General features: G+C 50.0%; 2 protein-coding genes and 1 non-coding gene across 3 annotated transcripts in view; 2 read left to right on the forward strand and 1 right to left on the reverse strand.

The window, feature by feature from the left end:
* Window positions 1-735: 735 nt before the first annotated feature.
* Window positions 736-44,767, reverse strand: CATSPERG (cation channel sperm associated auxiliary subunit gamma). The gene is made up of 30 exons (XM_038767384.1): window positions 44,721-44,767; window positions 42,059-42,263; window positions 40,002-40,055; window positions 36,884-37,028; window positions 35,328-35,454; window positions 34,981-35,050; window positions 34,512-34,667; window positions 34,204-34,366; window positions 31,626-31,763; window positions 28,312-28,371; window positions 27,422-27,538; window positions 26,650-26,700; window positions 25,053-25,182; window positions 24,727-24,838; window positions 24,344-24,502; window positions 21,416-21,552; window positions 17,680-17,893; window positions 16,649-16,711; window positions 13,871-14,042; window positions 12,512-12,627; window positions 10,504-10,584; window positions 9,405-9,461; window positions 7,819-7,975; window positions 7,487-7,550; window positions 6,728-6,823; window positions 5,430-5,516; window positions 4,709-4,801; window positions 4,500-4,599; window positions 3,157-3,283; window positions 736-1,018 (listed from the first exon to the last, which is right to left on the reverse strand). Exons 1-30 carry the CDS (start codon window positions 44,741-44,743, stop codon window positions 822-824), a joined length of 3,471 nt encoding a protein of 1,156 aa, XP_038623312.1. The 5' UTR covers window positions 44,744-44,767; the 3' UTR covers window positions 736-821.
* A 5,428-nt stretch (window positions 44,768-50,195) lies between these two features.
* PSMD8 (proteasome 26S subunit, non-ATPase 8) overlaps window positions 50,196-71,227 on the forward strand; it is a 22,983-nt gene continuing 1,951 nt past the window's right edge. Inside the window, exons 1-6 of the mRNA XM_038767342.1 lie at window positions 50,196-50,348; window positions 59,825-59,897; window positions 63,857-63,959; window positions 67,931-68,096; window positions 68,189-68,289; window positions 70,951-71,062. Of these exons, the coding sequence (XP_038623270.1) occupies window positions 50,211-50,348; window positions 59,825-59,897; window positions 63,857-63,959; window positions 67,931-68,096; window positions 68,189-68,289; window positions 70,951-71,062 (693 nt within the window). The 5' untranslated portion in view covers window positions 50,196-50,210. The remainder of the gene's footprint in view (window positions 50,349-59,824; window positions 59,898-63,856; window positions 63,960-67,930; window positions 68,097-68,188; window positions 68,290-70,950; window positions 71,063-71,227) is intronic.
* On the forward strand, window positions 70,720-70,791 carry TRNAD-GUC. Its single transcript has one exon. It is a non-coding gene; the product is annotated as a tRNA-Asp (tRNA).

Here is a 71,227-nt window from a genome sequence, read left to right on the forward strand (position 1 = left end):
AGAGGCCTGTCCATTCCACTCCTAGCTTGGGCAATGGCTAGTGAGGGGAAGGCAATCTGCTACAAGTCAAAACTCACCCGGGCTGGGCAGCGGCAGCATGGGAGGGAGTCGAGGGAGGAAACTCAAGTTTACTACGCGGAAGGAGGCAATGGTGAGCCACTTCTGGATTTTTACCAAGAAAACTCCGTGGATACACTACCAGAACAATTGCAGACGGAGGTGGGGCATTCTGGAAGAGATGCGCCTATGGCGTCGCTATGGGACGGAGGCCACTCGATGGCATAAGACAGAAAATTGCAGCAGGAACTGTATGAAGCAGCGGGGTTGATATGAGTTAATGATATGATGATATGTTGATATATGATACGATGGACTCGGCGGCGAGTCCATCATATGAGATATGATGGACCCAGCTCACATCCCACATGGGGCTCACCGTCTTCATCCCCATTTTACAGGTGAGGGAACTGAGGCCCAGAGAAGCGGAGTGACTTGCCCAAGGTCACCCAGCAGTTAAGTGATGAAGCCAGGATGAGAACCCAGCTCCCGCTGTTGGCTCCCAGGCCTGGACTTTATCCACTAGGCCATATTGCTTCTCATATTATGCCGCCCTGAGGACGCGCTCAGTCACAGACGGCTTTATTGAACACTTGGGGTACATGGGGCAGGGGATCCGAGCGACGAGGGGAGAGGCAGAGCAAACAGAGAGGAAGGGAAGGAGGGCGAGAGGTGGGAAGGCGAGGGGGGCATTTGCCAGTCCCGGGTACCTCCTAGCCCGGCGTCGAAGAGGGTGGAGATGGACGGGGTCTGGCTTGGGCCGTTCACTCCTGCTTCTCCTCCTGCTTCTGGATGGGGTGGATGGAGGGGTTGGGGGCGCGCCAAGGGTTGGGCCAATGCAGGCGGGAGGACCCGGGGGGTTCATGGATTTTCTGACTCTGGGAGCTGTTGGCTCGAGAACTGGAACGGGGCTGGAGGCTGGAGCTGGAGGATGAAGGCGAGGAGGAGAAGAAGCTTTCTCCTTGAAGGAAGGGTGGGGAGCTGGGGTCAGTCTTTCAATAGTATTTATTGAGCATCTACTGTGCGCAGAGCACTGTACTAAGCAAATCAACAATGAATCTAACAATGAGTCTAGAGGTTGGGGAGACAGACATCCGTACAAATAAATAAAATGACCGATATGGACACAAGTGTTTGGGGGCTGGGAGGGGGGAAGACCAAAGGGAGCAAGTCAGGGCGAAGCAGAAGGAAGAGGGAGATGAGGAAAAGTGGGGCTTAGTGTGGGAAGGCCTCTTCATCAATCGTATTTATTGAGCGCTTACTATGTGCAGAGCACTGTACTAAGCGCTTGGGAAGTACAAATCCGCAACATATAGAGACAGTCCCTACCCAACAGTGGGCTCACAGTCTAAAAGGGGGAGACAGAGAACAAAACAAAACATACTAACAAAATAAAAGAAATAGAATAGATATGGACAAATAAATTAAATAAGTAAATAAATAGAGTAAAAAATATGTACAAACATATATACATATATACAGGTGCTGTGGGGAAGGGAGGGAGGAAAGATGGGGGGATGGAGAGGGGGGCGAGGGGGAGAGGAAGGAAGGGGCTCAGTCTGGGAAGGCCTCCTGGAGGAGGTGAGCTCTCAGCAGGGCCTTGAAAGGAGGAAGAGAGCTAGCTTGGCGGATGGGCAGAGGGAGGGCATTCCAGGCCCGGGGGATGATGTGGGCCGGGGGTCGATGGTGGGACAGGCGAGAGAGAGGTACGGTGAGGAGATCAGCGGTGGAGGAGCGGAGGGTGCGGACTGGGCTGTAGAAGGAGAGAAGGGAGGTGAGGTAGGAGGGGGCGAGGTGATGGAGAGCCTTGAAGCCGAGGGTGAGGAGTTTCTGCCTCTTGGAGGAGATGGGCCTTCAAAAAGCTTTGCTGAGGGGGAGAGTGGTTGTCTGTCAGGGAGGGCCATCCAGGCTAGGGGAAGGGTGCAGGCGAGGGGTCGGCGGTGAGATGGAGGCCCAGTGAGACGGTTAGCGCTAGAGGAGCCAGGTGTGCCGGCTGGGTTGTAGAAGGAGAGGAGCGGCTTTAAAGCCAATGGTGAGGAGTTTTTGTTTGGTGAGGAGGCGGATGGGCAACCACTGGAGTTTTTCTAAGAAGCGGAGTGACATGTCCAGAACGTTTTTGTAGAGAAACGATCGGAGCAGCAGAGTGAAGGATGGACTGGAGTGGGGAACGACAGGAGGCTGGGAGGTCGGCAAGGAGGCTGATGCAGTAATCCAGGCGGGAGAGGAGAAGTGATTGGATTAACGTGGTAGCAGTATGGGTGGAGAGGAAAGAGCGGGTTTTAGCGAAGGTGGGACCGACAAGATTCGGTGACAGATTGCGTATGTGGGTTGAATGAGAGAGAGGAGTCAAGGACAACAGCAAGGTTATGGGCCTGGGAGATGGGAAGCACGGGGGTGCCGTCTACAGTGATGGGAAAGTCAGGGGGAGGACAGGGTTTGGGTGGGAAGACAAGGAACTCTGTTTTGGACTTGTTAAATCTGAGGTGACGGGAGGACAGCCGAGAAGAGATGTCTTGAAGGTAGAAAGAGATGTGAGACTGGAGAGAGGAAGCGAGAACAGGGCTGGAGATGGAGTTGGGTGTCATCTGCGTAGAAATGGTAGTTGAAGCCTCGGGAAGCCCTCCGACACCTGCTTCTGGGATCCGAACGAACCACCCGCCCAGAGTGGGGAGGAGGGGATGACTCAGGCACCGGGAAAGCCAGGAGGGAAGGGGTCGCTGATCCCTCCTTTTAAGAGGGTACCCGGCAGCGCAGGCCATTCGGGGTGACCCATCTGCCCCCGGGAGGGCTACGGAGAGGTGACCCTGCCAATCCCCCTGCCTCCGAGCAGGACCACCCCGGCCCAACGTCAACCAGCTGAGACTCTCCCGGGTTGGAAGGAGGAGCAGAAGGCGAACGGTCACTGAGCTCTCCTACGTCCGACTCGCAGCAATTTCTTCCCACTGCCCAAACCCAACTCCCTCATGCTGTGGGAGGAACCCACTTCCTTCAGCATGCCCCCTCCCTCCCCGTCAATGGTGGCGGGCAGTCCCTGGCCAGGCTTCCCACCCACCCACAGAGGAAACAGAGCCACCGGCTCCCCCAGGATTCTGCCTTTACCTGAGTGGAAGGTGGTCATTTCTTGGATCTTTCTCCTCATCTGATTCCACAGTTCCCTCACCTTCACCTTTATCATTTGGCAGAAAATGTAGAAGCTGATGAGTGTGAGGAAAAACCCGGTCGACACCTGGAGGAGGTGGGCAAGGGGAGGGGGATTCAACTGAGAGGTCCTGGGGCCCCTTACGGAGCCGCCGGGAGGACCGCCAACTTCTTTCATTCATTAGAGAAGCAGCGTGGCTCAGTGGAAAGAGCCCAGGCTTTGGAGTCAGAGGTCATGGGTTCAAATCCTGGCTCTGCCAAATGTCAGCTGTGTGACTTTGGGCAAGTCACTTCTCTGGGCCTCAATTACCTCATCTGTAAAATGGGGATTAAGACTGTGAGCCCCTGTGGGACAACCTGATCACCTTGTAACCTTCCCAGCGCTTAGAGCAGTGCTATGTACATGGTAAGCGCTTAATGAATGCCATTATTATTATTATTATTGTTCAATCGTACTTATTAAGCTCTTTCTGTGTGCAGAGCACTGGACTAAGCGCTTGGGAAAGTACAATAGAACAACAAAGAGTGACAATTCCTGCCCACAACGAGCTCACAGTCTAGAGGGGGAGGGAGACATCCATTCATTCATTCATTCAATCGTATTTATTGAGCGCTTACTGTGTGCAGAGCACTGGACTAAGCGCTTGGGAAGTACAAGTTGGCAACATATAGAGACGGCCCCTACCCAACAGTGGGCTCACAGTCTAGAGGGGGGAGACAGAGAACAAAACAAAACATTAACAAAATAAAATAAATAGAATAAAGATGTACAAGTAAAATAAATAAATAAATAGAGTGATAAATACGTACAAACATATATACATATATACAGGTGCTGTGGGGAAGGGAAGGAGGTAAGGCGTAAGGGAAGGAGGTAAGACAGAAATCAATACAAATAAACAGGCATCAATATAAATCGATTAAGTGACAGAGCTATGCTTAAGTGCTGCGGGGTGGGGAGAGGGGGGAAGAGCAAAGGGAGCAAGTCAGGGCGATGGAGAAGGGAGTGGGAGCTGAGGAAAAGTGGGGCCTAGTCTGGGAAGGCCTCTTGGAGGAGATGGGAGACAGACATTAATACAAATAAACCGGCATCAATATAAATCAATTAAGTGACAGAGCTATGCTTAAGTGCTGTGGGGTGGGGAGAGGGGGGACGAGCAAAGGGAGCAAGTCAGGGTGATGCAGAAGGGAGTGGGAGCTGAGGAAAAGTGGGGCCTAGTCTGGGAAGGCCTCTTGGAGGAGATGGGCCTTCAGTACGGCTTTGAAGGCCGGGGGAGAGTAATTCTTCTCGCCGGGAGACTCACCATCAGGTAGTTGACAGCCGGGCCTGAGCTGAAAGGGAGCCCGTGGAGGTGCAGGATGAAAATGAGGTGGTAATCACAGTACGTGCTGGTATCCACGCCCCTAGCCAGAAAGATACCAGGGCTGCTGCCTCTCCCTCCCCCTGGCCCGTCCTGGGTGGGCCGTGGGGACGGGGAGGGGAGGAGGGGAACGGGGTGGGGGGCAAGTTCACCTGTTGGTCACCATCAGTTTGAGGTAGAACTCAGGCGGGGAGAACCCTTTAGGCATGATTTCGTGGCACGGAGAATTCCGAAGGCACAGCCATCTAGCCGGCGGAAATCAATCAATCAATCGATCGTATTTATTGAGCGCTTACTGTGTGCAGGGCACTGGACTAAGCGCTTGGGAAGTCCAAGTTGGCAACATCTAGAGACGGTCCCTACCCAACAGTGGGCTCACAGTCTAGAAGGGGGAGACAGAGAACAAAACCAAAAGGGTGGAGGGCCGGGGTCACGTCGAGGGGTCCCGGAGCTCTGGCAGGGGACATGTGTCTCCCCGGGTCGGGGGTGGGTGGGGGGAAGGTGTCAGGCCCGTGGACATCGCCGCCCGGAGAGGGGGAGGACGGGCGCGGAAGGGCCGCGGAAGGACGGGCCAGGAGTTGGGGGTGACTGGGTGGGCTCCCCTGGGAAGCGGAATTCCCGGGGATTGTCCCCGACAATCTGTGCGTTGGGATGAGTGGAGAAGAGGGGAACGGCCTGGAGGCAGGTGGACACGTGGAACAGGGGTACAGTGTGTGTGTGTGTGTGTGTGTGTGTTGGGAACAGCTCACCTGGAACACAGGTTGAGGACAGAACCCCGGTTCCCCTCCAGGAAGGGAGGGACCCCAGGTCATTCGGTTGTCTGGGTAGGATCAGAGGAACCTCCAACCTCCCCCCTCTCCCTCAGGGTCTTACACAATCCCCGGGTTTTTCCAAGACATGATGTTGAGTTTCTTCTTCTGGGAGGTTTCTTCCAGGGCTTCCCAGATCAAGCTAGGGTTGCTGCGGGAAGATTGGGCCTCAGTTACCTCCTCTGTAAAATGGGGATTAAGACTGTGAGCCCCCCACCGTGGGACAACCTGATCACCTTGTAACTTCCCCAGCGCTTAGAACAGTGTTTTGTACATAGTAAGGGCTTAATAAATGCCATCATTATTATTATTATTATTGGGCTCTAAGGGCAAAGGCCGAAGAGCCGTGGGAGCCCGGACAGGGAATAACAAGAACAATAATATGTGTAGTGATAATAAAATATTGAAATATAATTAACAATAATGAATAATGAATACCATTATTTATTATTACCATTACCAATGACAATACCATTATTGTCGATAGCAGCTATTATTATTATTGTTCATTTATGATTATTTTTGTAGAAGCAGCATGGCGTAGTGGATAGAGCATGGGCCTGGGAGTGAGAAGGTCATGGGTTCTAATCCCGGCTCCATCACTTGTCTGCTGTGTGACCTCGGGCAAGTCGCTTTACTTCTCTGGGCCTCAGTTCCCTCATCTGTAAAATGGGGATTGAGACTGTGAATTCCCCTATAGGACGGGGATTGTGTCTAACCTGATTTGCTTGTATCCACCCCAGGCTTAGCACAGTGCCTGGCACATGGTAAGCGCTCAACAAATACCACAATTATTATTATTACTGATAGTAATAGCGGTATTAGCTAAACACTTATTCTAGGCCACGCACTGTATTAAGCGTTGGGGTAGATACGAAATCATCAGGTCCCATCACGGGGGACTCCTAATCTAAGTAGGAGGGAGAGCAGGTATTGAATCCCATTTTGCAGACGCGGGAACTGAGGCCCAGAGAAGCCAAGTGACTTGCCTAGGGTTACACTCAGCGGGTAATAATAATAATAAAAATGATAGCATTTATTAAGCACTTACGATGTGCAAAGCACTGTTCTAAGCACTGGGGAGGTTACAAGGTGATCAGGTTGTCCCACGGGGGGCTCACAGTCTTCATCCCCATTTTACAGATGGGGCCCAGGGGAGTGAAGTGACTTGCCCCAAGTCACCCAGCTGACCAGTGGTGGGGCCGGGATGAGAATCCTTTGATTCTCAGGCCCCAGGATCTTTCCACTAGGCAACACCGCTCCTCTGCCGGAGGGACGCAGCCTTCCAGGCTGAGGGGCTTAGAGGGGTGGTGGGCCGAAGGGGAGATGGGGCGGGGTGGGGAGGGGATGGGCAGCAGTTGCCTTTCTTCCGGCTTGTTGTACTGCAAAATCTCCTCCTCGGTGTAATCTCGGATCTCTTCGATGGAGGGGCCTCCGCCGATGACTTTCAGGATGTAGCTGATCCCGAGAAGCCAGCCGGTTAGCAGGGGATCAGTGGGGTCAAAGGGCAGAGGTCAAGGGAGCCAACCCCCCCGGGGGGACCCGGGGCAGGGCCTGCTTCCAGTGGCAGCCGCCTTGGGACACACTCTTAAGGGGGTGGAGGGAGAGGGCAAGATGATGGTTGAAAACGGGAAGCACCAGCCTCGCTCCTCCTTGATTCCCGCCATTCAGGAGGGTCTCGCCGCCAGACCCCGGGGATGGAAGTGGGAATGGTGGCAGAGGCAAGGTTTCCCTGGTTGTGGTCCCTGCTGGGAAGCGTGGTTGAGGGGCGTCTGGGCAGGGCCCCTCTGCATCCCTACTCAAGTGAGTTGCTCTCCTAAGGTGCCCCCAAAGCTCAAGGGGCAGGGGACAGTCTCCCCACTTATTTGGGGGGAGTTGCGACCTGTCACAAGGGCAGGAGAAGGGGCCGAAGGCCCAAGAGTCACAGGCGGAGTTTCCTTTGCCCGTCTTGGGGCTTGGGGGGAAATCCAGTGTGTGAGGCTGGGAGCTGGTCCCAGGAGCTTGGGGGAAACCGAGGCTTTGGGGAGCAGTACCCCCAAGAGGCCCCAGGGAGCTGAATCCCAACATCTATTGCCTTTACTGATGGAGGGAAGGGGAGCGAGACTGCCTCTGCCACCTCACCTGCCAGTGAACCGGCCCGACTCGCCCGTGACCATGTCCTGAATCAAGAAGAAGGGGTAGAAGACTGGGGGAGAAAGGAGGGGGAGATGCCAGTTGTCAGAGAAGCCCCAGCTCCCAGATTGGGGGATGGAGATTGGGCACCCCCTTAGCATCTCTGCGCCCCTCCACGCCCCCCTTACCTTCCCCCCAGGTCTGGGGCCTCCCTTGCTGGGACTTTCCAAGGGAAGAGGTGGCGATGGAGGAATGGGGGGCGGGAATTTCCGCGGGGGTGGGGGACGGGGATTTCCAGGGGGCAGGTTGTCAGGGGGCTGGGGAGGAAATGGAGCCCTGACCATCCTTGAAGAGGAAGCAGGGCATCTCAGGAGCATGGTAGAAGCAGTCAAAGAAGTGCTTGTTCTTGGTTCTGGTGTACTCCATGGTGTAGGTGATGTCGAAGGCCAGCCTCTTGCCAGGTGGACAGCCGATGAACACCAAAATCATGTTGCTTCCCTGCCCCGGGCCCAGAGGTGTGGGACAAGGAGATGGGAATTGGGGATGAGAGCTCACTATTTATTACTCTATTTTACTTGCACATATCTATTCTATTTATTTTATTTTGTTAATATGTTTTGTTTTGTTCTCTGTCTCCCCCTTCTAGACTGTGAGCCCACTGTTGGGTAGGGACCATGTTGCCAAGTTGTACTTCCCAAGCGCTTAGTACAGTGCTCTGCCCACAGTAAGCGCTCAATAAATACGATTGATTGATTACTGAGAGCTCACCTCCTCCAAAAGGCCTTCCCAGACTGAGCCCCCTTTTTCCTCTCCTCCTCCCCATCCCTCCTCCCTACCTCCTTCCCCTCCCTACAGCACCTGTATGTATGTCTGTACAGATTTATTACTCTATTTATTTTACTTGTACATATTTACTATTCTATTTATTTTGCTAATGATGTGCATCTAGCTTTATTTTTATTTATTCTGATGACTTGACACCTGTCCACATGTTTTGTTGTTTGCCTCCCCCTTCTAGACTGGGAGCCCGTTGTTGGGTAGGGACCGTCTCTATATGTTGCCGACTTGTAATAATAATAATAATAATGATAGCATTTATTAAGCACTTACTATGTGCAAAGCACTGTTCTAAGTGCTGGGGAGGTTACAAGGTGATCAGGTTGTCCCCCGGGGGGCTCACATTCTTCATCCCCATTTTACAGATGAGGTAACTGAGGCCCAGAGAAGTGAAGTGACTTGCCCAAAGTCACACAGCCAAGCGCTTAGTACAGTGCTGTGCACACAGTGAGCACTCAATAAATACGATTGAATGAATGAATGAATGAGAGAAGGGGTGGGCAAGCTGTCAGGTCTTTCTGAGGCCTCCATCTCCCCCACCGACTGGCTTGGGGCAGGGTTTGGTCTTGTTACTTTTTTTTAAACGATATTTGTTAAGTGCTTACTAAGTGCGAGGGACTGTACTAAATGCTGGGGTAGATACAAGCAGTGTGGCTTCATGGAAAGAGCATGGGCTTTGGAGTCAGAGGTCAAGGGTTCGAATCCCGGCTCCGCCAATTGTCAGCTGTGTGACTTTGGGCAAGTCACTTAGCTTCTCTGGGCCTCAGTTACCTCATCTGTAAAATGGGGAATGAGACTGTGAGCCCCATGTGGGGCAACCTGATCATCTTGTATCTACCCCAGTGCTTAGAACAGTGCTTTGCACATAGTAAGCGCTTAACAAATACCATCATTATTATACAAGCTAATCAGTTTGGACACCACCCACGTCCCACACGGGGCTCCCACTCTTAATCTCCTTTTTAATAATACCAATAGACGGGGGCCAATGATGATGGCGGATGGGCAGGGTCCCCCCTCCCCCCATCCCCTGGAGGCCCCCTCCCTCACAACAATTTTAACTATTTTAACTATTTTAAAAGCAAGTTACCTGCATCTTGGTTCCCTTGCTGGTTTTTTTGAAACAATTTCCCACCGACCCGACAATCTGAAAGCAGATCCAAAGCATGATGGGGGCTGCCGCCCACCCTGTGCCCCCCCCACCCCACCCTGGAAACTCTCCCGCAGGGTCAGGGTAGCCCCCCGTGATGGCCACAGCCTTGGCTGCTACTGCTAATCCTAATCTTAATAATAACTGTGCTATCTGTTAAGCGTTTATTGCGTGACAGGCACCGTACTAAGCGCTGGGGTCGACACAAACAGATCCGGTTGGACACTGTCCCTGTCCCACATAGGGCTCGCCGCAGTCTCAGTCCCCACTTTACAGATGAGGTCACCGAGGCCCAGAGAAGTGAAGCGACTTGCCCAAGGTCACACAGCCGACAAATGCTGGAGCCAGGATTAGAACCCATGATCTTCGGGCCCCCGAGCCCGTGCTCTGTGGTGCCGCTGCAGCGGAGCGGAACAGGGAAGCCTCCCCTCCTTTACTTATCTTTCCGTCCCCTTCTTCCTCCCATCCGTAAATTTCTTTGGGGTCGGCCTCCCCCGAAAGCGTCTACAGTCTTCGAGGGCCGGGATCGCTGTTCCCGAGCACTCTAAGCGCCCCTTCGGTGCTCACTGATTACTGTTGATTGGCAGGATGGTAACTACAGGGACGATTCCACCTAGCCAGGCTCAATCAATAGTATTTATTGAGCGCTTACTGTGTGCAGAGCACTGTACTAAGCGCCAGCCTGCCTGTGCCACCCCATGGGCAGCAGAGATCCCGGCAAGAAGCCGGGACGAATGCAGTAGGGGGTCTGGATTTGCTAGGGGGACCGTCCCCGGTTTTCCCGCCCAGCCGCATGACCACAGACCCGTCGATGGTACTTATCAGCACTTACGATGTGCAGAGCACTGTACTAAGCGCTCAGGGGAGTCTAATACAGCAGAATTAGCAGACCAGAAGATAAGCCCACCGCTTTCCCAGGGACCCCGCCTTCTCAGCGCCTTCCTTTTTTGATCCAGTAGGCCTCCCCCGTGGAACCGCTGACCGCCCGCCCTCTTGTTACGGCCATGGTGGAAAGGGGCGGTTTACGGGGTCTTCTTACTTTGAGTAACACCGAGGTCATTATTAGGTTGACCCCGCTCAGGTCTTGTCCGAAACATATGCGCCTGTCACTTACGGTCACCTGGAGAAAGTGAGAAGAAAGGATAATAACTGTGGCATTTGTTAAGCGCTTCCTATGTGCCGGGCACTGTACTAAATGCTGGGGTGGATATTCATTCATTCATTCAATCAATCAATCAATCAATCGTATTTATTGAGCGCTTACTATGTGCAGAGCACTGTACTAAGCGCTTGGGAAGTACAAATTGGATTCAATCATTTATTGGGCACGTATTGTGTGCCGATTCATTCAATCATTCATTCAATCGTATCTATTGAGCGTTTACTATGTGCAGGGCGCCGTACTAAACGCTTGGGAAGTACAAGTCGGCAAATCACTGGACTAAGTGCTTGGAAAGTACATCTCAGCAAAGCTAACAAATCGGGTTGGACGCAATCCCTGTCCCACGTTGGGGGCACTATCAATCGCTGGTATTTCTGGAGGGCTTACTATGTGCAGGGCACTGTACTAAGCGCTTGGGAGAGGGCGACCAACAATATAACGGACACGGTATAGAATAACATTGTTGGTAGCCCCGTTCCCCTCCCACAAGGAGGGGAATCTCAATCCCCCTTTTACAGCGGAGGTAACTGAGGCGCAGAGGAGTGAAGCGACTGGTCACACAGCGGACAAGTGGCTGAGCCGGAATTAGAACCCGTGACCTTCTGACTCTCAGGCCTGTGATCTCTCCCCTCTGCCAAGGAGTCGGTGGGGAGGCCTCTTCTAGTTAAAACGGACTTTTCGATTGGCAAACCCTGGCTCGAGAGGGAAGCAGGGAAGTGAGATCATTTGAATCCCCTCCTCGGAGACCATTTCCCCCAGACCCTTCCCCGATGCCCAGGGTGGACGAGGGTCTCTGATCCTCTCCCCCTCGTCCCCCTCTCCATCCCCCCATCTTACCTCCTTCCCTTCCCCACAGCACCTGTATATATGTATATATGTTTGTACACATTTATTACTCTATTTATTTTACTTGTACGTATCTATTCTATTTATTTTATTTTGTTAGTATGTTTGGTTTTGTTCTCTGTCTCCCCCTTTTAGACTGCGAGCCCACAGTTGGGTAGGGACTGTCTCTTTATGTTGCCAACTTGGACTTCCCAAGCGCTTAGTACAGTGCTCTGCACACAGTAAGCGCTCAATAAATACGATTGATGATGATGATGATTTATTTATTTTACTTGTACATATCTATTCTATTTATTTTATTTTGTTAGTATGTTTGGTTTTGTTGTCTGTCTCCCCCTTTTAGACTGTGAGCCCACTGTTGGGTAGGGACTGTCTCTTTATGTTGCCAACTTGGACTTCCCAAGCGCTTAGTACAGTGCTCTGCACACAGTAAGCACTCAATAAATACGATTGATGATGATGATGACGATGATGATTTATTTATTTTACTTGTACATATCTATTCTATTTTATTTTGTTAGTATGTTTGGTTTTGTTCTCTGCCTCCCCCTTTTAGACTGTGAACCCACTGTTGGGTAGGGACTGTCTCTAGATGTTGCCAACTTGGACTTCCCAAGCGCTTAGTCCAGTGCTCTGCACACAGTAAGCGCTCAATAAATACGATTGATTGATTGATCCTGCCAACTTTCCCTTCTTCCCTCTCCGCTGGCACCCTTCAAGGGGATGGATCCCCACCTCAAGGGGGACAGGTGGTACTCAACTTCGGAAGATCTGTTTTACTTCCCTCCTGGCTATTTTTTATGTCATTACAGTTTTACAACGCTTCGGTTTCTACTTTAAGGCACTATCAATCACTGTGCAGGGCACTGTACTAAGCGCTTGGGAGAGGGCGACCAACAATATGACAGACACGGTATAGAATAACATTGTTGGTAGCCCCGTTCCCCTCCCACAAGGAGCTGACCGTCTGGAGGAGGAGCGGAGGACGTGGCGATGGGAGCCGCCACTCTCTAACGGGGCGTCCAGCACACCCACCTACCCGGAACAGGATGGCGTTCCTGCCGATCAGATCCTGGCGCACCATGGTCAGAGTTAGGCACTTCGGGTCGGACACTGACCCCGCCAGGCGCACGAAATGGGAGAAACGCTGGAATTCTGGAGAAGGAGGGCGGGAAGGAAATGGGAGGTGGAAACTCATCCCAACCCTAACAACCCCCTCCCTGCCGAGTCACACGGGGCAACTGAGCCACTGTAATGTTCTGGTTCCATAATAATAATAATAATGATAGTATTTGTTCATTCATTCATTCAATCATATTTATAAAGCGCTTACCAGAGCACTGTACTAAGCGCTTAGCACTGTACTAAGTATAGAATAACATTGTTGGTATCTATACCTATTTGTTAAGTGCTTACTATGTGCAAAGCACTGTTCTAAGCGCTGGGGGGGGATCCAAGGTGATCAGGTTGCCCCACGTGGGGCTCACGGTCTTAATCCCCATTTTAAAGATGAGGTAACTGAGGCACAGAGAAGTTAAGTGACTTGCCCAAAGTCACACAGCTGACAATTGGTGGAGCCGGGATTTGAAACTGTGACCTCTGACTCCAAAGCCCGGGCTCTTTCCGCTCAGCCATGCTGCTTCTCTAATAATAATAATATAATAATAACAGTGATTATATTGATGGTATTTGCTCAGCGCTTACTATGTGCCAGGCACTGTAGTAAGCACTGGGGTGGATCCAAGCAGAGAAGGTTGGACACAGTCCCTGCCCAATGTGGGGCACACAGCCTAAATCCTACCTTTACAGTTTTTAGACTGTCTTTTAGACTGTGAGCCCACTGTTGGGTAGGGGCTGTCTCTATATGTTGCCAAGCGCTTAGTACAGTGCTCTGCACACAGTAAGCGCTCAATAAATACGATTGATTGATTTACAGTTGAGGGAACTGAGGCCCAGAGAAGAGAATAATAATAATAATAATAATGGCATTTATTAAGCGCTTACTATGTGCAAAGCACTGTTCTAAGCGCTGGGGAGGTTACAAAGTGATCAGGTTGTCCCACGGGGGGCTCACAGTCTTCATCCCCATTTTACAGACGAGGGAACTGAGGCATAAAGAAGTGACTTGCTCAAAGTCACCCGGCTGACAATTGGCGGGGCCGGGATTTGAACCCATGACCTCTGACTCCAAAGCCCGGCCTCTTTCCACTGAGCCACGCTGCTCCTGGCACTCGGGGGCCTCCTCTCCACCCCATCCCCCAGGAGGTTGGGGGTGGGCGGCGGGGGATCCAGGCCCCGCAGGGCTGCGAGGCTGCATTCGTTCAGTCGTATTTATTGAGCGCTTACTGGGTGCAGAGCACTGGACTAAGCGCTTGGCACTGTACTAGGCTGCACCCACCTAGCTCGGTACTGACGGAAACGGTGAAGGCGTAGTCGTTGCCCTTGTCCAGGTAGATTCTGTCGGGCAGCTGTTTGTTGGCGGGCAGGTGGTAGATCTTTCTGTAATGGTCCATGTTGATGTGTACCCCGCCCTTGCTCTTCCAGTTGCTGGCTAGGTAGGTGTAGTAGTCCTGCAAGACAGGGCGTTTATTAAATCGTATTTACTGAGCACTTACTGTGTGCAGAGCACTGTACTAAGCGCTTGGGAAGTCCAAGTTGGCAACATATAGAGACGGTCCCTCCCCAACACCACTCTCGCCCTTCCCTAGAGGGTGGAGGCATCCTGCCTTGGGTCAGGGGGCGAGGACGCGGCGTGTGACCCGTGGCAGGTGAATAATAACAACCATAATAGTGGCAGTGGTTCAGCGCTTACTACATCCCAGGCGCTGTAATAATAATAATAATAATGGCATTTGTTAAGCGCTTACTATGTGCAAAGCGCTGTTCTAAGCGCTGGGGGGGATACAAGGTGATCAGGTTGTCCCGCGTGGGGCTCACAGTCATCATCCCCATTTTACAGACGGGGGAACTGACGCTCTGAGAAGTTAAGTGACTTGCCCAGGGTCACACAGCAGGCGTGTGGTGGAGCCGGAATTCGAACCCATGACCTCTGACTCCAAAGCCCGGGCTCTTTCCACTGAGCCATGCTGCTGTACTGAGCGCTGGGGTAGATAGGATAATGATAAGAATTATCATGGTTTTTGTTAAGTGCTTATTACATGCTCAGCACTGTTAATAATAATAATGGCATTTGTTAAGCACTTACTATGTGCAAAGCACTGTTCTAAGCGCTGGGGAGGTTACAAGGTGATTAGGTTGTCCCGCACGGGGCTTACAGTCTTAATCCCCATTTTACAGATGAGGGAACTGAGGCCCAGAGAAGTGAAGTGACTTGCCCAAAGTCACCCAGCTGACAATTGCCGGAGCTGGGATTTGAACCCATGACCTCTGACTCCAAAGCCCGGGCTCTTTCCACTGAGCCATTTTGCTTCTCTAAGCACTGGGGTAGATACGAGGTTGTCCCAGGTGGGGCTCAGGGTCTTCATCCCCATTTTACAGATGAGGTAACAGAGGCGCAGAGAAACTGAGTGGCTCGCCCGAAGTCACACAGCAGAGAAGGGGTGGAGCCGGGATTAGAACCCATGTCCTCTGACTCCGAAACCTGTGTAATTGCCACTAGGCCATGCTGCTTTTCAGTATCAATAATATTAATATTAACATTATTAATATCAAAAATAATCACAATCACTGTACTAATAATCATAATCACTGAATAATCAGTGGATCCTAATTCACTGTACTAAGCGCTAGGGTAGGTGTAAGGTAATGATAATCATTACTATTAACAATATTAATATTAGCAATGATAACAGTTGTGGTCTTTTTAAATGCTTTGTATGAGCCAAGCCTTGTACTAAGTGCTGGGGTAGATACAAGGTAATAATGATAATTATTAATATTAACATTATTATTAATATTACTGTTTCTCCACTCCGCTCGCTCATCCTTCCTGGCCATCTCCCACGCTGCTTATGAGAAGCAGCGTGGCTCAGTGGAAAAAGCCCGGGCTTTGGAGTCCGAGGTCATGGGTTCGAATTCCGGCTCCGCCCCCGTCTGCTGTGTGACCTTGGGCAAGTCACTTCACTTCTCTGAGCCTCAGTTCCCTCATCTGTAAAATGGGGGTGAAGACTGTGAGCCCCCCGTGGGACAATCTGATCACCTTGTAACCTCCCCCAGTGCTTAGAACAGTGCTCGGGACATAGTAAGCGCTTAATAAATGCCATCATTATTATTATTTTCTGCTGGCTTTCAAAAACCTACTTCCAACACCTGCACCTCCAACCCCATCCCTTCCCAACTTATAAAGACAAGGAGCCTCAGGAGACCAAACATTCGCCTTCTTCTCCCCCTAAGACTCATCACCCCTTTTAGACTGTGAGCCCACTGTTGGGTAGGGACCGTCTCTATATGTTGCCAACTTGTACTTCCCAAGCGCTTAGTACAGTGCTCTGCACACAGTCAGCGCTCAATAAATACGATTGATTGATTGATTGATCACCAAAAGCTAATGATAACAATAATTATGGTATTTGTTAAGCGCTTACTAGGTGCCAGGCACTGTACTTAGCGCCGGGGTAGATACAAGGTAATCCCGTGGACACAGTCCCTGTCATCATCATCATCATCAATCGTATTTATTGAGCGCTTACTGTGTGCAGAGCACTGTACTAAGCGCTTGGGAAGTACAAGTTGGCAACATATAGAGACAGTCCCTACCCAACAGTGGGCTCACAGTCTGTCCCACACGGGGCTCACAGTCTTACTCCCCATTTTCCAGAGGAGGGAGCTGGGGTCCAGAGAAGGGAAGTGACTTGCCTAAGGTCACACAGCGGATGAGTGGCGGAGCGGGGATTAGAACCTGGGTCCTTCTGGATCCCTGGCCTGGGCTCTATCCACTAGGCCGTGCTGCCGGACATGGCTGACCGGACCTCGAGAAGGGGCAGCCCTCAGGCCACGGTCCACCCGAGTCCATCCGAGTGTGGTCTCGCGGAGGGGGTCCCCATTCCGGCCTGGGACGTGGGCCATCCCAGAGTGAGGTTGGAATGGTGCGGGGTCTCCAAGGGGCCACCTCTCCCACCCCACCACCAGCCCTGGCCACGTGTCCTTCCGCCGGGGAAGGTCAGAGAGGGTCGTGCCCAGCAGGACGGTGGCCCCCCGGCCTATTGCCCGCTCTTACCTGGTAACTCTTTTTATTCTTCCACCAGCTCCAAGTGGGGTCGTGGACAGGATCGGCGTAAGGCTGAAAAGCAAGGTTTTCGGTTTGGGTGCCTGGGCCGGGCCTCCTTCCCTCCCTCCTCCCCTCCCAGAAAAATAATAATAATAATAATGTCGGTATTTGTTAAGCGCTTACTATGTGTTCTAAGCGCTGGGGGTGGATACAAGGTAATCATCATCATCATCATCAATCGTATTTATTGAGCGCTTACTATGTGCAGAGCACTGTACTAATCAAGTTTGTCCCACGTGGGGCTCACAGTCTTCATCCCCATTTCGCAGATGAGGAATCTGAGGCACAGAGAAATGAAGTGACTTGCCCAAAGCCACCCAGCTGACAAGTGGAGGAGCCGGGATTTGAACCCATGACCTCTGACTCCCAAGCCCGGGCTCTTGCCACTGAGCCACGCTGCTTCCCTGAGCCACGCTGCGATGGGAAGCGGCATAGCCAAATGGAGAGAACCCGGGCTTGGGAATTAAGAGGACCCGACTCCGCCAAACGCTTGCTGTGTGACGTTTTAGACTGTGAGCCCACTGCTGGGTAGGGACTGTCCCTATATGTTGCCAACTTGTACTTCCCAAGCGCTTAGTCCAGTGCTCTGCACACAGTAAGCGCTCAATAAATACGATCGATGATGATGATGACCTTGAGCAAGTCACTTCACTTCTCCACTCCTCGGTTCTCCTGTCCTCCCTCCGGTTTAAACTGTGATCCCCATGCGGGGCAGGAACTGCGTCCGAACCAATTCACTTGTATCTACCCCGGCACTATGTGTTTTACACAGAGCAAGCGCTTCACAAATAGCATTCAAGAAAAAAAAGAGGGTTTCGGGGGGCGGGCCCGGGGCATATCCTGGGGAGGGAGGTGACGGGGATGCCGGGGTCCAGGGCCCTCTGCTTTACAGCGCTTAGAACAGTGCTCAGCGCTTAGAACAGTGCTCTGCACATAGTAAGCGCTTAACAAATGCCATCATTATTATTATTATTATTTACTTTATTGTATTTCCAGTGGAGCCACAGCAGGTTGTAGACCAGGCCCTGGTAGATGGCCAGGGACACGTTGTTGTGGAATCCCAAGGGGTGCAAGACATCGGGGGGCTCGGCTCGGTAGCGTTCCTGGCGGGTGTAGCGCTGGGGAGTGGGTAGGTCCTCTATCCTCATGGAAATGAAGGGGCACACACTGGCAAAGTTGATGTATCTTTTAGACCTGTGGGGAGGGACGTTCATTCAGTCGTCTCTGTTGAGCGCTTACTGTGTGCAGAGCCCTGTACTGAGCGCTTGGGAAGCACAAGTCGGCACCATCTATACCTCACCTGTCAAATGTGCTGCCGAGACAGTAAACCTGTCTACTTGTTTTGTTTTGTTGCCTGTCTCCCCCTTCTAGACTAGGAGCAACTTGTTGGGTCGAGACCGTCTCTCTCTGGGGCCGAATTGTACTTTCCAAGCGCTTAGTACAGTGCTCTGCACACAGTAAGTGCTCAATAAATGCGAATGAATGAACATCTTACTTGTACATATTTACTTCTCTATTAATTTTGTTAATGATGTGCATATAGCTATAATTCTATTTGATGATTTTGATACCCATCTACATGTTTTGTTTTGTTGTCTGTCTTCCCCTTCTAGACTGTGAGCCCCATGTGGGACAACCTGATCACCTTGTATACCCCCCCCTCAGCACTTAGAGCAGTGCTTTGCACATAGTAAATGCTTAACAAATGCCATTATTATTATTATCATCATTAAGCAGCGTGGCTCAGTGGAAAGAGCACGGGCTTTGGAGTCAGAGGTCATGGGTTCAAATCCCGACTTCCCCAAGTGTCAGCTGTGTGACTTCAAAGCCCTACTGAGAGCTCACCTCCTCCAGGAGGCCTTCTTCCTCTCCCCCTCCTCCCCCTCCCCACCCCCCCCGCCTTACTTCCTTCCCCTCTCCACAGCACCTGTATATATGTATATATGTTTGTAGGTATTTATTACTCTATTTTATTTGTACATATTTATTCTATTTATTTTATTTAGTTAATATGTTTTGTTTTGTTCCCTGTCTCCCCCTTTTAGACTGTGAGCCCACTGTTGGGTAGGGACCGTCTCTATATGTTGCCAACTTGGACTTCCCAAGCGCTTAGTCCAGTGCTCTGCACACAGTAAGCGCTCAATAAATACGATTGAATGAATGAATGAGGGAGAGAGTCCTCTAGACTGAAATCTCGTCGTGGGAAGGAAATGTGCCTGCTTAGTGTTGGATTGTCCTCTCCTAAGAGCTTAGTATAGTGCTCCGCACATCGTAAGCGCTCAATAAATGTGACTCCATGAATGAATGTAGGACTGAGAGAGAGAGAGAGACGGAGAGATAGCATCCCTTAGCCCCCGCTGGCCCAGTTGGCGGGACTGGTCTGTGGTCGTCATGACAGTCAGTCATATTTATTGAGTGCTTACTGTGTGCAGAGCACTGTACTAAGCGCTTGGGAGAGTACAATTCAGCAGGAAATAGAGACAATCCCCACCCACAACAGGCTCACAGTCTAGAAGGTTTTGGAGGTGGGGTGGGGGAGACAGACATCCACCTGTCTACTTGTTTTGTTTTGTTGTCTGTCTCCCCCTTCTAGACTGTGAGCAACTTGTTGGGTCAAGACTGTCTCTATCTGTGGCCGAATTGTACTTTCCAAGCGCTTAGTACAGTGCTCTGCACACAGTAAGCGCTCAATAAATACGAATGAATGAATGAATACTTTACTTGTACATATTTACTTCTCTATTAATTTTGTTAATGATGTGCATATAGCTATAATTCTATTTGATGATTTTGATACCCGTCTACATGTTATGTTTTGTTGTCTGTCTCCCCCTTCTAGACTGTGAGCAACTTGTTGGGTCGAGACCGTCTCTATCTGTGGCCAAATTGTACTTTCCAAGTGCTTGGTAATAATAATAATGGCATTTATTAAGTGCTTACTATGTGCAAAGCACTGTTCTAAGCACTGGGGAGGTTACAAGGTGATCAGATTGTCCCACGTGGGGCTCACAGTCAATCCCCATTTTACAGATGAGGTAACTGCGGCACAGAAAAGTGAAGTGACTTGCCCAAAGTCACACAGCTGACAATTGGCGGAGCCGGAATTTGAACCCATGACCTCTGAATCCAAAGCCTGTGCTCTTTCCACTGCTCTGCACACAGTAAGTGCTCAATAAATACGAATGAATGAATGAGAGTAGGGGCCAAGAGGGCTTTCCCGTTCGGGCCCGCCTGGGTCATATTTGTTCTATTTATTTTATGTTGTTAATATGTTTTGTTTCGTTGTCTGTCTCCCCCTTCTAGATTGTGAGCCCGCTGTTGGGTAGGGACCGTCTCGATATGTTGCCAACTTGGACTTCCCAAGCACTTAGTCCAGGCGCTCAATAAATACGATTTAATGAATGAATGAATGAATGATCTGGAAGCAAAGGACTCCGGGAATCTGGGGGCTGGAAGTCCGTAGTCCTGGCCGGGGTTGTGGGGACCTGGGCAGCTCGGCCCAGCTGTGCTGCTTGGAGCTTCCTGGACAGATGGAAAATCTCAGGTCCGTGGGAAACCCTGGGCGATGGGAGGGAATGGGGGAGTGGGGTGAGGGATGCGGTTTCTCAGCTTGCGATCCTTTAGCCTGAGTGCGGAGTCCAGTCAATCAGTCAGTCGGATTTATTGAACGCTTTTTGTGTGTAGAGTACCGGACCAAGTGCTCCGGAGAGGACGATGCAACAGAGGTGGCTGGTTCTCTACCCATCAAGAGTTTAATCAGTCAGTCAGTCTATCATATTTTTTGAGGGCTCACTGTGTGCACGGCACTGTCCCAGATGCTTGGGAGAGCACAACACAACAGTAAACAGACACATTCCCAGCCCTCAGCGAGCCTACAATCAATCAATCAATCAATCGTATTTATTGAGCGCTTACTATGTGCAGAGCACTGTACTAAGCGCTTGGGAAGTACAAGTTGGCAACACATAGAGACAGTCCCTACCCAACAGTGGGCTCACAGTCTAAAAGGGGGAGACAGAGAACAGAACCAAACATATCAACAAAATAAAATAAATAGGATAGAAATGTACAAGTAAGATAAATAAATAAATAAATAAATAGAGTAATAAATATGTACAACCATATATACATATATACAGGTGCTGTGGGGAAGGGAAGGAGGTAAGATGGGGGGATGGAGAGGGGGACGAGGGGGAGAGGAGGGAAGGGGCTCAGTCTGGGAAGGCCTCCTGGGGGAGGTGAGCTCTCAGCACGGCACTGTCCCAGATGCTTGGGCGAGCACAACACAACAATAAACAGACACATTCCCTGCCCACAGCGAGCCTACAGTCTAGAGGGGGAGACAGACGGGAATAGAAATAAATAAATGACAGTTATGGACGTAAGGGCTGTAGAGCCGGGAGGGGGAATTAATAGAAGGAGGAGGACAGGGCGATGCAGAAGGGGGCGGGAGAAGAGGAAAGAAGGGAAGGCCTCTTGGAGGAGATGGGCCTTCGATAAGGCTTTGAAGGAGGGGCCGAGATGGAGGTCCGGTGGGAAGGTTAGCATTAGAGCAGCGAAGTGTGCGGGCTGGGCTGGAGTCGGAGTAGCGAGGCGAGGTAGGAGGGGGCAAGGGGATGGAGGGCTTTAAGGCCAATATTGAGGGGGAGCCAGACATGAAAATGAATTAGGGATATGGATCGAACTGTTTTGGGGACCAAATGAGGGGCCACTCACTTCACTACCTCCTTGTTGTAGGAGAACGCGCCAAGCTGTTGGTATTCCAGCACCCTGGAGATGGGGAACTTTCGCTTGATCAGTTTGCCTTTCTTGCTCCGATTATGTGTCCCATTTTCCTCAAACAGGTACACCAGCTGCAAGGAGATGCCAGCCGTTGGCCCGACGGGCATCCTCTTCCCGCTCCGGGCAGCCCATACCCCCTACTTGCCCTCTGGGGCGAGGGTGACCTTTGGAACCCAAGTCTGGAGCTGCTCTGTCCGTGAGAGAAGCGGCGGCGTGGACTGGTGGAAAGAGGCCGGGTCTGGGAGTGAGAGGACCTGGGTTCTAATCCAGCTCTGCCGGTTCCTCGCTGGGTGACCTTGGGCAAATCACTTCACTTCTCTGTGCCTCTGTTATCCCATCTGTAAAAGGGGGATTCAATCCACTCCCTCCTACTTAGGCTGTGAGCCCCTAGTGGGACAGGGTCTGTGTTCAACTTGATGAACTTGTTTTACCCCAGCACTTAGAACAATGGTTAGCAAATAGTAAGTAATAATAATAAAATAATAATAATAATGATAATCACATTTGTTAAGCGCTACTATGTGCCAAAGACTATTCTAAGTGCTGGAGGAGATACAAAGTAATCAGGTTGAACACAGTCCCTGTCCCACTTGATGATAATGATGATGATGATGATGGCATTTATCAAGCGCTTACTATGTGCAAAGCACTGTTCTAAGCGCTGGAGAGGTTACAAGGTGATCAGGTTGTCCCACGGGGGGGCTCACAGTCTTCATCCCCATTTTACAGATAAGGGAACTGAGGCACAGAGAAGTCCAAAGTCACACAGCTGACAATTAGCGGGGTCGGGATTTGAACCCACGACCTCTGACTCCAAAGCCCGGGCTCCTTCCACTGAGCCACACTGCTTCTCACTTGGGGCAAAACAGTCTTAATCACCATTTTGCAGATAAGGCAACTGAGGCCCAGGGAAGTGAAGTGACTCACCCAACATCACACAGCAAATAAGTGGCTGAGCCAGGATTAGAACCCATGATCTTCTGGCTCTCAGGCCCGTGCTCTATCCATTGGGCCATGCTGCTTCTCCACTTGCAAGTGCTTAACAAGTATTCTTGTTTTTATTATTACTATGAGCAGACCCGGAGAGGTCAGAGGAGGGGTGGAAGCAGGAATCCAGGGACCTAAAGGGCCTGACGTTAACTTTGGCCGCGCTTCCTCTGCCCCAACCGCGGCACCCGCCCTGGAAAACCACTGGCAATGGCTTAAATTCTACCACCCGGCAGAAGCCAGCCTGAACAGGGCCAATGTGTTGGCTTTGCTGAAGGCCAGCTGAGCTTGAGAGTTGTAGAGTTAAGCGCTTACTATGTGCCGGGCACTGTACTAAGCCCTGGACTAGATCCAAAGTAATCAGGTTTGACCCAGTCCCTGTCCCATATACATCTTGCAGTCTTAATCCCCGGTTTACAGATGAGGTAACTGAGGCACAGAGAAGTGAAATGACTAACACAAGGTCACACAGCAGACAAGTGGTGGAGGCAGGATTAGAATCCAGGTCCTCTGACTCCTGGGCCTGGGCTTTTTCCACTAGGCCACGCTGCTTCTCTTATCTTTGTCGTAGAAGGCAAGCGCAGGGATTAGGACTCTGGGCACCCTGGATTGAGGAATTTCCGCTCCACCGCCGGTCTACTGTGTGACGCTGAGCAAGTCGTACTTGCTCAACAAGTTGTTGCCAACTTGTACTTCCCAAGCGCTTAGTACAGTGCTCTGCACACAGTAAGCGCTCAATAAATACGATTGAATTGAATGAAGTCCCTTTATTTATTTTATTTTGTTAGTATGTTTGGTTTCGTTCTCTGTCTCCCCCTTCTAGACTGTGAGCCCACTGTTGGGTAGGGACTGTCTCTATGTGTTGCCGACTTGGACTTCCCAAGCGCTTAGTACAGTGCTATGCACACAGTAAGCGCTCAATAAATACGATTGATTGATTGATTGATTGATTGATTTAACCTCCCTGGGCCTCAGTTTCATCGCGGGAAGTAACAGAGATCCGAGGCCGTGAGCCCCGTATGAGATGGGGATCGTCTCCTGCCTCATAGCCTTCTAACGACCGCTGCATTGAGCGTGTAGTAAGTGCTTGATAGCAGTGTTGCCTAGTGGAAAGAGCCCGGGCTTGGGAGCCAGAGGATGTGGTTTCTAATCCCCGCTCTGCCATGTGTCTGCCGTGTGACCTTGGGCAAATCACTTCGTTTCTAAGTGCCTCAGTTCCCTCATCTGTAAAATGGGGATTAAGACCGTGAATCCCATGTGGGAAAGGGGCCTTGTCCAACCTGATTACTCGGCACCTACCCCAGTGCTTAGAAGAATGCTTGGCACATAGTAATACTACAATTATTATTATTATTATTATTATTCTAATTCTGAACAGATTTGGGTGAGGGGTGTCCATCTGTAGAAGGAGGGGCCTGTTGGGGAAAGCCCCGGGATTGCTTCAACCTATTAATGAGATGGACTGAATGCCATCTCCAGGCTGGGGGCTCTGTAGTGAACTCTTCCCTTACCTCCTTTATTCATCTGTTCGATCGTATTTATTGAGCGCTTACTGTGTGCAGAGCACAGTAGGTAAGGCGCCTTTTTCACCGGCTTAAAACTGGGGGGGATAGAGCTCAGAGCCGAGCTGGGGAGGGAGGCCTCCCACGGGAGAGGCCTGAGATCTCTCCCCAGAAAGTCCAGGGGAGTGGAGTGGAATTAGGTTGCCTCTGGGACCCCCAGGTTGAAGGGGCTGCCGTCTTCCCCTTCCTGAGGCCGGGAGCTGCCTCGTGAATCCCCAGAGGGACTTGACGCCTCTCCCCGAGAGCGCCCGGTCCCGGGACCACCCCCCGGCCCCGCACCCCATGGCGGGCAGGGCCCCGGGGAGGTCCTTACCTGCTGCAGCCCTTCGTGATCGAAGAAGAGGCTGATCATGATCTCGCTTGGGCCGTATTCTTCCGCATTCTGCATGTGCTGCAGGTCTAGGAACACTTGCCAACCCTGGGACGGGCTAAGCCGGAAGATGGAGTAGCTGCCCTCTAAGAAGTACCAGATCTGCGGACGAGGGAGCTGGCTGCCAGGATGCCAAGGGCCGGGGGGCAGGCTGGCGATCTCAGCCCTTGGCACTTGGGCTGCAGTTCCCACCCCTCCCCATCCCCAGCAAGGAAACGGGGTCGGGGGCAAGATGGGGGAGCGGGGGCCGGCCGAGAGCCAGGAGGTTCTCTCCGGCAACCCCGCTCCCCGGGGCCGGACCGGGGTGAGACTCGCCCCTGCTCCACCTCCTCGTCCTCCGTGACGAAGGCAATTTCCCCTTGGAAGGAGTTAACGAAGTACTTGATGGATGAGTTGCTGTGGAAGTCGGACAGGAACATGTAGTTGATTCGGTCGTGGCTGCCGGGGAAACGGAAGCCGGGAGGTCGGGGGTGGGCGCTCAGCGGGGCCTACCGCAGACCGCGGGCCCCAACGTGGAAAGGGGAGATCGGAGGTGGAAAATGGCATCTCCAGGGAAGGGGGAGGTGGTGCCCCAACCCCACCCACTCAAAGTGGCACCCGCCACCCCCTCCTCCTTCCAGTCTTCCTCTTTCTCCTCGTCCTCCTCCGGTACCTTTGCAGGATGACATTGCCCCAGATGAAGAACTGGTGGGTGAAGGGGTTGTAGGATATACCCTTGGGGATGAGGGGTTTGTTTGAGTAGGTCTCCAAACCCAGCAGCATCACAAAATTGTGGCCAAATCCTGTGGAGAAGGAAGAGGAGGTGAAAGAGGAGGAGGAGGAGGAAGGTTGACTGAGCAGCAAGGGAAGACCGAGAATGGGGCCTGCCCTGGAAGTTTCTGAGGGGTTGGAACCGAGAAAAAGAACCAATCAATCAATGGTATTTATTGAGCACTTTCTGTGCCCAGCATACTGTAATATTCATTCATTCAATCGTATTTATTGAGCGCCTACTGTGTGCAGAGCACTGGACTAAGCGCTTGATAATAATAGTAGCTGTAATAATAACTGTGGTATGTGTCAAGCGCTTACTATGTGAGAGCTGGAGTAGATACAAGGCAATTGGGTTGGACACAGTCCCTGTCCCACGTGGGGCTCACAGTCTCAATCCCCACTTTACAGATTCATTCATTCATTCATTCAATCGTATTTATTGAGCGCTTACTGTGTGCAGAGCACTGTCCTAAGCGCTTGGGAAGTCCAAGTTGGCAACATATAGAGACGGTCCCTACCCAACAACGGGCTCACAGTCTAGAAGGGGGAGACAGACAACAAAACAAAACATATGAATAAAATAAATAGAATAGTAAAGATGTACGAGTAAAATAGAGTAATAAATCTGTACAAACATATATACAGGTGCTGTGGGGAGGGGAAGGAGGTAGGGCGGGAGGGATGGGGAGGGGGAGAGGACGGAGGGGGTTCAGTGTGGGAAGGCCTCCTGGAGGAGGTGAGCTCTCAGTAGGGCTTTGAAGGGAGGAAGAGAGCTAGCTTGGCGGATGTGCGGAAGGAGGGCATTCCAGGCCAGGGGGAGGACGTGGGCCGGGGGTCGACGGCGGCACAGGCGAGAACGAGGCACAGTGAGGAGGTTAGCGGCAGAGGAGCGGAGGGTGCCGGCTGGGCTGCAGAAGGAGAGAAGGGAGGTGAGATAGGAGGGGGCGAGGTGATGGACAGCTTTGAAGCCGAGAGTGAGGAGTTTTTGCCAGATGAGGTAACTGAGAGAAGTGAAGTGACTCACCCAAGGTCACACAGGAGACAAGTAGAGGAGCTAAGCACTTGGGAGAGTACAGCAGAGTCGGTATACACAATCCCTGTCCTGAAGGAATTTACAGGCTAAAGGAGGCACTTGAAGTCACAGAAGTGCTACCCCCCGCCTTCTTCTAGGCCGGCAGGGCGCCTTCTGACCAAGCAGGCTCTCACCGCCCATCCTTGGGGATGACCTCTTTTTATTTGGCATTTGTTAAGCATCTACTAGATGCCAGGTACGCGCTGAGGTAGATGCAAGCTGATCAGGTTGGACCCAGTCCCTGTCCCACGTGGTGCTCACAGTCTTAATCCCCATTTTCCAGATGAGGGAACTGAGGCCCAGAGAAGCGAAGCGATTTTCCCAAGATCGGACAAGCGGCGGAGCCGGGATTAGAACCCAGATCCACTGGGCCACGAGGCTCCCTCACCCCTCCAACTGGCTCCAAGGCTGATGAGGTTCTTACCTTCAGGGATGAAGGATGGGATATCATAGATCACTTGCAGTGTGTCGGTGCCTAGGAGAGGAGAGAGATCGGAGGGCTCACCGCCAGTTTGGATCAGTCCTTTCTCCTCAGAGAAATGGGCAGGGAATGTGTCTGGTCTATTCCCGTATTGTACTCTCCCAAGCGCTTAGCCCAGTGCTCTGCACATGGTAAGTGCTCAATAAATAAGATTGGATGAGTTTGCTCTGCTATACCGGGTGTGTCTGGGGAACCCTTGTGCCTCAGCCTTTCCCCTTCTAAGCCAGAATGTGACCCCCTGGATCGGATGGCCATAATCCGCCTCAGTCCATGCCAACCCGAGGTGCATCAGGATGGGTCGTGCCTGTGCCCAGGAAAGGTGGCGATGCCAGGAGGGTTCGCCCTGCTTGCTGGCAAACTTAATGATAATAATAATAATAATAATAATAATAATAATAATAATAATGGTATTTCTTAAGCCCAAGCACTGTGGTAGATCTAGTCAGGTGGGACACGGTCCCTGCCCTACGTGGGGCTCCCCATTTTTTAGATGAGGTAACTGAGTCACAGAGAAGTGAAGTGACTTGCTCAAGGTCACACAGAAGACACGGGGCGGAGTCAGGATTAGAACCCATGACTTCCGACTCCGAGGCCCTTGATCTTTCCAGTAGGCTATGCTGCTTCTCTAACTTGTTCACCCATCCCGGCCCAGCTTCCTTCCTGGCCCCTGGGGGCATCAGGGCCCCTGGGATGGCGGGATGGCACCTCTTCCTACCTTGCAAGTAACTTACGACGGAGAATTTGGTCTTATTCTCAAAGACCGTCTTCACCAGCATGTACACTTCCAAATGTTCTATGTCATACAGGGCCCACTGGATGTAGCATGAAAACACTGCAACAGAGACCCCAGACAGCCTTCCTTGTAGACAGAGAACATCCGGACCCTTCCCCCTCTCAATCAATCAATCGATCGTATTTATTGAGCGCTTACTTTGTGCAGAGCACTGTACTAAGCGCTTGGGAAGTACAAGTTGGCAACATATAGAGACAGTCCCTACCCAACAGTGGCTCCCACTCCGACCCTCCTCCGGTTCTCCTCAACTCCTTCAGTTCCCGGACAGGGAGACACTGGATTGCCGGACAGGCTCCCGCCCTCTCCCCCAGACTGCCTCCTCCCACAGCACAGTCTAATCACAGTTCTAATCCCCATTTTACAGATGAGGTCACTGAGGCACAGAGAAGTTAAGTGACTTGCCCAAAGTCACCCAGCTGACAAGCAGGTGTCCAAGCACAGCGGACCCAGGATCGGTCGGTCTCTTCCCCTTCCCAGTGATGAAATAATAATAATAATTATGGCACTTGTTAAGCGCTTAATATGTGCCAAGCACTGTCCAAAGTGCTGGGGCAGCTACAAGCTAGTCGGGGTGTCCCACATAGGGCTCAGACTCTTAATCCTCATTTTACAGAGGAGGTCAGCGAGGCCCAGAGAAATGAAGCGACTTGCCCAAGGTCACACAGCAGACCTATGGCGAAGATGGGAGTCTCAAGCCCGGGCCACCGCGTCACGATGCTTAAAACGGCAGTTGCCCACCCGGGAATCCCCGATCCCGATCCCACCCTCCTCCTGGGATGTTTGGGAGCCAGAGGAGCCCATAGGTCACTTACTTTTCAGGCGGTCACACACGTTCTTATGAGGGGGGGTCTTCACAAAATCCACTTTGCCATCTAGGGGAAATCAATCGATCATTCCATCAGAGGGAGCGACGGAGTTCCTACTGTGTGCATAGAGCTGAGCTGGGCGTTGGGGAGAGGACGACAGAGGTCAGACACACAGTCGACCCTCGCCCTCGAGAAGCGTACTGTCGAATGGGGAGCAGTGGGCCTAGTGGAAAGGGCCGTGCCCTGGGAATCAGAGGTCCTGGGTTCTAATCTCGGCTCTGCTAGTTGTCCGCTGGGTGACCTTGCTCAAGTTACTTCACTTCTCTGGGCCTCAGTTCCCTCATCTGGAAAAGGGGGATTCAGGCTGCAAGCCCCAAGTGGGACAGGGACTGTGTTCAAACTCATTTAGGTGGTATCCACTCCAGCGCTGAATACAGTGCCTGGCACTTAGTAGGTACTTAACAAATACCGTACCAAAAATGGGGGAGAAGGACACAAATTATGGATTGAGGGAAAAGGAGACTTAATAAGCGGGGAGGACGTGAATCAACCTGAGTTTGGAGAGTAGAGTGGGTGAATTAGCATGAGAAGCAGCATCACCTAATGGAAAGAGCCCAGTCCTGGGAGCCGGAGGACTTGTCTTCTAATACCAGCTGTCACTTGTCTGCTGTGTGACTTTTGTCAAGTCTCTTAACTTCTCTGGGCCTCAGGTCCCTCATCTGCAAAATGAGGATTCAACACCTGTTCTCCTTCCTATTTAGACTGTGAACCCCCCGTGGGACCTAATGATTTTCTACCTACCCCAGCATTAGTACAAAGTAAGTGCTTAACAAATACGTTGGACACAGTCCATGTCCCACATGGGGCTCACGATCTTAATCCCCATTTTACAGATCAGGAAATGGAGGCCCAGGGATGTGAAGTGACTTGCCTAAACTCAGACAGCAGACAAAGTGGCGGAGCCGGGATTAGAACACAGATCCTTCTGACTTTCAGGTTGGTGCTCTCTCCATCATCATCATCATCATCAATCGTATTTACTGAGCGCTTACTATGTGCAGAGCACTGGACTAAGCGCTTGGGAAGAACAAATTGGCAACACATAGAGACAGTCCCTACCCAACAGTGGGCTCACAGTCTAAAAGGGGGAGACAGAGAACAAAACCAAACATACTAACAAAATAAGATAAATAGAATAGATATGTACAAGTAAAATAGAATAATATCTCCACTAAACCATGCTGCTTCTCCATAGTTATTATTATAATGACGATGATGATCATCATCTCCAAGAGTGTTAAAGCCGGATGTAAATGCCCAAGGGATGTTTGGAGATATTTGGAAGTATGCGGTGTGGAGAGAGGAAATTCCCTTGGGGAGGAAGTGGGATTTCAGAAGGGCTTTGAGGATGAGGAAGGCTGGGGTCCGGAGGATTCAAAAGAGGGAGGGTGTTGCCGGGAGCAGGAAAGAGGTGAGCCAGGCTGCTTCCCGCAGCAGCAAGAAACAGGTCACTAGTGAATATTTTTGAGGACTGGGGAGAAGTGAGCCGAGAAGCAGCGTGGCTCGGTGGAAAGAGCTCAGGCTTTGGAGTCAGAGGTCATGGGTTCACATCTTGGTCCCCATTTTGCAGACGTGGTAACTGAGGCACAGAGAAGTGAAACGGCTTGGCTACGGTCACACAGCGGACGGGTGGCGGAGGCAGGATTGGAACCCAGGTCTTCTGACTCCCCAGCCCATCATCTTTCCAGCAAGCCCTGTTTTAATGGCTGGAGTAGATACAGAGAAGCAGCACGGCCCAGTGGAAAGAGCCCGGGCTTGGGAGTCAGAGGTCATGGGTTCCAATTCCAGCTCCGCCGCTTGTCGGCTGGGTGACTTTGGGCAAGTCACTTAACTTCTCTGTGCCTCAGTGACCTCATCTGTAAAATGGGGATTAGAACTGTGAACCCCGCGTGGGACAACATGATCACCTTGTATCCACCCCAGCGCTTAGAAAAATGCTTGGCACATAGTAAGCGCTTAACAAATACCATTATTTTTATAATTATTTCCACTAAACCATGCCACCCGTGACTCATCTGCCTCCTCTGTGAAATGGGGATGGAGACTGTGAGCCCCGAGTGGGACAACCTGATCGCCTGTCTCCACCCCAGTGCTTAGAACAGTGCTTGGCACATAGTAAGCGCTTAACAAATGCCATTATTATTATTATTATTATTGTTATCCCGGCTCCGCCAATTGTCAGCTGTGTGACTTTGGGCAAGTCACTTAACTTCTCTGGGCCTCAGTCACCTCATCTGTAAAATGGGGATGAAGACTGTGAGCCCGCTGTGGGACAACCTGATCACCTTGTAACCTCCCCAGCACTTAGAACAGTGCTTTGCACATAGTAAGCGCTTAATAAATGCCATCATTATTAGGAGATGATCTGAGCAGCAGATTACAAGTACGGGCTGAAGGGGGAGAGGCCGGAGGCAGGGAGGTCAGCGAGGAGGCTGATCAGTCATCTTGCCAGGATACGCCAAGGGCCTGGGCCAGTGTGTTGACCGATGGGGTGGCCAGAAGCGGGCAGATCAGGGAAGGATTTTTTAATTTTGTTTTGTTGTGTTTTTTTCCCAATGGTACTTGTTAAGCGCTTACCTTGCGTCAGGCACTGTACTAAGCACTAGGATAGAAAGTGATAATAATAATAATTCTGGTATTTGTGAAGCGCTTACTATGTTCCAGGTACCGTACTAAGCACTGGGGTGGATACAAGCAAATAGGGTTGGACAAAGTCCCTGTCCCATGTGGGGCTCACAGTCTCAATCCCCTTTTATAGATGAGGAACTGAGGCCCAAAGAAGTGAAGTAACCTGCCCAAGGTCACACGGCAGACGAGTGGCGGAGCCGGGATTAGAACCAATAACAATAATGATGGTTTTTGTTAAGCGCTTACTATGAGCAAAGCCCTGTTCTAAGCGCTGGGGTGTATACAAGTTGATCAGGTTGTCCCATGTGGGGCTCCCGGTCTTCATCCCCATTTTACAGATGAGGGAACTGAGGCCCAGAGAAGTTGAGTGACTCGCCCAGAGTCACACAAGCTGACAAGTGGTGGAGGCGGGATTAGAACCCACAACGTCTGACTCCCAAGCCCGTGTGGGTTTCTGACTCCCAGCTCACCCCGCCACAAGTTAATCGGGGGAACCCAGGGCAGGAGGACGGCCGAGCCGGGGGAGCTGGGTGCCCAAACCCCTGTGGGTGGGCAGGGCTCTCTGAGGGCAGAAAGGGGAAGGGCTGGCTGGTCGTGGGGGCAGAAAGGAGCAGGGGAGAGAGTGGCCACACCTTTGACGCTTCCCAAAAAGAGAAACCCTTCTTCGTTGCCCGCTCCCAGGGCGATCAGGTGCTCGGTACCGTTACTGGGGAAAAAGACGGGGCAGAGCTTCTTAATGCACAGATTGTGCAGTGTCCGGGTCCACCTTCCTGTCGGAGAGGAGCGAGAGGGTGGGCTGGCTGGGGCAGGCCCCCGGCCCGCCCGGAGTTGGGGAAGGGACGGCTCGACGCCCCAGGATCGGGGGGACGCCTTGGGAAGGGGCAGGGAGAAGGGAGGAAGGTTGTGGGGGGGTGGGTGAGGAATGGATTAGGGGAAACGGCCTGGGGTCGAATACTGGGGAACTCCGGCCCTGGAGGAGGAAAACAAGAAGGGCCTTGCGTCCGCTTATAGACAGACAAAACCGATGTACAGGGAACCCTCTATTCGGATTGCTCGATTTGTAAGTATTTCGAGGTCTGCCTTCCCCTTTGGGAGGGGATACAATTTTTGGAAGGGATCACATGAGGGTCTGATTCTGCTCTACTTCCTCAAGCACCCAGGGGAGCTCAGGACCAAATTGTTTACTACTACTGTTGCTATTACTGCTCCTCCTACTACGTTGTTACTACTGCTACTACTATTGTTACTACTGTGTTGGGCTAGTCACTCCACTTCTCTGTGCCTCAGTGACCTCATCTGTAAAACGGGGATTAAGACTGTGAGCCCCCCGTGGGACAACCTGATCACCTTGTAACCTCCCCAGTGCTTAGAATAGTGCTTTGCACATAGTAAGCACTTAATAAATGCTATCATTATTATTATTATTACTGCTACTACTACTGTTACTGCTAAGTAGTGTGGCTTAGTGGAAAGAGCATGGGCTAGAGAGTCAGAGGACATGGATTCTAATTCCGGCTCCACCACTTGTCTGCTGTGTGACCTTGGGCAAGCCACATAGCTTTTCTGTGCCTCAGTTACCTCATCTGTAAAATGGGAATTGAGACTGTGAGCCCCATGTAGGACAACCTGATTACCCTGTATCTACCCCAGCGCTTAGAACAGTGCTTGGTACATAGGAAGCGCTTAACAAACACCATCATTATCATTATTATTATTATAGCTGCTACTACTACTATGGCCATTGTTACTGCTAGACTGTAAGCCCAGTATGGGCAGGGATCGTCTCTCTATATTCCTGAATAATACGATTGATTGAATGAATGAATACATCTTTTATTACTACTGCTACTACTATTATTACTACTACTAGTACTATTTTTTATAGTATTTGTTAAGCGCTTACTATGTGCCAAGCACTTTTCTAAGCACTGGGGGAGATACGAGGTAATCAGGTTGTCCCACGGGGGGCTCACAGTCTTAATCCCCATTTTCCAGATGAGGTAACTGAGAGAAGTTAAGTGACTTGACCGAAGTCACACAGCTGACAAGCGGCAGAGCCGGAATTAGAACCCATGACATCTGACTCCCAAGCCTGGGATCTTTAATAATAATAATAACAATGATGGTATTTGTTAAGCACTTACTATGTTTCCACTGAGCCACGCTGCTTCTGAGTAGCTGCTACTATTGCTAGTACAACTGTTATTTCTGCTTCTACTGCTGCTATTATTACTACTGCTACTACTACTGCTATCACTGTGTAACCTCCCCAGCGCTTAGAACAGTGCTTGGCACATAGTAAGCGCTTAATAAATGCCATCATTATTATTATTATTATTATTACTGCTGCTACTGCCATTATTACTACTGCTACTACGCTATTGTTACTACTTCTACTGCTATTCTTACTACTAATGTCGCTGCTGCTACTATCATTACTGTTGCTACTTCTTTTATTCCTGCTGCTCCTATTATTACTACTACTGCTACAACCATTACTAATGCTACCACTACTACAATGACTACTAGGAGAAGCAGCGTGGCTCAGTGGAAAGAGCGCGGGCTTTGGAGTCAGAGGTCACGGGTTCAAATCCCGGCTCCGCCCCTTGTCAGCTGTGTGCCTTTGGGCAAGTCACTTCACTTCTCTGTGCCTCAGTGACCTCATCTGCCAAATGGGGATAATAATAATAATAATGATGGCATTTATTAAGCGCTTGCTATGTGCAAAGCACTGTTCTAAGCGCTGGAGCACTGTTCTGAGCGCTGGATGAAGACTGTGAGCCCCCCGAGGGACAACTGGATCACTTTGTAACCTCCCCGGTCTAAGCGCTGGAGCACTGTTCTAAGCGCTTGATGAAGACTGTGAGCCCCCCGTGGGACAACCGGATCACTTTATAACCTCACCAGCGCTTAGAACAGTGCTTGGCACATAGTAAGCGCTTAATAAATGCCATTATTATTATTATTACTACTGCTACTACTACTAGGACTATCACCATTACATCTACTACTACTACTAGAGTGTGTGAGACTGGATTGAGGAGGAGACCGAGGGGTAAATGGACAGAGCCCAGGAGAGGTCACTGAGAACTTCCTCCCTCTCTAGGGAGTGACAGGGTTTCAGTGGCCAGACTGGGGGAGCCTGGGGGAGCAGAGAGGACCGGTCAGGGGGTGGCCCAAAGGGGACATTCCAGGACAAGAGCTCCTCACGGGATCTGATTTTGGGGCGGTAGTAACTGCCGGTGAAGTAATAGATGAGCTGGTTCTGGCGGATGAAGAGGGTGTGCTCCATGGCGATGGCGTCCAGGATGGTGGAGGAGGACTTCCTCTGGGGGCAGCTACTGGACCCCAGCCAGCAGCTGTCGATCGCCAACTGCCACCGCCCAAGGAGGAACACGGGGGCAGGGGGGTGAAGACAGCGGCTGCTCCCAGGGGTGCCCCCGCCCCGAGCTGCCCCCTCCCCCGACCTCTGCGGACCCGGGATCGAGGGCAGGGCGGGCGGAGGTGGCCACTCTCACCTCCACCATGGTGAAGTCCTCGAAGGCGGTGTCGGACAGCAGTACTATCTTCTGGTTGTGGATGCCACCCAGGATCAGAACCGGGGCGTGGTTGTGGGTCGACCATACCGGCTGTGACGGAGTGCCCTCCATCATGAACACGGACCAATCCTTTACCTGGCGGGGGCGAGGAGGGCGCCGGCGTGGGAGAGGGGATACCCGGGCCGGGGAGGAGGCGGGGCGGAGATGGGGAGGGAGATGCCGTATAAAGATCTCATCTCCCCACCGGGCTTTCGGTGGAAAAAGCCGTAAGGGCAGAGAAGAGAGGAGGTCTGACCTTCAGGCCCGCAGCCGGCCTGCTCCTCCTTACGGAGCTTCTTCCCTTTGCCTCCTGATTAGAGGGAAATGCCCCCTGCTCAAAGAAGACAGGGTTTGGACGCCCCTGGGCAGCTCTGGGCACTCACCCTTCAGGCTGCGGCCCTTCTCTCACCTCTTCCCCCAAGCAAGATTTCACGCCATCCTTCTTCTGCTCTACGAATCCGTTGATGTTTATGGTGAACCTGGAAAATCGGGGCAAGCACGCCACTCCGGCCCTCTCCCTTGCCCTCGGAGACTTCCTCCCGAGCGGCCCGAGGGGGACGAGGGAGTTGGGGTGGGAGAAATCCCTGGGTACCGATCTCTGACCCATCGTGGCTCCTCCTAATCTGGGGCAGGTGGGGCAACTGGGGGGCGGTGCCAGCCTTGAGATTCAGCCACCACCATTCCAGGGTTGGGAGGAGGGATGGGTTAGAGGCGGCCCCGGGAGCGCGCGGGTAAGTGGAGAGCTGGCCGACTCACGTTTTCTCTTCCACGGCCGGTCCGAGGCGATTGCTGTGGATCATCACTTTCATCACCACGCTGCCATTCTTTATGGGCATGGGTGTGAACCAGTTCAGGGAGCACAGTTCCTCAGACACGCAGTTATCTGGGGGTCGGCAGAGCAAATGGGTGGATGGGGGGCTGGCTCAGGGCTGAGGCGGCCGGGATTTTTCCAGCACAACCTCTCCACAACCCAGCCCCCACGGGCTCCGAGACTCCGGTCCTCCTCCGCCTCGACTCAGCCTCCAGAGCGGGCCGGGCTGGGTCCACGGGGAGGTAGGGGGGAGTGTGGAGAGGGGGTCTGCTCCCCACCTGGAAGGAGCCCCCACTCCACGGCTGAGTTGGATTGGATCTCCTCAAACCCCTGACCTTCCTTCGAAGGTCAAACGTCTGGAGATACATATCTATCCTATTTATTTATTTTACTTTGTTAGTATGTTTTGTTTTGTTCTCTGTCTCCCCCTTTTAGACTGTGAGCCCGCTGTTGGGTAGGGACTGTCTCTATGTGTTGCCAATTTGTACTTCCCAAGCGCTTAGTACAGTGCTCTGCACATAGTAAGCGCTCAATAAATACGATTGATGATGATGATGATGATGGAGCCGGGCGGGGAATGGGGAGCGTTTGGGAGAGGGAGAGCCGCCACTGCCACTGGAGAGCCCCTGGCCACTCATCTGCAGAGGTCAGGCAAGGCCTTTGGTTTGTGAGCCCACTTTCTAGACTGTGAGCCCACCGTTGGGTAGGGACCGTCTCTATATGTTGCCAACTTGTACTTCCCAAGCGCTTCGTACAGTGCTCCGCACACAGTAAGTGCTCAATAAATACGATTGATTGATTGATTCCAGCGGGAGTCTGGCTAAATCATCATCATCATCATCATCAATCGTATTTATTGAGCGCTTACTATGTGCAGAGCACTGTACTAAGCGCTTGGGAAGTACAAATCCGCAACATATAGAGACAGTCCCTACCCAACAGTGGGCTCACAGTCTAAAAGGGGGAGACAGAGAACAAAACCAAACATACTAACAAAATAAAAGAAATAGAATAGATATGGACAAATAAATTAAATAAGTAAATAAATAGAGTAAAAAATATGTACAAACATATATACATATATACAGGTGCTGTGGGGAAGGGAGGGAGGAAAGATGGGGGGATGGAGAGGGGGGCGAGGGGGAGAGGAAGGAAGGGGCTCAGTCTGGGAAGGCCTCCTGGAGGAGGTGAGCTCTCAGCAGGGCCTTGAAGGGAGGAAGAGAGCTAGCTTGGCGGATGGGCAGAGGGAGGGCATTCCAGGCCCGGGGGATGATGTGGGCCGGGGGTCGATGGTGGGACAGGCGAGAGAGAGGTACGGTGAGGAGATTAGCGGTGGAGGAGCGGAGGGTGCGGGCTGGGCTGGAGAAGGAGAGAAGGGAGGTGAGGTAGGAGGGGGTGAGGTGATGGACAGCCTTGAAGCCCAGGGTGAGGAGTTTCTGCCTGATGCGCAGATTGATTGGTAGCCACTGGAGATTTTTGAGGAGGGGAGTAATAATCTTACGGATTGGGTAGGGGGCCGCCTCCATCTCGATCTCCAGCCGCTCCGGTTTCCATCTCTTGGTGTTCAAGGGGGCCTGGAAGGTCACCAGGGCGATGGGCATCAGGCCGGTTAGGTGACCCTTCCGGATGACCGCGGCCACGTTCTGCTGTGGAGTGGAGAGGGGGTGTCGGGTGCGGGTTGGCCCTGCCGGGCCCCCTGCCCCGGCCTCCCTGGCCGTGGAGCTAAGGGGAGGGCGAGGCCTCGGGCACGTCCTGTGCTTTACCACTGGGCTCTGAGAGGAGCTGGTGATCGGTGGTATTTTTAGGAACGGCACCATACTAAAGCATTTGGGAGAGTTCGCTCCAAAAGCGTGGGTAGACCTGCCCACAAGGAGCTTACAGTCCAGAGCATTCCCCATTCATTCATTCATTCACTCAATCATATTTAGTGGGGATGGGGATGAAGACTGTGAGCCCCACGTGGGACAACCTGATCACCTTGTATCCCCCAAGCACTTAGAACAGTGCTTTGCACAGAGTAAGTGCTTAACAAACACCATCATTATTATTATTATTATTTACTAAGCGCTTGGGAGACTACAATATAACAATAAACAGACACATTCCCTGCCCACAACGAGCTTACAGTCTAGAGGGGAAGACAGACATTAATCGAAATCAATAAATGATGGCTACAGACATAAGTCCTGTGTGGGGGTAGTGAATAAAGGGAGAAAGTCAGGGTGACGCAGAAGGGAGTGGGAAAAGAGGAAACGAAGGCTTAGTCAGGGAGGGCCTCCTGGAGGAGATGAGCCTTCAATAAGGCTGTGAAGGTGGGGACGATAACTATCTGTAGGATATCATCATCATCAATCGTATTTATTGAGCGCCTACTATGTGCAGAGCACTGTACTAAGTGCTTGGGAAGTCCAAATTGGCAACACATAGAGACAGTCCCTACCCAACAGTGGGCTCACAGTCTAAAAGGGGGAGACAGAGAACAAGACCAAACATACTAACAAAATAAAATAAATAGGATAGATATGTACAAGTAAAATAAATAAATAAATAAATAGAGTAATAAATATGTACAAACATATATACATATATACAGGTGCTGTGGGGAAGGGAAGGAGGTAAGATGGGGGGGATGGAGAGGGGGACGAGGGGGAGAGGAAGGAAGGGGCTCAGTCTGGGAAGGCCTCCTGGAGGAGGTGAGCTCTCAGCAGGGCCTTGAAGGGAGGAAGAGAGCTACCGTGGCGGATGGGCAGAGGGAGGGCATTCCAGGCCCGGGGGATGACGTGGGCCAGGGGTCATCATCATCATCATCAATCGTATTTATGAAGAGGGAGGGCGACCCAGGCCAGAGGCGGGATGTGGGCGAAACGCTGGTGGCGAGATAGACGAAATTCAGGTACAGTAAATAGGTTGGCAATCGAGGAACAAAATGTGCGGGCTGGATTGGAGTAGGACACTAGCATGGTGAGGTAGGAGAGGGCAAGGGGATTGAGTGCTTTAAAGCCAATGGTGAGGAGTTTCCGTCTGATGCGGAGGCGGATGGGCAACCACTGGAGGAAACATGCTCTGAACGTCTGCGCTCAATAAATACGATTGATTGATTGATTGATAAATGACCTGGGTGGCAGAGTGAAGTACGGACTGGAGAGAGGAGAGGCACGAAGTAGGAAGATCAGCAAGGAATCTGATCCCCATCTGATCTGATCTGATTCCAGACTGTGAGCCCGTTGTTGGGTAGGGACCGTCTCTATCCTTGTACTTCCCGAGCGCTTAGTACAGTGCTCTGCACACAGTAAGCACTCAATAAATACGATTGAATGGATGAATACCTGTCATTTATTTATATTAATGTCTGTCTCCCCCACTCTATCAATCAATCAATCATATTTATTGAGCGTTTTACTGTATGCAGAGCACTGTACTAAGCGCTTGGGAAGTACAAGTTGGAAACATATAGAGACAGTCCCTACCCAACAGTGGGCTCACAGTCTAAAAGGGGGAGACAGAGAACAAAACCAAACATACTAACAAAATAAAATAAATAAAATAGATAAGGACAAGTAAAATAAATAAATAAACAAACAAACAAACAAATAAATAAATAAATAAATAAATAAATAGAGTAATAAATATGTACAAACATATATACAGGTGCAATGTTGGCATTTGTTAAGCGCTTACTATGCGCAAAGCACTGTTCTAAGCGCTTGGGGGGATACAAAGTGATCAGGTTGGCCCATGTGGGGCTCACAGTCTTAATCCCCATTTTACAGATGAGGTAACTGAGGCTCCGAGAAGTTAAGTGACTTGCCCAAGGTCACACAGCAGACATGTGGCGGAGCCGGGATTCGAACCCATGACCTCTGACTCCAAAGCCCGTGCTCTTTCCACTGAGCCACGCTGCTTCTCTAGACGGTACGCTTGCTATGGGCAGGGAATGTTTGACTTTACTGTTGTAGTGTACTCTCCCAAGCGCTTAGTACAGTGCTCAGCGCACAGTATGCACTCAATAAATACGACTGAATGAATGTAAGAGCTTACACTGTACCAGGACTAGCCTTTATACGACTCGTTAGGGGCTGATTCGCGCCGGTCACTTTTGGGGGGGCTCGATACCCTCCCTCCCTGGAATGGCCTCCCTCTGCCCCTCCGCCAAGCTAGCTCTCTTCCTCCCTTCAAGGCCCTGCTGAGAGCTCACCTCCTCCAGGAGGCCTTCCCAGACTGAGCCCCTTCTTTCCTCTCCCCCTCGTCCCCCTCTCCATCCCCCCGTCTTACCTCCTTCCCTTCCCCACAGCACCTGTATATATGTATATATGGTTGTACATATTTATTACTCTATTTATTTATTCATTTATTTATTTTACTTGTACATTTCTATCCTACTTATTTTATTTTGTTGGTATGTTTGGTTCTGTTCTCCGTCTCCCCCTTTTAGACTGTGAGCCCACTGTTGGGTAGGGACTGTCTCTATGTGATGCCAATTTGTACTTCCCAAGCACTTAGTACAGTGCTCTGCACATAGTAAGCGCTCAATAAATACGACTGATTGATTGATTGATTGATTGATACCCCTCTTCGCCGAGAACCTGCCAGGGCTAGGGGGGGCTTAAACGCTCTCTTACCTTTTGGTAGCAGGTAAAACCGATCTTCAGGTAATAAGGGAAGCCCATGTAATGCTGTAAGCGGAAAAGACAACGAAGAACAGGCGGAGTGTCGGAGGTTTAAAGGCAATCAGCAGGACGACCCAATGCACCATGCTTGGGACCACCCACTCACCCACCCCCACTACTCCTGGGACGGCCCGATAACCTTATATCCCCCCCAGCGCTTAGAACAGTGCTTGGCACATAGTAAGCGCTTAACAACAAATACCATCATTATTACTCCCTCTAGACTGTGAGCTCATCGTGGGCAGGGATGGCCACTCTTTATTGTTGTACTGTACTTTCCCAAGTGCTTAGTGCAGCGTGGCTCAGTGGAAAGAGCCTGGGCTTTGGAGTCAGAGGTCACGGGTTCAAATCCCGGCTCCGCCCATTGTCAGCCGTGTGACCTTGGGCAAGTCACTTCACTTCTCTGGGCCTCAGTTCCCTCATCTGTAAAATGGGGATTAAGACTGTGAGCCCCACGTGGGGCAACCTGATCACCCTGTAACCTCCCCAGTGCTTAGAACAGTGCTTTGCACATAGCAAGCGCTTAATAAATGCCATCATCATTATTATTATTAATTGGCAGAGCCGGGATTTGAACCCATGACCTCGGGCTCTTTCCACTGAGCCTCACTGCTTCTCATCTCTAGAAGCACCGTGGCTCAGTGGAAAGAGCCCGGGCTTTGGAGTCCGAGGTCATGGGTTCGAATCCCAGCTCCACCACATGTCTGCTGTGTGATCTTGGGCAAGTCACTTAACTTCTCTGGGCCTCAGTTACCTCATCTGTAAAATGGGGATTAAGACTGTGAGCCCCACATGGGGCAACCTGATCACCCTGTATCCTCCCCTGCGCTTAGAACAGTGCTTTGCACATAGTAAGCGCTTAATAAATGCCATCATCATTATTATTATTATTAATTGGCAGAGCCGGGATTTGAACCCATGACCTCGGACTCCAAAGCCCGGGCTCTTTCCACCGAGCCACACTGCTTCTAATCTGCCAATTGTACTTCCCAAGTGCTTAGTACAGTGCTCTGCACATAGTAAGTGCTCAATAAATACGATTGATGATGATTTCTATAATAGAGACTAAGACGGTGAAGCCCTAAGTACGACAGGGACTGAGTCCAACCTGATTAGCTTAGAGAAGCAGCGTGGCTCAGTGGAAAGAGCGCGGGCTTTGGAGTCAGAGGTCATGGGTTCAAATCCCGACTCCGCCACTTGTCAGCTGTGTGACTTTGGGCAAGTCACTTCACTTCTCTGGGCCTCAGTTCCCTCAGCTGGAAAACGGGGATTAAGTCTGTGAGCCCCACGTGGGACAACTTGATTACCTTGTATCTACCCCAGCGCTTAGAACAGTGCTTTGCGCATAGTAAGCGCTTAATAAATGCCATTATTATTATTATTATCAACCCTAGCGCTTTGTACAGTGCCTGGTCCATTGAAAGTGCTTAATGATACCATAAATCAATCAATCAATCAATCAATCGTATTTATTGAGCGCTTACTATGTGCAGAGCACTGTACTAAGCGCTTGGGAAGTACAAATTGGCAACACATAGAGACAGTCCCTACCCAACAGTGGGCTCACAGTCTAAAAGGGGGAGACAGAGAACAAAACCAAACATACCAACAAAATAAAATAAATAGGATAGAAATGTACAAGTAAAATAAATAAATAAATAAATAGAGTAATAGATATGTATAACCATATATACATATATACAGGTGCTGTGGGGAAGGGAAGGAGGTAAGATGGGGGGATGGAGAGGGGGACGAGGGGGAGAGGAAGGAAGGGGCTCAGTCTGGGAAGGCCTCCTGGAGGAGGTGAGCTCTCAGCAGGGCCTTGAAGGGAGGAAGAGAGCTAGCTTGGCGGAGGGGCAGAGGGAGGGCATTCAAGAAAAAAAAACCCTTATTTCCTAGGGCCTGGGGATTCTCAAGACCCATTGACTGGTGTTTCCTGACCCAAATCTTGTCCGGGAAAACTGAGTCCCAGCAGTCTTCCCTCGTGGTCCTCGCCCCTTGGTTCTCACCATGCTGTCCTTGGGGTCGATCGCCGATTCGCCGAGATTCTTGAAGATCTCAGTCACATGCCGCACAGGCTTCAGGTTAAACATGACATCTTTCTCCCCGCCCAGGTTGTCAAATTTATTCAGCGCCACTTTCCACCGGCATTCATCCCGAAAACCCCTCCCGAGCTGGGGCAGGAATAGGAGCAGGAGCAGGGCCATCGAGTTCCTGGAGAGAAAGGGGTGACCGGAATTAGCCTCCCTAAAGCGGCTGGGTCTTGCCCTCCAGCCAATCAATCAATGCTATTCATTGAGCACTTATTATTATTATGTTGCCAACTTGCGCTTCCCAAGCGCTTAGTACAGTGCTCTGCACACAGTAAGCGCTCAATAAATACGACTGAATGAATGAATGAATGCATTATTATTATTTTGGTATTTGTTAATCAATCAATCAATCAATCAATCGTATTTATTGAGCGCTTACTATGTGCAGAGCACTGTACTAAGCGCTTGGGAAGTACAAATTGGCTTACAATACAATAGTACAATAAGTACAATAAGTACAATAAGCGCTTACTACGTGCCAAGCACCGTTCTAAGCACCGGGGTAGAGAAGCAGCGTGGCTCAGTAGAAAGAGCCCGGGCTTGGGAGTCAAAGGTCATGGGTTCGAATTCCGGCTCCGCCACACGTCTGCTGTGTGCCTTTGGGCAAGTCCCTTAACTTCTCTGAGCCTCGGTTACCTCATTTGTAAAATGGGGATTAAGACTGTGAGCCCCGCGTGAGACAATCTGATCGCCTCGCTTAAAACAGTGCTTCGCACGTAGTGAGCACTTAACAAACGCCATCGTTATTTATTACTATACAGGGTAATCAGATTGTCCCACTTGGGGCTCACACTTTTAATCCCCATTTTACAGATGAGGGAACTGAGGCACAGAGAAGTGATTTACCCAAGGTCACACGGCTGATAAACGGCAGAGCCGGGATTAGAACCCATGACCTCTGACTCCCAAGCGTGCTCTTTCCACTAAGCCACGCTGCTTCTCACTGGGGCTTACTGTGTGAAAGAGCACTGTACAAAGGGCTTGGGAGAGCACAGTCTAAGAGTTGGTAGGCATGTTCCCTGCCCACAGCGAGCTCATAGTCTAGAAGGGGAGACTTCCTCCAGGAAGATGACATTTATTTCCGGCAGGAGCCTTGGGGTGATGATGCCCAGATGGGGACCCCGAGTCTCTCCTCGGGTCCCCTAAAGGATTGCAAAAGAGAAGCAGTGTGTCTTAGTGGAAAGAGCCCGGGCTTGGGATCCAGAGGACGCGAGTTCTAATTCTAGCTCCACCACTTGTCCGCTGTGTGACCTTGGGTAAGTCACTTCACTTTGCCGCGCCTCAGTTACCTCATCTGGAAAATGAGGGTCTCCCCCTTCCAGACTGTGAGCCCGTTGTTGGGTAGGGACCGTCTCTATAGGTTGCCGACTTGTACTTCCCAAGCGCTTGGTCCAGTGCTCTGCACACAGTAAGCGCTCAGTAAATACGATTGAATGAATGAATGAATGAGGGTTAATACTGTGAGCCCCACGTGGGACAACCTGATTACTTTGTATCCTCCCCAGAGCTTAGAACAGTGCTTCGCACATAGTAAGCGCTCTAGACTGTGAGCCCGTTGTTGGGTAGGGACCGTCTCTATATGTTGTCGACTTGTACTTCCCAAGCGCTTGGTCCAGTGCTCTGCACACAGTAAGCGCTCAATAAATACGACTGAATGAATGAAATGCGATTGAATGAATAAGTGAATGAATGAATGAAGCAATGCCATCGTTATTATTATTACCCCAGCACTTAGAACAGTGCTTGGCACATAGTAAGCACTTAATAAATACCATGAAAATAGTAATGATAGTAATAATGACAGTAATAATAATGATAATAATAATAATAATGACTCGGATGCAGGCAGTCATTGACAGCCAAGTCCTAGCTAGGGCCAGTTGGAGTCCCAGGACTGAAAGGTTTGTGTGTGTGTGTGTGTGTGTGTGTGTGTGTGTGTGTGTGTGTGTGTGTGTGTGTGTGTGTGTGTGTGTACGTACGTGCAACATGGCATACTGGAAGGTCATGGGTTCTAATCCCAGCTCCGCCACTTATCTGCTGTGTGACCTTGGGTAAGTCACTTTACTTCTTCTTCTTAGACTGTGAGCCCACTGTTGGGTAGGGACTGTCTCTCTACGTTGCCAACTTGGACTTCCCCAGCACTTAGTCCAGTGCTCTGCACACAGTAAGCGCTCAATAAATACGATTGATTGATTGATTGATTCTCTGGGCCTCAGTTCCCTCATCTGTAAAACGGGGATGGGGACTGCGGGCCCCACGGGGGACAGGGATTTTGTCCAACCCGATTTGGTTGTATCCACCCCAGCATTTAGTACAGTGCCGGACACACAGTTAAGTGCACGTTTGGTTTTGTTGTCTGTCTACCCCTTGTAGACTGTGAGCCCGCTGTTGGGTAGGGACTGTCTCTATGTGTTGCCAACTTGTAGTTCCCAAGCGCTTAGTCCAGTGCTCTGCCCAAAGTAAGCGCTCAATAAATACAGTGGAATGAAGGAATGAATAACAAATGCTATCATTATTCCTTGTTATTATGATGATGCCACCAGCCCCGGCCCCCTCCTCCAGGAGGGCCCCCGCTCACCCCCACCAGGGCCGGGCCTCCATTGCCTTCGCCGATGGGCCGCTCAGGGAAGGGTTAAATGGCGCCCTCAACGGTCCCGGCGCGCGCGTGCGCGGGGCTCCAAAAGGGCGGGAACAGCGGCGCACGCGGGGCCCCCAAAAGGGCGGGAAAATCGGAGCGCGAGCCCCCCAAAGGGGCGGGGCCATCGGCGCGCGGGGCCACGAAAGGGCGGGAACATCGGCGCGCGAGCCCCCTAAGGGGCGGGGCCATAGGCGCGCGAGCTCCCAAAGGGGCGGGGCCTTCGGCAAATGGAGTGTAAAAGGGGCGGGGCCATAGGCGCGCGGGGGGGGCCCCCCAAAGAAAGGGAACATCGGCAAGCGAGCCCTCAAAGGGGCGGGGCCATAGGCAAGCGGGGGGGGGGGCCCAAAGGGCGGGAACATCAGCGCGCGAGCCCCTAAAGGGGCGGGGCCATCGGCGCGCGGGGCTCTAAAAGGGCGGGGAAATCGGAGCGCGGGGCTCTAAAAGGGCGGGAACTTCGGCACGTGTAGCCCCCAAAAGGGCGGGGCCGTAGACTCGCGAGGCCCCCCCCCAAAGGGCGGGAACATAGCTGCGCGAGCCCCCAAAGGGGAGGGGCCTTCGGAACGTGGAGCCCCCAAAGGGGCGGATCCAGAGGCGCGCGGGCCCCCCCCCAAAGGGCGGGCACATCGGCGCACGAGCCCCCGAAGGGGCGGGGCCATCGGCGCGCGGGGCTCTAAAAGGGCGGGAACATCGGCACGTGTAGCCCCAAAGGGGCGGGGCCTTCGACACTTGGAGCCCCAAAGGGGCGGAGTCATCGGCGCGCGGGGCTCTAAAATGGCGGGAACATCGGCACGCGGAGCCCCCAAAGGGGCGGGGCCATAGGCGCGTGGGGCCCCCCCCCAAAGGTCGGGAACATCGGCGCGCGAGCCCCCCAAAGGGGCGGGGCCATATCCTAGTGGAGCCCCAAAACGGCGGTATCATTGGAGCGAGAACCCCCAAAGGGGCGGAGCCTTCGACACGAGGCACCCCCCAAAGGGGCGGGGTCATCGGCGCGCGGGGCTCTAAAAGGGTGGGAACATCGGCTCGCGAGCTCCCAACGGGGCGGGGCCTTCGGAACGCGGAGCCCTGAAAGGGGCAGAGCCATAGGCGCGCGGGGCCCCCCAAAGAGCGGGAACATCGGCGCGCGAGCCCGCAAGGGGGCGGGGCCATAGGCGCGCGGGGCCCCAAAAGGGCGGGAACATTGGCGCGAAAGCACCCAAAGGGGCGAGGCCTTCGACACGCCGAGCCCCCCAAAGGGGCGGGGTCATCGGCGCGCGGAGCCCCAAAGGGGCGGGGAAATCGGCGCGCGGGGCTCTAAAAGGGCGGGAACATCGGCGCGCGAAGCCCCAAAGGGGCGGGGCCATCGGCGCACGTGGGCCCTCCAGGGGGTGGGGGCACGCGGGGCCACAGGCACGCGAGTCCCCCCAAAGGGGCGGGGCCATCGGCGCACGGGGCCGCCAAAGGGCGGGAACACCCCACAGCACCTGTTTATATGCATATATGTTTGTACATATTTATTACTCTAGTTATTTATTTATTTTGCTTGTACATATCTATTCTATTTATTTTATTTTGTTAGTATGTTTGGTTTTGTTCTCTGTCTCCCCCTTTTAATCAATCAATCAATCAATCGTATTTAGGGAGCGCTTACTGTGTGCAGAGCACTGTACTAAGCGCTTAGGAAGTCCAAGTTGGCAACATATAGAGACAGTCCCTACCCAACAGTGGGCTCACAGTCTAAAAGGGGGAGACAGAGAACAGAACCAAACACACTAACAAAATAAAATAAATAGAATAGATATGTACAAGTAAAATAAATAAATAAATAGACGGTGAGGCCCCCACTCGCCCCCGACTTCAATCTTCGACGTCGGAAATCGGCGCATGCGCCTTGCCCTCCGGGCCGCTCCGCAGCGCCACCTGTCGGGGGGATCGGCGGTCGGCGAAGCCGCCGTGGGGCCATCTTGAACCCGGGCACGTCGAAGCCGCCTCCCGCCATCTTTAGTCCGGGCAGATGAGGAGGATGGTTACTTTCATTCATTCAATCGTATTTATTGAGCGCTTACTGTGTGCAGAGCACTGTACTAAGCGCTGGTGTGCAAAGCACTGTTCTAAGTGCTGGGGGGAATCCAAGGTGATCAGGTTCATTCATTCAATCGCATTTATTGAGGGCTTACTGTGTGCAAAGCACTGTTCTAAGCGCTGGGGGGAATCCAAGGTGATCAGGTTCATTCATTCCTTCATTCAATCGTACTTATTGAGCGCTTACTGTGTGCAGAGCACTGTTCTAAGCGCTGGGGGAAATCCAAGGTGATCAGGTTCATTCATTCAATTGTATTTATGAGCGCTCACTGTGTGCAGAGCACTGTGCTAAGCGCTTGTGTGCAAAGCACTGTTCTAAGTGCTGGGGGGAGTCCAAGGTGATCAGGTTCATTCATTCAATCGTATTTATTGAGCGCTTATTGTGTGCAGAGCACTGGACTAAGCACATGTGTGCAAAGCACTGTTCTAAGCACGGGGGGAATCCAAGGTGATCAGGTTCATTCATTCATTCATTCAATCGTATTTATTGAGGGCTTACTGTGTGCAGAGCACTGTACTAAGTGCTTGTGTGCAAAGCACTGTTCTAATCAATCAATCATATTTATTGAGCGCTTACTATGTGCAGAGCACTGTACTAAGCGCTTGGGAAGTACAAATTGGCAACATATAGAGACAGTCCCTACCCAACAGTGGGCTCACAGTCTAAAAGGGGGAGACAGAGGACAAAACCGAACATACTAACAAAATAAAATAAATAGAATAGATATGTACAAGTAAAATAAACAAATAGAGTGATAAATATGTACAAACATATATACATATATACAGGTGCTGTGGGGAAGGGAAGTAGGTAAGATGGGGGGATGGAGAGGAAAGAAGGGGCTCAGTGTGGGAAGGCCTCCTGGAGGAGGTGAGCTCTCAGTAGGGCCTTGAAGGGAGGAAGAGAGCTAGCTTGGCGGATGAAGACTAAGACCCCACGTGGGACAGCCCGATCACCTTGTCCCCAGCGCTTAGAACAGTGCCTGGCACATAGTAAGCGCCGAACAAATGCCATGATTAGTAGTGTCTGCCCGTTCCCTCAGGCATTTCCGCCCGGCTTCAGCCCGGGGTGTGGGCAACGGCCGGAAAGCAGCGCTGTCGCGCGGTGGATAAAATGGGGATCATCATCATCATCATCAATCGAATTTATTGAGCGCTTACTGTGTGCAGAGCACTGTACTAAGCGCTTGGGAAGTACAAGTTGGCAACATATAGAGACAGTCCCTACCCAACAGTGGGCTCACTGTCTAAAAGGGGGAGACAGAGAACAAAACCAAACATACTAACAAAATAAAATAAATAGAATAGATATGGACAAGTAAAATAAATAAATATGTAGAAACATATATACATATATACAGGTGCTGTGGGGAAGGGAAGGAGGTAAGATGGGGGGATGGAGAGAAAGGAAGGGGCTCAGTCTGGGAAGGCCTCCTGGAGGAGGTGAGCTCTCAGTAGGGCCTTGAAGGGAGGAATCAATCAATCAATCATATTTATTGAGCGCTTACTATGTGCAGAGCACTGTACTAAGTGCTTGGGAAGTACAAATTGGCAACATATAGAGACAATCAATCAATCATTTATTGAGCACTTACTATGTGCAGAGCACTGTACTAAGCGCTTGGGAAGTACAAATTGGCAACATATAGAGACAGTCCCTACCCAACAGTGGGCTCACAGTCTCAAAGGGGGAGACAGAGGACAAAACCAAACATACTAACAAAATAAAATGAATAGATATGGAATACTAAAAAAATAAAATAAATAGAATAGATATGGACAAGTAAAATAAATAAATAAATAAAAAGAGTAATAAATATGTACAAACATATATACATATACATAGGTGCTGTGGGGAAAGGAAGGAGGTAAGATGGGGGAATGGAGAGGAAGGAAGGGGCTGAGTGTGGGAAGGCCTCCTGGAGGAGGTGAGCTCTCAGTAGGGCCTTGAAGGGAGGAAGAGAGCGAGCTTGGCGGATGAAGACTGCGACCCCATGTGCGACGCCACGTGCTCCTCAAAAACCTCCAATGGCTACCGATCAATCTGCGCATCAGGCAGAAACTCCTCACCCTGGCCTTCAAGGCTGTCCATCACCTCGCCCCCTCCTACCTCCCCTCCCTTCTCTCCTTCTACTGCCCAGCCCGCACCCTCCGCTCCTCCACCGCTAATCTCCTCACTGTCCCTCACTCTCGCCTGTCCTGCCATCGACCCCCGGCCCACATCATCCCCCGGGACTGGAATGCCCCCAATCCCTCTGCCCATCCGCCAAGCTCGCTCTCTTCCTCCCTTCAAGGCCCTGCTGAGAGCTCACCTCCTCCAGGAGGCCTTCCCAGACTGAGCCCCTTCCCTCCTCTCCCCCTCGTCCCCCTCTCCATCCCCCCGTCTTACCTCCTTCCCTTCCCCACAGCACCTGTATATATGTATATATGGTTGTACATATTTATTACTCTATTCATTTATTTATTTATTTATTTGACTTGTACATTTCTATCCTACTTATTTTATTTTGTTGGTATGTTTGGTTCTGTTCTCCGTCTCCCCCTTTTAGACTGTGAGCCCACTGTTGGGTAGGGACTGTCTCTATGTGCTGCCAATTTGTACTTCCCAAGCGCTTAGTACAGTGCTCTGCACATAGTAAGCGCTCAATGAATACGATTGATTGATTGATTGATTGATATGTGGTTGTACATATTTATTACTCTATTCATTTATTGATTGATTTATTTGACTTGTACATTTCTATCCTACTTATTTTATTTTGTTGGTATGTTTGGTTCTGTTCTCCGTCTCCCCCTTTTAGACTGTGAGCCCACTGTTGGGTAGGGACTGTCTCTATGGGCTGCCAATTTGTACTTCCCAAGCGCTTAGTACAGTGCTCTGCACATAGTAAGCGCTCAATAAATACGATTGATTGATTGATTGATTGATATGTGGTTGTACATATTTATTACTCTATTCATTTATTTATTTATTTATTTGACTTGTACATTTCTATCCTACTTATTTTATTTTGTTGGTATGTTTGGTTCTGTTCTCCGTCTCCCCCTTTTAGACTGTGAGCCCACTGTTGGGTAGGGACTGTCTCTATGGGCTGCCAATTTGTACTTCCCAAGCGCTTAGTACAGTGCTCTGCACATAGTAAGCGCTCAATAAATACGATTGATTGATTGACAGCCTGATCACCTTGTCCCCAGCGCTTAGAACAGTGCCTGGCACATAGTAAGCGCCGCGCAAATGCCACGATTAGCAGCGCCCGCCCGTTCCCTCAGGCCCTTCCGCCCGGCTTCGGGCCGGGGTGTGGGCAGCGGCCGGAAAGCGCGGACGTCGCGCGAGGCGCGGGCGGAGTTTGCCGAGTCATTGTCGCGGCCAAGATGGCGGCGGTGAACGGGGCGTCGGGGAGCGGGCCCGGCCTGCAGGCCGCCGCCGCCATGTACGAGCAGCTGAAGGGCGAGTGGAACCGCAAGACCCCCAACCTCAGCAAGTGTGGCGAGGAGCTGGGGCGGCTCAAGGTACGCGGGGGACCCCGGACACCCCTCCAGCCAGCAAGCCGTCATCATCATCAATCGGATTTACTGAGCGCCTACTGTGTGCAGAGCACTGGACTAAGCGCTTGGGAAGTCCAAGTTGGCAACATCTAGAGACGGTCCCTACCCAACAGTGGGCTCACAGTCTAAAAGATGATCATCATCATCATCAATCGTATTTATTGAGCGCTTACTACGTGCAGAGCACTGGACTAAGCGCTTGGGAAGTCCAAGTTGGCAACATCTAGAGACGGTCCCTACCCAACAGTGGGCTCACAGTCTAAAAGATGATCATCATCATCATCAATCGTATTTATTGAGCGCTTACTACGTGCAGAGCACTGTACTAAGCGCTTGGGAAGTCCAAATTGGCAACATCTAGAGACAGTCCCTACCCAACAGTGGGCTCACAATCCATCAATCATCATCATCCTGTATCTATGTATATATGTTTGTACATATTTATCACTCTATTTATTCTACTTGCACATATCTATTCTATTTATTTTATTCTGTTAGTATGTTTGGTTTTGTTCTCTGTCTCCCCCTTTTAGACTGTGAGCCCACTGTTGGGTAGGGACCGTCTCTAGTTGTTGCCAACTTGTCCTTCCCAAGCGCTTAGTCCAGTGCTCTGCACACAGTAAGCGCTCAATAAATACGATTGATGATGATGATGATCATCATCATCTTTTAGACTGTGAGCCCACTGTTGGGTAGGGACCGTCTCTAGATGTTGCCAATTTGGACTTCCCAAGCGCTTAGTCCAGTGCTCTGCACATAGTAAGCGCTCAGTAAATACGATTGATGATGATGATGATCAACATCATCTTTTAGACTGTGAGCCCACTGTTGGGTAGGGACCGTCTCTAGATGTTGCCAATTTGTACTTCCCAAGCGCTTAGTCCAGTGCTCTGCACATAGGAAGCGCTCAGTAAATACGATTGATGATGATGATCATCAATCGTATTTACTGAGCGCTTCCTATGTGCAGAGCACTGGACTAAGCGCTTGATAATAATAATTTTGGTATTTGTTAAGCACTTACTATGTGCAAAGCACTGTTCTAAGTGCTGGGGGGGGTTACAAGGTGAGCAGGTTGTCCCACGTGGGGCTCCCAGTCTTAATCCCCATTTTACAGACGAGGTCACTGAGGCCCAGAGAAGTGACTTGCCCAAAGTCACCCAGCTGACAGAGCCGGGATTTGAACCCATGACCTCTGACTCCAAAGCGCGGGCTCTTTCCACTGAGCACGCTGCTTCTCTAATCAATCAATCTAATCTAATCTAATAAGATTGATCTAATCAATCAATCGTATATATGTTTGTACATATATGTATGTATATGTGTTTGTACATATGTGTATGTATATATGTTTGTATATATTTGTTACTCTATTTATTTATTTATTTTACTTGTACATATCTATTCTATTTATTTTATTTTGTTAGTATGTTTGGTTTTGTTCTCTGTCTCCCCCTTTTAGACTGTGAGCCCACTGTTGGGTAGGGACTGTATCTGTTGCCAACTTATAATAATAGTAATAATGATGGCATTTGTTAAGCGCTTACTATGTGCACAGCACTGTTCTAAGCGCTGGGGGAGAATACAAGGTGATCAAGTTGTCCCACGGGGGGCTCACAGTCTTAAACCCCATTTTACAGATGAGGTAACTGAGGCTCAGAGAAGTTAAGTGACTTGCCCAAGGTCGCACGGCAGACGTGGTACTTCCCAAGCGCTTAGTACAGTGCTCTGCACCCAGTAAGCGCTCAATAAATACGATTGATGATGATCAATCGTATTTATTGAGCTCCCCTTCCTTCCTCTTCCCCTCGTCCCCCTCTCCATCCCCCCCATTTTACCTCCTTCCCTTCCCCACAGCACCTGTATATGTGTTTGTACGTATTCATTACTTGTACATATCTATTCTATTTATTTTATTTTGTTAGTATGTTTGGTTTTGTTCTCTGTCTCCCCCTTCTAGACTGTGAGCCCACTGTTGGGTAGGGACTGTCTCTATCTGTTGCCAACTTGTACTTCCCAAGCGCTTAGTACAGTGCTCTGCACCCAGTAAGCACTCAATAAATACGATTGATGATGATCAATCGTATTTATTGAGCTCCCCTTCCTTCCTCTCCCCCTCGTCCCCCTCTCCATCCCCCCCATCTTACCTCCTTCCCTTCCCCACAGCACCTGTATAGATGTTTGTACGTATTCATTACTTGTACATATCTATTCTATTTATTTTATTTTGTGAGTATGTTTGGTTTTGTTCTCTGTCTCCCCCTTCTAGACTGTGAGCCCACTGTTGGGTAGGGACCGTCTCCATATGTTGCCAGCTTGTACTTCCCAAGCGCTTAGTCCAGTGCTCTGCACACAGTAAGCGCTCAATAAATACGATTGATGGATTGATTACTCTCTATATTTATTTATTTTCCTTGTACATATCTATTCTATTTATTTTATTTTGTTAATAGGTTTTGTTTTGTTCCCTGTCTCCCCCTTCTAGACTGTGAGCCCGCTGTTGGGTAGGGACCGTCTCTATATGTTGCCTGCTTGTACTTCCCAAGCGCTTAGTCCAGTGCTCTGCACACAGTAAGCACTCAATAAATACGATTGATTGATTACTGTGTGCAGAGTACTGTACTAAGCGTTTGGGAAGTCCAAGTTGGCCACACATAGAGACGGTCCCTACCCAACAGTGGGCTTCCAGGCTAGAAGGATGATGCCATCATCATCTTCTTCATCCATTCCAGCCTATTTATCAACAAGGATGGCGTTTGTTCGGCGCTTGCCATGTGCTGAGCGCTGTTCTAATCAATCGTATTTATTGAGCACTTACTGTGTGCAGAGCACTGTACTAAGCGCTTAGGAAGTACAAGTTGGCAACAGTTCTAAGCTCTGGAGAGGCTACAAGGGAAGTAGGGTGGCTCAGTGGAAGGAGCCCGGGCTTGGGACTCAGTGGTCACTGTTGGGTAGGGACCGTCTCTAGATGTTGCCAACTTGTACTTCCCAAGCGCTTAGTACAGTGCTCTGCACACAGTAAGCGCTCAGTAAAACTCACCTCCCTTCAAGGCCCAATTGAGAGCTAACCTCCTCCAGGAGGCCTTCCCAAACTCAGCCCCCTCCTTCCTCTCCCCCTACTCCCCCTCTCCATTCATTCATTCAGTCGTATTTATTGAGCGCTTACTGTGTGCAGAGCACTGTACTAAATGCTCGGGAAGTACAAATTGGCAACATAGAGAGGCGGTCCCTACCCAACAGCGGGTTCACAGTCCAGAAGGGGGAGGCAGAGAACAAAACAAAACATACTAACAAAATAAAATAAATAGAATTCATTCATTCAATCGTATTTATTGAGCGCTTACTGTGTGCAGAGCACTTTACTAAGCGCTTGGGAAGTACAAGTTGGTAACATCTAGAGACGGTCCCTACCCAACAGTGGGCAATAAGAACGAACCTCCATCCCCCCCGCCTTACCTCCTTCCCTTCCCCACAGCACCTGTGTATATGTATATATGTTTGTACATATTTATTACTCTATTTATCTTCCTTGTACATATCTATTCTATTTATTTTATTTTGTTAATATGTTTGGTTTTGTTCTCTGTCTCCCCCATCTAGACTGTGAGCCCACTGTTGGGTAGGGACCATCTCTATATGTTGCCAACTTGTACTTCCCAAGCGCTTAGTACAGTGCTCTGCACACAGTAAGCGCTCAATAAATATGATTGATTGATTGGTCATGGGTTCTAATCCCGCCTCCACCACTTAATAATGGCATTTATTAAGCGCTTACTATGTGCAAAGCACTGTTCTAAGCGCTGGGGAGGTTACAAGGTGATCAGGTTGTCTCACGGCGGGGGGGGCCCACAGTCTTCATCCCCATTTTGCAGATGAGGGAACTGAGGCCCAGAGAAATAATAATAATGATGGCATTTATTAAGCGCGTACTGTGTGCAAAGCACTATTCTAAGCGCAGGGGAGTTTACAAGGTGATCAGGTTGTCCCACGGGGGGGGGCTCACAGTCTTCACCCCCATTTTACAGATGAGAGAACTGAGGCCCAGAGAAGTGTAGTGACTTGCCCAAAGTCACCCAGCTGACAATTGACAGAGCCAGGATTCATTTATTCGTTCATTCAATCGTATTTATTGAGCGCTTACTATGTGCAAAGCCCTGTTCTAAGCGCTGGGGAGGTTACAAGGTGATCAGGTTGCCCCACGGGGGGGCTCACAGTCTTCATCCCCATTTTACAGATGAGGGAACTGAGGCCCAGAGAAGTGAAGTGACTTGCCCAAAGTTACCCAGTTCACAATTGGCAGAACCGGGATTCATTCATTCATTCAATCATATTTATTGAGCGCTTACTATGTGCAAAGCACTGTTCTAAGCTCTGGGGAGGTTACAAGGAAAGCAGACTGAGCCCCCTCCTTCCCCTCCCCCTCGCCCTGCCTTACCTCCTTCCCCTCCCCACAGCACCTGTGTGTATATATATATTATTATTATATACATATAATAATAATGGCATTTATTAAACACTTACTATGTGCAAAGCACTGTTCTAAGCGCTGGAGGGGATACAAGGTGATCAGGTTGTCCCATGTGGGGCTCACAGTCTTCATCCCCATTTTACAGATGAGGTAACTGAGGCACAGAGAAGTTAAGTGACTTGCCCAAAGTCACACAGCTGACAAGTGGTAGAGCCGCGTTTCGAACCTATGACTTCTGACTCCAAAGCCTGTGCTATTTCCACTGAGCCACGCTGCTTCTCCACTGTTGGGTAGGGACTGTCTCTATATGTTGCCAACTTGTACTTCCCAAGCGCTTAGTACAGTGCTTTGCACACAGTAAGCGCTCAATAAATACGATTGATGATGATGATGATGAAGCAGCGTGGCTCAGTGGAAGGAGCCCGGGCTTGGGAGTACAGTGCTCTGCACACAGTAAGCACTCAATAAATACAATTGAGTGAATGAATGAGTCAGTGGTTGTGGGTTCTAATCCCGCCTCTGCCACTTAATAATAATAATAATGGTCTTTATTAAGCGCTTACTATGTGCAAAGCACTGTTCTAAGTGCTGGGGAGGTTACAAGTGATCAGGTTGTCCCGTGGATGGCTCACAGTCTTCATCCCCATTTTACAAATGAGGTAACTGAGGCACAGAGAAGTGAAGTGACTTGCCCAAAGTCACACAGCTGACAGTTGGCGGAGCCGGGATTTGAACCCGTGACCTCTGACTCAGTGGAAAAGAGCCGGGGCTTTGAAGTCAATCAGGCGTCTTTATTAATAAGGATGGCATTTGTTAAGCGATTACCATGTGCTAAGCGCCGGGGAGGTTACAATAATAATAATAATAATAATGACATTTGGTAAGGGCTTACGATGTGCTAAGCGCCGGGGAGGTTACAATAATAATAATGATGGCATTTGTTAAGTGCTTACTATGTGCAAAGCACTGTGCTGGGGAGGTTACAAGGTGCTTAGAACAGTGATTTGCACATAGTTAGCGCTTAATAAATGCCATTATTATTAAGGTGATCAGGTTGTCCCACGGAGGGCTCACAGTCTTCATCCCCATTTTACAGATGAGGTAATTGAGGCCCAGAGAAGTTAAGTGGCTTGACCAAAGTCACACAGCTGACAGTTGGTGGAGCAGGAATTTGAACCCATGACCTCTGACTCCAAAGCCCGGGCGCTTCTCCACTGAGCGTTGCTCAGTGGAAAAGCGCCCGGGCTTTGGAGTCATTCAAGCGTTTTTATTAATTAAGGATGGGATTTGTTAAGCGCTTACGATGTGCCAAGTGCTGTGCTAAGCGCTGGGGAGGTTACACGGTGAAGCAGTGGAAAGAGCCCGGGCTTTGGAGTCAGAGGTCAGGGGTTCAAGTCCCGGATCCGCCAGTTGTCAGCTGGGTGACTTTGGGCAAGTCACTTCACTTCTCTATGCCTCAGTTCCCTCATCTGTAAAATGGGGGTGAAGACTGTGAGCCCCCCGTGGGACAACCTGATCACCTTGTAACCTCCCCAGCGCTTAGAGCAGTGCTTTACACTTAGTAAATGCTTAATAAATGCCATTATTATTATTATTATTATAAGCGCTGGGGAGGTTACAAGGTGAAGCAGCGTGGCTCAGTGGAAAGAGCCTGGGCTTTGGAATCAGAGGTCATGGGTTCAAGTCCCGGCTCCACCACTTGTCAGCTGGGCGGCTTTGGGCAAGTCACTTCTCTGGGCCTCAGTTCCCTCATCTGTAAAATGGGGATGAAGACTGAGCCTCCCTTGGGACAACCTGATTACCTTGTACCCCCTCAGTGCTTAGAACAGTGCTCGGCACATTGTAAGGTCTTAATAAATGTCATTATTATTATTATCAATCAATCAATCGTATTTATTGAGTGCTTACTGTGTGCAGAGCACTGTACTAAGCGTTTGGGAAGTACAAGTTGGCAACATATAGAGACAGTCCCTACCCAACAGTGGGCTCACAGTCTTATCAGGTTGTCTCACGTGGGGCTCACAGTCTTCATCCCCATTTTACAGATGAGGTCACTGAGGCACAGAGAATAATAATGATGATGGCATTTATTAAGCGCTTACTATGTGCCAAGCACTGTTCTAAGCGCTGGGGAGGTGACAAGGGGATCAGGCTGTCCCACGGGGGGCTCACAGTCTTCATCCCCATTTTACAGATGAGGTCACTGAGGTGCAGAGAAGTTAGGTGCCTTGCCCAAAGTCACATAGCAGACAATTGGCGGGGCCGGGATTCGAACCCATAACCTCCCACTCCAAAGCCCGGGCTCTTTCCATTGAGCCACGCTGCTTCTCCATTTATTTATTGAGTGTTTACTGTGTGCAGAGCACTGTACTAAGCGCTTGGGAAGTGCAATTCGGCAACATCTAGAGACGGTCCCTACCCAACAACGGGCTCACAGTTTAGAAGGGGAAGACGGACAACAAAACAAAACGTATAGACAGATGTCAAAACCGTCAGAATAAATAGAATTATAGCGATATGCACATCATGAATAAAATAGAGTAGTAAATATGTACAAGTAAAATAAATAGAGTAATAAATCTGTACAAATATACACAAGTGCTGTGGGGAGGGGAAGGAGGTATGGCGAATGAATGAATTAATTTGTTAAGCGCTTACTATGTGCTTACTCTATATTACTCCATTTATTTTACTTGTCCATATCTATTCTATTTATTTTATTTTGTTAGTATGTTTGGTTTTGTTCTCTGTCTCCCCCTTTTAGACTGTGAGCCTACTGTTGGGTAGGGACCGTCTCTATATGCTGCCAACTTGGACTTCCCAAGCGCTTAGTACAGTGCTCTGCACACAGTAAGCGCTCAATAAATACGATTGATGATGATGCCAAGCACTGTTCTAAACACTGGGGTAGACACAAGGTGATCAGGTTGTCCCAGGTGGGGCTCCCAGTCTTCATCCCCATTTTACTGATGAGGGAACTGAGGCCCAGAGAATAATAATGATGGTTTTTGTTAAGCGCTTACTATGTGCGAAGTACTGTTCTTAGCGCTGGGGGGGATGCAAGGTGATCAGGTTGTCCCACGTGGGGCTCCCAGTCTTCATCCCCATTTTACAGATGAGGCAACTGAGGCCCAGAGAATAATAATGATGGCTTTTGTTAAGCGCTTACTATGTGCGAAGTGCTGTTCTTAGCGCTGGGGGGGATGCAAGGTGATTAGGTTGTCCCACGTGGGGCTCCCAGTCTTCATCCCCATTTTATGGATGAGGGAACTGAGGCCCAGAGAAGTAAGTGACTTGCCCAAAGTCACAAAGCCGACAAGTGGCGGAGCCGGAATTAGAACCCACGACCTCCGACTCCCAAGCCCGGGCTCTTTCCACTGAGCCACGCCGCTTCTCTAATTGTCATTCATTGTCTGCTGTGTGACCTTGGGCAAGGCTTCACTCCTTTGGGCCTCAGCGACCTCATCTGTAAAATGGGAATTATCATCATCATCATCAGTCGTATTTATTGAGCGCTTACTGTGTGCAGAGCACTGGACTAAGCGCTTGGGAAGTACAAGTTGGCAACATATAGAGACAGTCCCTACCCAACAGTGGGCTCATGACTGGGAGTTCCGTGTGGGACAGCCTGATTATTTTGTATGTACCCCTGCGCTTAGAACAGTGCTTGGCACATAGTAAGCGCTTAACAAATGCCATCATTATTATTATTATTGTTATTCAATCGTATTTATTGAGCGCTTACTGTGTGCAGAGCACTGGACTCACCCTCACCCCGACCCCCCAACCAGCACTGTTCCTGCCCAGGCTTAGACTCATCTCAGCCCCCCAAGGCCCTGGTCCCTTCATTCATTCATTCAATCATATTTATTGAGCGCTTACTGTGTGCAGAGCACTGTACTAAGCGCTTGGGAAGTCCAAGTTGGCAACACCTAGAGACAGTCCCTACCCAACAGTGGGCTCACAGTCTAGAAGGGGGAGACAGACAACAAAACAATCAATCAGTCAATCAATCGTATTTATTGAGCGCTTACTGTGTGCAGAGCACTGTACTAAGCGCTTGGGAAGTACAAGTTGGCAACATCTAGAGACAGTCCGTACCCAACAGTGGGCTCACAGTCTAGAAGGGGGAGACAGACAACCAATCAATCAATCAATCAATCGTATTGAGTGCTTACCGTGTGCAGAGCACTGTACTAAGCGCTCGGGGAGTCCAAGTTGGCAACATCTAGAGACGGTCCCTACCCAGCAGTGGGCTCACAGTCTAGAAGGGGAAGGCAGACAACAAAACCAAGCATATTAACAAAATAAAATAAATAGAATAGATATGTACAAGTAAAATAAATAGAGTAATAAACATGTACAAATGTATGTACAGGAAAACAAAACATATTAACAAAGTAAAATAAGTAGAATAACTATGTACAAGTAGAGTAATAAATATGTACAAACAAATATACAGGAAAACAAAACATTAGCAAAATAAAATAAGTAGAATAACTATGTACAAGTAAAATAAATAGGGTAATAAATATGTACAAACATATATACAGGAAAACAAAACATATTAACAAAATAAAATAAGAATAACTATGTACAAGTAAAATAAATAGAGTAATAAATCCGTACAAACATATATACAGGTGCTGTGGGGAAGGGAAGGAGGTAAGGTGGGAAGGATGGAGAGGAAGACCATGAGCCCACTGTTGGGTAGGGACTGTCTCTATATGTTGTCAACTTGGACTTCCCAAGCGCTTAGTACAGTGCTCTGCACACAGTAAGCGCTCAATAAATATGATTGATTGATTGATTGAAGGAGGGGGCTCAGTGTGGGAAGGCCTCCTGGAGGAGGTGAGCTCTCAGTAGGGCCTTGAAGGGTCCCTCCCCTGGGAAATGGGGGTGGGGGCGGATTTGGGGGTGGGGTGGGGGGTGGGGAAGTGTCGTGTCCTGACCCCCCTCAACCTCCTTCCAGCTGGCACTTCTCGAACTCAACTTCCTCCCCACCACGGGCACCAAGCTGACCAAGCAGCAACTCGTCCTGGCACGTAAGTCAGCGGCCACCCCAGGCGGGGCCGCGCCCTCAAGCAATCACTCATCATCATAAATCGTATTTATTGAGCGCTTACTGTGTGCAGAGCACTGCAGTAAGCGCTTGGGAAGTCCAAGTTGGCAACATATAGAGACGGTCCCTACCCAACAGCGGGCTCACAGTCTAAAAGGGGGAGACGGAGAACAAAACCAAACATACTAACAAAATAAAATAGAATAGATATGTACAAGTAAAATAAATAAATAAATAAATAAATAGATGTCCCATTCCTCAATCAATCGTATTTATTGAGCGCTTACTGTGTGCAGAGCACTGGACTAAGCGCTTGGGAAGTCCAAGTTGGCAACATATACAGTCCCTACCCAACAGCGGGCTCACAGTCTAAAAGGGGGAGACAGAGAACAAAACCAAACATACTAACAAAATAAAATAAATAGAATAGATATGTTCAAGTAAAATAAATAAATAAATAGATGTCCCATTCCTCAATCAATCAATCAGTTGTATTTATTGAGCGCTTACCATGTGCAGAGCACTGCACTAAGCGCTTGGGAAGTCCAAGTTGGCAACATCTAGAGACGGTCCCTACCCAACAGCGGGCTCACAGTCTAAAAGGGGGAGACAGAGAACAAAACCAAACATACTAACAAAATAAAATAGAATAGATATGTACAAGTAAAATAAATAAATAAATAAATAAATAGATGTCCCATTCCTCAATCAATCGTATTTATTGAGCGCTTACTGTGTGCAGAGCACTGGACTAAGCGCTTGGGAAGTCCAAGTTGGCAACATATACAGTCCCTACCCAACAGCGGGCTCACAGTCTAAAAGGGGGAGACAGAGAACAAAACCAAACATACTAACAAAATAAAATAAATAGAATAGATATGTTCAAGTAAAATAAATAAATAAATAGATGTCCCATTCCTCAATCAATCAATCAGTTGTATTTATTGAGCGCTTGCCGTGTGCAGAGCACTGCACTAAGCGCTTGGGAAGTCCAAGTTGGCAACATCTAGAGACAGTCCCTACCCAACAGTGGGCTCACAGTCTAGAAAAACATGTACACATGTTCTGTGGGGAGGAGCTTACAAGGTGACCAGGTTGTCCCACTGGGGGCTCACAGTCTTCATCCCCATTTGACAGATGAGGGAACTGAGGCCCAGAGAAGTGAAGTGACTTGCCCAAAGTCACCCAGCTGACAAGTGGTGGAGCCGGGATTTGAACCCACGACCTCTGACTCCAAAGCCCGGGCTCTTTCCACTGAGCCACGCTGCTTCTCATTAAATGAATGAGGGCCACACCCTCATTCATTCCTTCCTTCAATCCTATTTATTGAGCGCTTCCTGGGTGCCGAGCCCTGGACTAAACTCTGGGGAAGTACAGCTCAGCAACAGGACTGAGCCCCCTCCTTCCTCTCCCCCTCCTCCCCATCAATCAATCAATCAATTGTATTTATTGAGCGCTTACTGTGTGCAGAGCACTGTACTAAGCGCTTGGGAAACACAAGTTGGCAACACATAGAGACGGTCCCTACCCTACAGTGGGCTCCCCCCGCACCTTACCTCCTTCCCCTCTCCACAGCACCTGTATATATGTACATATGTTTGTACATATTTATTACTCTATTTGTACATATTTATTGTATTTATTTTATTTTGTTAATATGTTTTGTTTTCTTGTCTGTCTCCCCCTTCTAGACTGTGAGCCCGCTGATGGGTAGGGACCGTCTCTATATGTTGCCAACTTGGACTTCCCAAGCGCTTAGTCCAGTGCTCTGCACACAGTAAACGCTCAATAAACACAATTGATTTATTTTGTTAATATGTTTTGTTTTGTTCTCTATCTCCCCCTTCTAGACCGTGAGCCCGCTGTTGGGGAGGAACCGTCTCTGTATGTTGCCAGCTTGGACTTCCCAAGCGCTTAGTCCAGTGCTCTGCACACAGTAAACGCTCAATAAATACAATTGATTTATTTTATTTTGTTAATATGTTTGGTTTTGTTCTCTGTCTCCCCCTTCTAGACCGTGAGCCCACTGTTGGGGAGGAACCGTCTCTATGTGTTGCCAGCTTGGACTTCCCAAGCGCTTAGTCCAGTGCTCTGCACACAGTAAGCGCTCAATAAATACGATTGAATGAATGAATAAATACGATTGAATGAATGAATGAACAGGGACAATCCCTGCCCACAATCAATCAGTCAATCAGTCGTATTTATTGAGCGCTTACTGTGTGCAGAGCACTGGACTAAGCGCTTGGGAAGTACAAGTCGGCAACACGTAGAGACAGTCCCTACCCAACAGTGGGCTCACAGTCTAGAGGTGGGGAGACGGGCATCAGAACAAGTGAACGGGCATCAATAGCATCGATGCAAATAAATAGGATTATAGATAGATACATTTCATTGATATGAAGTTATATTCATTCACTCAATCGTATTGAGCGCTTACCGTGTGCAGAGCATGTACTGAGCGCTTGGGAAGGACAAATCGACAACATATAGAGATGGTCCCTACCCAACAACGGGCTCGCAGTCTAGAAGGGGGAGACAGAGAACAAAACAAAACATGTTAAAATAAAATAAATAGAATGGATATGTACAAGTAAAATGAATAAATAATAAATAAATTAATAAATAAAATAAATAAATGATGCCAATCCTGTTGAGGACCTTTTGGGCTTCAGATACTCCAATCAGTCAATCAATCAATTGTATTTATTGAGCGCTTACTGTGTGCAGAGCGCTGGACTAAGCACTTGGGAAGTCCAAGTTGGCAACATATAGAGACGGTCCCTACCCAACAACGGGCTCCCAGTCTAGAAGGGGGAGACGGAGAACAAAACCAAACATACTAACAAAATAAAATAAATAGAATAGATATGTACAAGTAAAATGAATAAATAATAAATAAATAAATAAAATAAATGATGCCAATCCTGTTGAGGACCTTTTGGGCTTCAGATACTCCAATCAATCAATCAGTCGTACTTATTGAGTGCTTACTGTGTGCAGAGCACTGTACTAAGCACTTGGGAAGTACAAGTTGACAACATATAGAGACAGTCCCTACCCAACAGTGAGCTCACCGTAATCATCATCATCATCAATCGTATTTATTGAGCGCTTACTGTGTGCAGAGCACTGTACTAAGCACTTGGGAAGTACAAGTTGACAACATATAGAGACAGTCCCTACCCAACAGTGGGCTCACAGTCTAAAAGGGGGAGACAGAACAAAACCAAACATACTAACAAAAAATAAATAGAATAGATATGTACAAGTAAAATAAATAGAGTAATGAATATGTACAAACATATATACAGGTGCTGTGGGGAAGGGAAGGAGGTAAGATGGGGGGGATGGAGAGGGGGACAAGGGGGAGAGGAAGGAAGGGGCTCAGTCTGGGAAGGCCTCCTGGAGGAGGTGAGCTCTCAGTAGGGCCTTGAAGGGAGGAAGAGAGCGAGCTTGGCGGATGGGCAGAGGGAGGGCATTCCGGGCCCGGGGGAGGATGTGGGCCGGGGGTCGATGGCGGGACGGGTGAGAACGAGGTACGGGGAGGAGATTAGCGGTGGCAGAGGAGCGGAGGGTGCGGGCTGGGCTGCAGAAGGAGAGAAGGGAGGTGAGGTAGGAGGGGGCCAGGGGATGGATGGACAGCCTTGAAGCCCAGGGTGAGGAGTTTCTGCCTGATGCGCAGATTGATTGGTAGCCACTGGAGATTTTTGAGGAGCAGTGTACTAAGTGCTTGGGAAGTACAAGTTGGCAACATATAGAGACGGTCCCTACCCAACAGTGGGCTCACAGTCTAGAGCGGAACCCGGGAGGAAGCCCCTTGCAGGGAGCAGGAGCCCACCCGGGTCCGTTTGTGGCCGGTGGCATGTGGGATGTTACCCGGGTGTCCGGCCGGTGGGGAGCTGGGGGAGATGGTGCCTCTTGTGTGTCCCCCATCACCAGGTGACATCCTGGAAATCGGGGCGCAGTGGAGCATCCTCCGCAAGGACATCCCTTCCTTCGAACGCTACATGGCCCAGCTCAAGTGCTACTATTTCGATTACAAGTGAGTGGGAGGAGGAGGAGGAGGAGGAGGAGGAGGGCGGCCAGGGCCCCTGAGTCACCGGGGACATGTTGAGGGTGTCATGTTTTTTTTTTCCTTTTTTATAATGGCCTTTATTAAGTGCTTACAAGCGTTGGGGAGGTTACAAGGCGATCAGGTTGTCCCACGGGGGGCTCACAGTCTTTATCCCCGCTTTACAGATGAGGAAACTGAGGCCCAGAGAAGTTGTGACTTGCCCAAAGTCACCCAGCTGACAAGTGGCGGGGCCGGGATTTGAACCCACGGCCTCTGACTCCAAAGCCCGGGCTCTTTCCACTGATCCACGCTGCTTCCCTAAGTTGAGTTGGGATGAGCAGTGATCCACTCCCCACGGGAGGGAGGGTCGGGACCACCATTTCTAGGGCCGGTGTTGGCAGGGGTCAGCCGATCATCCGGGCCCACCCCCGCCCCGCGGGGTGACGGGTGGGAGTCCACTGTGAGTACTGCCCCGTGGATTTGGGGTTTTTTAATGGCGTTTCTTAAGTGCTTACTATGTGCCAGACTCCCTACTATCTGAGAAGCAGCATGGCTCAGTGAAAAGAGCACGGGCTTTGGAGTCAGAGGTCATGGGTTCGAATTCCGGCTCCGCCACATGTCTGCCGTGTGACCTTTGGCAAGTCACTTCTCTGAGCCTCAGTTACCTCGTCTGTAAAATGGGGATTAAGGCTGTGAGCCCCACGTGGGACAACCTGATCACTTGGTATCCCCCCAAGCGCTTAGAACAGTGCTTTGCACATAGTAAGCGCTTAACAAATGCCAGCATTATTATTATTACTATCGGATCGGGTAAGCAGCATGGCTCAGTGGAAAGAGCCCGGGCTTCGGAGATAGAGGTCAGGGGTTCAAATCCCGGCTCCGCTAATTGTCAGCTTTGTGATTTTGGGCAAGTCACTTCACTTCTCTGAGCCTCAGTTACCTCATCTGTAAAATGGGGATTAAGACTGTGAGCCCCACGTGGGACAACCTGATCACTTGGTATCCCCCCAAGCGCTTAGAACAGTGCTTTGCACATAGTAAGCGCTTAACAAATGCCAACATTATTATTATTACTATCGGGTAAGCGGCATGGCTCAGTGGAAAGAGCCCGGGCTTTGGAGATAGAGGTCAGGGGTTCAAATCCCGGCTCCGCTAATTGTCAGCTGTGTGATTTTGGGCAAGTCACTTCACCTCTCTGGGCCTCAGTTCCCTCATCTGTAAAATGGGGATTAAGACTGTGAGCCCCACGTGGGACAACCTGATCACTTGGTATCCCCCCAAGCGCTTAGAACAGTACTTTGCACATAGTAAGCGCTTAACAAATGCCAACATTATTATTATTACTATCGGGTAAGCGGCATGGCTCAGTGGAAAGAGCCCGGGCTTTGGAGATAGAGGTCAGGGGTTCAAATCCCGGCTCTGCTAATTGTCAGCTGTGTGATTTTGGGCAAGTCGCTTCACTTCTCTGGGCCTCAGTTCTCTCATCTGTAAAACGGGGATTAAGACTGTGAGCCCCCCCGTGGGACAACCTGATCACCTTTAACCTCCCCTGCGCTTAGAACAGTGTTTTGCACACAGTAAGCGCTTAATAAATGCCATCATTATTATTATTGTTACTAAGTGCTGGGGTTGCAGAAGTAGCAGTTGCACATAGTAAGCGCTTAATAAATGCCATCATTATTATTATTATTACTAAGCGCTGGGGTAGATAGAAGTAGCAGCGTGGCTTAGCGGAAAGAGCCGGGGCTTGGGAGTCAGGTCGTGGGTTCTAATCCCGACTCCGCAACTTGTCACCTGTGTGACTCCGGGCAAGTCATAGAGAAGCAGCGTGGCTCAGCGGAAAGAGCCCGGGCTTGGGAGTCGGAGGTCGTGGGTTCAAATCCCGGCTCTGCCGCTTGTCAGCTGTGTGACTTTGGGCAAGTCAGTTAACTTCTCTGGGCCTCAGTTACCTCATCTGTAGAATGGAGATTAAGTCTGTGAGGCCCACGTGGGACAACCTGACCCCCTTGTATCCCCCCCAGCGCTTAGAACAGTGCCTTGCCCACAGTAAGCGCTTAACAAATACCATCATCATTATTAATATTACTTCTCTGTGCCTCAGTTCCCTCATCTGTAAAATGGGGATGAAGACTGCGAGCCCCCCGTGGGACAACCTGATCACCTTGCAACCTCCCCAGTGCTTAGAACAGCGTTTTGCACATAGTAAGCACTTAATAAATGCTATCATTATTTATTATTATTACTAAGCGCTTGGGAAGTACAAGTTGGCAACCTATAGAGACGGTCCTTACCCAACAACGGGCTCACTGTCTAGAAGGGGGAGACCAGTGCTTGGCACACAGTAAGTGCTTAACAAATCAATCAATCAATTGAGCGCTTACTGGGTGCAGAGCACTGTACTAAGCGCTTGGGAAGTACAAGTTGGCAACATATAACAAATAACAATAAATAACAAATAACAAACGCCATTATTATTATCATTATAGAAGGCTGTCAAATTGGACAGTGTCCCCATCCCACGTGGGACTCACAGTCGTCATCCCCATTTTACAGATGAGGGAATTGAGGGCCAGAGAAAGGAAGTGGCCTGCTCAGGGTCACAGAGCAGACAAGTGGCGGAGTGGGGAGGGTCTCAGAGCCTGGTCGGCGGGCGGGGGGGCATCCTTGTAGATCAGTCAGTCAATCGTATTTATTGAGCGCTTACCGTGTGCAGAGCACTGTACTAAGCGCTTGGGAAGTCCCAGTCGGCAACATCTAGAGACGGTCCCTACCCAACAGTGGGCTCACAGTCTAGAAGGGGGTGACAGAGAACAAAACCAAACATACTAACAAAATAAAATAAATGGAACAGATATGTACAAGGAATCAATCAATCAATCAGTCGTATTTATTGAGCGCTTACTGTGTGCAGAGCACTGTACTAAGCGCTTGGGAAGTACAAGTTGGCAACATAAAGAGACGGTCCCTATCCAACAGTGGGCTCACAGTCTAGAAGGGGGAGACAGACAACAAAACCAAACATACTAACAAAATAAAATAAATAGAATAGATATGTACAAGTAATGAATACGTACAAACACATATACAGGTGCTGTGGGGAAGGGAAGGAGGTAAGATGGGGGGATGGAGAGGGGGAGAGGAAGGAAGGGGAGCTCAATAAATACAATTGATCATCATCAATCGTATTTATTGAGCGCTTACTGTGTGCAGAGCACTGTACTAAGCGCTTGGGAAGTACAAATTGGCAACAGATGGAGACCGTCCCTACCCAGCAGTGGGCTCACAGTCTAAAAGGGGGAGACAGAGAACAAAACGAAACACACTAACAAAATAAAATGAATAGAATAGATATGTACAAGTAAAATAAATAGAGTAACATATATGTACAAACATATATACATACATAGTACAAGTAAAATAGAGTAACATATGTACAAACATATATACATACATAGTACAAGTAAAATAGAGTAACATATATGTACAAACATATATACGTACATATATGTACAAACTTATATACGATTGCTGGATTGATTGATTGCTGGATGGAAGATAAATAGAGTAATAAATCTGTACAAACATATATACAGGTGCTGTGGGGAAGGGAAGGAGGTAAGGCTGGGGGGGATGGAGACGGGGAGGAGAAGCGTCTACCACTGTATCGGACTTGTTTTCGTCGTCAGCCTGAAATAACGTCCAGCTCTACAACTGGCACAACAACTGGATTTTATTTTGTTAGTATGTTTGGTTTTGTTCTCTGTCTCCCCCTTTTAGACTGTGAGCCCACTGTTGGGTAGGGACTGTCTCTATACGTTGCCAGTTTGTACTTCCCAAGCGCTTAGTACAGTGCTCTGCACACAGTAAGCGCTCAATAAATACGACTGATGATGATGATGGATAATAGGAGATTTAAATGAACGTACTTTGCGACCCCCCACCCCCTTTCCCTTCCGCAGGGAGCAGCTTCCCGAGTCGGCCTACATGCACCAGCTCCTGGGCCTCAACCTGCTGTTCCTGCTGTCCCAAAACCGCGTGGCCGAGTTCCACACGGAGCTGGAGCGGCTGCCCGCTAAGGACATCCAGACCAACGTCTACATCAAGCACCCCGTGTCCCTAGAGCAGGTGGGCCCCAGGAGGACGGCGGGGCCGGGTGGGGGGAATCTCCCGCGCCAGCCGGCCCCCCGGCCTCACTCGCACTCCCACCCCCGCCCCAGTACCTGATGGAGGGCAGCTACAACAAGGTCTTCCTGGCCAAAGGCAACATTCCCGCGGAAAGCTACACCTTCTTCATTGACATCCTGCTGGACACCATCCGGTGAGTGTCCTGGGTTGCCCCTCCGGGCCTAGGGGACTCGACCCCGAGGTGGGGAGGGGAGGATGAAAGAGGTTTGGGTCCCACGTGTCTCGTCGTCCCCCACCCCCCGACCCACTCAACTCCTCCTCATCATCATTGAGCGCTTACTGTGTGCAGAGCACTGGACTAAGCGCTTGGGAAGTCCACGTTGGCAACATAGAGAGACGGTCCCTACCCAACAGTGGGCTCACAGTCTAAAAGGGGGAGACAGAACCAAACATACCAACAAAATAAAATAAATAGAATAGATATGTACAGGTAAAATAAATAAATAGAGTAATAATCAATCAATCGTATTTATTGAGCACTTACTGTGTGCAGAGCACTGGACTAAGCGCTTGGGAAGTCCAAGTTGGCAACCTAGAGAGACAGTCCCTACCCAGCAGTGGGCTCACAGTCTAAAAGGGGGAGACAGAACCAAACATACTAACAAAATAAAATCAATAGAATAGATATGTACAGGTAAAATAAATAGAGTAATAATCAATCAATCGTATTTATTGAGCACTTACTGTGTGCAGAGCACTGGACTAAGCAGTTGGGAAGTCCAAGTTGGCAACGTAGAGAGACAGGCCCTACCCAACAGTGGGCTCACAGTCTAAAAGGGGGAGACAAAACCGAACATACTAACGAAATAAAATCAATAGAATAGATATGTACAGGTAAAATAAATAAATAGAGTAATAATCAATCAATCGTATTTATTGAGCACTTACTGTGTGCAGAGCACTGGACTAAGCGCTTGGGAAGTCCAAGTTGGCAACATATAGAGACGGTCCCTACTCAACAGTGGGCTCACAGTCTAAAAGGGGGAGACAAAACCGAACATACTAACGAAATAAAATCAATAGAATAGATATGTACAAGTATAAAAAATAGAGTAATAAATATGTACAAACATCTATACAGGTGCTGTGGGGAAGGGAAGGAGGTAAGATGGGGGGGATGGAGAGGGGGACGAAGGGGAGAGGAAGGAAGGGGCTCAGTCTGGGACTCCCCTGGAACGGGGCCCGGGCCGGTCCCTCCACTCCAAGAGTACAACTCCCATACTTCCTAAGCGCTTAGTCCAGTGCTCTGCACACAGTAAGCGCTCAATAAATACGGTTGATTGATTGATTGATCTGCAGCCACTTTTCCATCTGGCCTGGCAGGTGACGACCCCCCCCCCCCCACCGTCGGTTCATCCCTTCAGTCGATCACATTTATTGAACCCCTCATCCCCTCAGTCAGTTGTATTTATTGGGACAACCTGATGACCTTGTATCCCCCTTGGCACATAGTAAGCACTTAACAAATGCTATCATTATTGTTATTATCATTACTCTCTGGGCCTCAGTGACCTCATCTGTCAAATGGGGATGAAGACTGTGAGACAGCCTGATCACCTGCCCCACATGGGACAACCTGATCACCTTGTATCCCCCGCAGCGCTTAGAACAGTGCTTGGCACATAGTAAGCGCTTAGCAAATGCCATCATTATTATTATTATCACTATTCTCTGGGCCTCAGTGACCTCATCTGTCAAATGGGGATGAAGACTGTGAGACAGCCTGATCACCTGCCCCACATGGGACAACCTGATCACCTTGTATCCCCCGCAGCGCTTAGAACAGTGCTTGGCACATAGTAAGCGCTTAACAAATACCATCATTATTATTATTATCATACTCTCTGGGCCTCAGTGACCTCATCTGTCAAATGGGGATGAAGACTGTGAAACAGCCTGATCACCTGCCCCACATGGGACAACCTGATCACCTTGTATCCCCTGCAGCGCTTAGAACAGTGCTTGGCACATAGTAAGCGCTTAGCAAATGCCATCATTATTATTATTATCATTACTCTCTGGGCCTCAGTGACCTCATCTGTCAAATGGGGATGAAGACTGTGAGACAACCTGATCACCTGCCCCACATGGGACAACCTGATCACCTTGTATCCCCCGCAGCGCTTAGAACAGTGCTTGGCACATAGTAAGCGCTTAGCAAATGCCATCATTATTATTATTATCATTACTCTCTGGGCCTCAGTGACCTCATCTGTCAAATGGGGATGAAGACTGTGAGACAACCTGATCACCTGCCCCACATGGGACAACCTGATCACCTTGTATCCACCCCAGTGCTTAGAACAGTGCTTGGCACATAGTAAGCGCTTAGCAAATGCCATCATTATTATTATTATTATTATTATTATTATTATTATTGGGAACTTACTAAGTGCAGCGGACTGTACTAAGCGTTTGGGAGAGTGCAGTATACCACATTCCCTGCCCACAACAAGCTAACAGTTTGGGGGGCAAGGTTATGTACTCAACCAGAAGTGACCCGGGCAGTGGTGATGGGGGGCCAAGGAACTCCCCCCGTTTGGGGGTCTACTCCATGATGTGTTCCTCATTAGTATAGTGGTGAGTATCCCCGCCTGTCACGCGGGAGACCGGGGTTCGATTCCCCGACGGGGAGAAATGTATATTTTCTTTTAGACTGTGAGCCCACTATTGGGTAGGGACTGTCTCTATATGTTGCCAACTTGTACTTCCCAAGCGCTTAGTCCAGTGCTCTGCACACAGTAAGCGCTCAATAAATACGATTGATGATGTGACCTCCCCTCTCGGGCCCCAGGGACGAGATCGCCGGCTGCATCGAGAAGGCCTATGAGAAGATCCTCTTCAGCGAGGCCACGCGCGTCCTGTTCTTCACGGCCCCCAAAAAGATGACAGAGTACGCCAAAAAGGTAACGGAGCCCCGGTGCAGGGGAGGGGAGGGAGCTTTGGAGAACTGTTCCCGGAGTTCAGCTCTTGCCCGCAGTAATAATAATAATAATAATGGCATTTATTAAGCGCTTACTATGTGCAAAGCACTGTTCTAAGCGCTGGGGTGGTTACAAGGTGATCAGGTT

Source organism: Tachyglossus aculeatus, chromosome 26, assembly GCF_015852505.1.
Source record: "Tachyglossus aculeatus isolate mTacAcu1 chromosome 26, mTacAcu1.pri, whole genome shotgun sequence".
NCBI lineage: Eukaryota > Metazoa > Chordata > Mammalia > Monotremata > Tachyglossidae > Tachyglossus > Tachyglossus aculeatus.

What these genes read in the sequence shown, in the direction of transcription:
- CATSPERG (XM_038767384.1), bottom strand. Translation starts at nt 44,743, where the DNA reads ATGGAGGCCCGGCCCTGGTGGGG. An exon ending in AGGACTTCACCATGGTGGAG is followed by an intron (nt 34,367 to 34,511) that starts GTGAGAGTGGCC and finishes GGGCGGTGGCAG; the next exon opens with TTGGCGATCGACAGCTGCTG. An exon ending in AGAATAAAAAGAGTTACCAG is followed by an intron (nt 14,043 to 16,648) that starts GTAAGAGCGGGC and finishes CCTGTCTTGCAG; the next exon opens with GACTACTACACCTACCTAGC.